This window comes from Pimephales promelas, chromosome 8, assembly GCF_988280905.1.
Source record: "Pimephales promelas chromosome 8, fPimPro1.hap1.1, whole genome shotgun sequence".
Taxonomy (NCBI): Eukaryota; Metazoa; Chordata; class Actinopteri; order Cypriniformes; family Leuciscidae; genus Pimephales; species Pimephales promelas.
Genome location: NC_142776.1, coordinates 26,312,118 through 26,384,206, shown reverse-complemented (window position 1 = coordinate 26,384,206; position 72,089 = coordinate 26,312,118). Strand labels below are relative to the sequence as shown.

Genomic DNA, 72,089 nt, shown 5'->3' with positions numbered 1-72,089 from the left:
ATCATTTGACACTAGCATGCAGCTTTACAAAACATAAAATCTAAGGACGGTGTAGGTGCTGAAGAGAATTTTAAATAGCAGTAGAAACATTAAAATTGATCTGCAAAACTTTACAATTGAACTGCAAAACTTTGTGGTTTGTGTGCAAAAAGTTATGGTTTTTATTGGCTTGCGGTACACTCAGTTGAGAACAAAATTTAAAAGGGGTGGTATTATGCCCCTTTTTACAAGATGTCTCTGATGTCCCCAGTGTGAGCATGTGAAGTTTTAGCTCAAAATACCCCACTGATCATTTTTATACGTTAAAATTGTCCTTTTTGAGGGGGATTTTGTGTGCCCCTTTAAATGCAAACGAGCTGCTTCTCCTGACACAGAGGGCGGAGCTACAACAGCTCCCATCATTAGCAGCTTGCAGACACGCATTAAAATGTCAGAGACTGTTCTGCCTTTTATGTTCAAACAATGAGACTCAAGAAACGTGAAAACGTAGAATGCAACTGGACGTTTCTGAATGGTTAGTTGATGAATTTATGTAGCTGATGTCGAGTTAACTTCAAGTCATTAATTCCATTTATATTACGTAGGCCTACTATATCGCAAAATATTTGAAAAGATGGATGTGACAGCTAAACGAGAGCATACGAGAGTGGACAAACACTATGGTGGACGGTGAGAAACTAATGTGATGAACTATGAAGAACAGCTGTGATGATTAGTGTCCATAGAAACTGATGGGTGGCGGAAAATTCAAACAAAGGAACACGCGATCTATGAAAAGAATAAATGAAAACAAACTAAGGCTATGTGTACACGGAAATGATTCTCAAGAGAACATGCAAAAGTGCATCACTTTTTATTCTGCGTTTTGACGGGCGTTTTGTGTGGGAAATCCGTGTGCAAATGGTGACCCAAAAGTGTGTAAAATTCAATGTAGTATGCACTTCAGGCGGCTAGGAGTGCATACTACAACAACACCAAGCCCACGCGCCTGCGTACAACCTTCACTGTCGAGCAGAGTAGACTTTTACGTTTACACGGGAACACGGCGGTGGAGCGTTTTTAAGATTTTCACTCTGGAGGGTGATTTCACTTTTTTGCATTTTGAAGCCTCAAAAACGCCGTCGCCGTGTAAACGAAAGGCACATCCGATAAAATATTTGTACCTTTTCACCCGCGAGCGTTCTCGTGTAAACAGGGCCTAAAAGTCCATGAAAACGAAACTAACAAACAACTAACAAACTAACAACACTAACATATGGTGAGGGGGTGTATTTGAAGGTTCAGATGTTTTCAGTTATGGAGGCTATTTTAAAGATGCTCTGTTTAAAGCCATGATTCATTTATTCTGTGAGCATAAATTTCCAGTAATGAACTACATGAACAGAGCTTTTTTTTCTTCTTCTTCTTCTTCTTCTTTCGTTTTACATTAATTAAGATCACCACCTGCTTGAAACAATTAAAACACTACACAAAATGCTTACCATGTAACCATGGTATTTTGGCAGCAGTTTGGTAAATTCATATGGAATGTTATTTATATACATATAGTCATGTAAAGTATATTGTGGGGCAGGCCTATTAAGTGTATTACATGAGTACACGATAAAGACCAATAGTGAATTAATTAGAGCAAATTGAAAGTAGAATGAAGGTCTGTATTCTTGCAAATGCTTCTGTAATGTAAGCACATATTTAGCATACATCCACATCTAAAATCAAAGTCAGTGCTTTACTGCCACAGTCCATTTCCATGAGAAAAACTATTATTAATAACTCCCCTTATTTGTGAAATACAGTAGTAATATTGTTTGTGTCTCCTCCCCCTCCAACAAGATCCCAATTAATCCATTAACCATGAGTAGGGTTGAGCAGCTGTTTATTGTTACTTAATGTTAGCTCAGGTACAGTAACAGATGCACACTTTTTATTTGAATAATGTATTAGTAAATCAATGTTGCAGTTAACATTGACTAAAATTAACAGGCATGAAACATGATCGAGTAAAAACAAAGTTAATATGAAAATTAGCACTTGACGGCTGGTGGGCATGAGCCCCTGCTGGTAGATATTACTACTGTACATGCACTGAGGGCAAAAAAAAAAAAAACTTTTAGAATGAATGGATATGTGCACCTCTGTGTATATTCGTCCATATGCTTGTCTCTATCACTAAATCCCTCCCCAAAAATATACTCCTATTCCTATACAGTAAACACTTTCTTCTCTCTATTAAGTAATCTTTTGACACTTTATTTCCACTAAAAAGGGAAAAAATGAGTTGGAAAAAATGGTGTATTTGAACTAAGCTAACCAACCACCTTACTCTCCAAGCCAATCCTCCAGTAACCAGTAGGACATAAACAAGATGAACAGAACAGAAACAAGGGATGTGGGGCTGTTTACATGACATTGTTTTCAACTAAAAACTGAATACTTTTTATGCGTTTTGGCTGTTTGTTTTCACGACAACTTTGTTTTCAGGTGGAGGAGAAGAGTCTGGGAGAGGAAAGTCCAGGGTGGTGCAGATGGTGTGATCCAGTCAATGGCCTTGAACAGGGACAGGCAGGTTGTGACCTATGCCACAGCCAGGACTGTGATCCATGGTGGTGTCGCTGAAGAGAGGGACCATGGAAGATGGAGTCAGACGGTACCATGGGGATGACCGGAAGCATGAGGTGGAGCCCACCTCGCAACAGAAGAGCCGAAGAACCCTTCTAGCATAGGGACACTGAAGACCTTGGCACCCTCTTCCTCCTCCCAAGATGGAAGCAGGGGTCCCGGGGGCAGAGATGGACCTGGGGCGGCCAAGAGCGGTGGCGGAGCCTGAGGGAAGGCAGAGCTAGTGGCGAAGGTGGAGCAATGTCTGAACAAGGAGAATCTGATGGTCGGGGGAGTCTGGCGAGGCCGAATGCCCAGTGGTCCTTACTGGTGTTGAGGGAGGAAGGAGCGCAGATAGATATAGATGGATAAATGGATGGATGGATGGATGGATGGATGGATGGATGGATGGATGGATAGATAGAATCTTGAATTTTGTATTTCTTTAGGTATAAAGCTTTTTTAATGCTGCACACATGCAGGGAATAAAATATGGACTGTGAGATGCAATGCTTGCAAAGCAGTGATGTTAAGAAAATGCATTTTACATGAACCTGTCTTAAAGAATTTGACATTTAATTTAACCCTGCATGAAAGATAACAGCTTACTTGCAAAAGCACGAGTTCAATCACATGTGTTGGTTTTAGGGTCTAGGAGGGACACAGAATCACAGACTTTGTCATTCCCTCAGTAGCTCTTTTCTGGCCAAGCACAGCAGTCAACAGTGATGGCTGGGAGGGCCTAAGCACGCTCACTGTTTCCAAATCCCTTAAATATTTCACTCGTCTGACAGAGCTGAACACTGACTCCTCTGTTTGCCTTCTTTGTGCTGTGCATTTGCACCTGTTCCAGCTCTAAGTCCTGATCTGTTCCTCTGTTTCTTCTCACTGCAGAGCTTTCTCCCTTTTTTTAGAGAAAAATCTTTGCCAGGCCAGCATTATGCTAATTTCCCCCACAATAGTTTAGGTGAAGAAAACATATTGTGTGTTATCCTAGCAATGACTTCTCTCTCTCTCCATCTCACTTCCATGCTAATGTACCCTGCAGCTAAAGGCAACTTCTCCTGCTGTGTGGAGTTCCTTGCAGGGACATTTGTCCCTAATCAGGGAATGGTATCATCAGCATTGTGTACCACAAATAATTAAATCGAGAATGCTTTTCAGTTCCTGAATTTGAATCGAGGTAGCAGACAGTGTGCATAATAATTCCCATTCATTCCTTTAAAAAAAGTAGAACTATGGAATGAGAATCAATAACTCTAAATGTAGTTTTTATGCACTTTTTTGTTTCCCATATCAGTTCAATTTAAAACTTAATCGAGTTGGATACAATTAAATTAGAAGCACACAAAGGCAGATGTTATTCATAAAATGTAGGCTGTATAACTGAAACTTATAACGTGAATTAATATATTCTATATATTTTATGGCAGTGGCTATTTGCACTAAATGGGAATGTGAGTATTTTATTGGCATGGCTAAGTGTAAAAGATAATTTGCCAGTGTTTTCACTAAGCATAAACTAAGTATAAATACCATCCAACAACTATTTAAATTTGATGAGACTGGCATCAGATTGCGCCTCTGTGTATTACAGTTCCTATACTTGTCTCTATCACTAAAGCCCTCCCTACTCAACTCATATCCATACACATTTAACACTTTAAATAAATATTTTCTTAAATTTTATTTTAAAAGGGCACCTATTATGCCCCTTTTGTAATATTGGTCTCGGGTGTCCCCAGAATGTATTTGTGAAGTTTCAGCACAAAATACCCAAAATTTATTATAACCATTTGAAAATCTCATTTTTGGGGCCTGTTTCAAAAAGCATCACCATCTTAAATGTAAATGAGCTGCATTCCCACCCTGCCTTTGGATGAGGGCGTCACTCACATACCTGTGGCAGTCGGTCTAAGCAGAATAACAGTGAGGGACCCGCTGTTTTGAATGTCATTCAGCCGTACATGTTTGAATCGGAATATATAAATAGTCTCTGATCAGACCCAGATGATGAAGAGACTCCAGCAGAATAAACACAAATGAGAATGGACCAGGACGCCTTAGTATGGTTATTTGATACATTTATGTTTATAGAGTTGTAATCGCGTCCCCTTTTGCAATTAACATTAGGGACACAGAGACATACAAACACTAACGTTGGCACATTTTCTTGAAACTACAAACACATACTGTGAAAGTTTGCTACACACAAGCAAAATTACATTATGCGAGGGACGTGTCATGTTTAACGTTACATAACTTCTGTGGAAAATATGAGAAGGCTGAACAAGAAATATATGCATTTTTAATACAATATCTTGTTATATATATATAACAATGTGTGATTACACCCTATACATTACAAAGAAGGTTTAAATCATATACACAGACATCCTACAATGACGACGACAACTTTAGACGCATTTGTTGTTGAATTGGCTGACATCGACTGAAATGACTATTTGCTCAAAAATCATAAAATACACTTACAGGAGGTGGCATTGGATCGCAAACAGTAGACAACAATCCACACTTGAGGATTAACTTTGAAGCAAGACCTGCTTTGAAATGACCCTCAAAATAGTCAGTCAGAAAATAATTCACTCAAACATAAACTTATTTACGATAGAAAGGCGCCACTCAAACTTCCAAAATACAATACATCCACTGTGTTTTCAGTGACTCTGATGTCGGAAGTAAGTGAAAACTACTATGTGTGTCATTATTACATCCCATCCACAACAGAACACTTATGATTCTAGGAGACATTACCTGTTGTTGAAACAATGGAGGATGGTGTGTATCCCCGAGATCACCAAGGGCGGGGTCTATGCCACAACCACACTGTCAATCAAACCCCTTGCTCAATTCTACGACACATTGCGCTGAATCTTAGAACAGCTTATTCTGAGACAGTGCATATGATTTATTGAGATTGTAAAAAAAAAAAAAAAAAAATCACTTGGGGGATTTTTATCATTCTAGGGTGGTTTTGCTCACACACTGCCAACACACATTTATGTTCAAACACCATGTAAAAGTAAATTTTGCATAATAGGTGCCCTATAAATAAGTGCCTCTCTAAGCTGATTTGCAAAGGGAAAAGGAAGAAGAAGACAATGCTCAGTAACCAGCAGGATTTCTTTTGTAATTTGGTCTGGCTCAACCAGATAATGGTGGGCAGACTTAGTGTAAATAGCCTCTGCCAAAAAAGAGGTGCATTTGCACTTGGTGTAAACAGACACTGATATTTTACCTGTCAGCAAAATTCTGTTTGGAAATGCACATGAAAATTGCACCCAATTTCAGGTTCCTGATGAGCAACTATGGGTAATGGTCAATATTAGAAAATGTTCCATTTCTGTATTCCAGAGACAAATAATGAATAATACACAATCAAGAGATGCAAATGAATGTATACTTTTACATCTTCTTTATTATTTGAAAGCTATGTGGTGAACATCTTGGTGCTGTATTGTAAACCTAAAACTTGAACCTTTAAGAGAGCAAATTTATTTCTCTTTTTAAAAACATGCCTAATTAGTATGCACGAGAGAAAAAAAATATTTTGCATATTAGTGAATAAATGTGTGTGACATTGTTGAATTGTAATTCACAAATTTTGTCTCCCTTCTCTTTCTTCTAATCATGTCTGTGCAGTTCTGTCTAAATCAATTGAATTTCAAACCCAAGGGAGCCAATTCCTAAATTCTGAATTTTGACCAACCCTGATGCCCGCTTACGCTTGCACACACATATGTATACAAGAATAAATAGTGCACAGGGTAGAACGATTTATCTTCTTTCTAGAGCCAACTTTGAAAAAAAAATGCAATAAAGATACTGTTGCACTTCAGTAAAGCTGGCAAGAGGTCATGAACCATAAACGAAATAAAGAGTTATAACAGTCAAGTCATGCATGAAAGGAGTCTAGTGTCTCTCCAGAGAAAGAAAGGGATTTGTATGTTTGTGTGTGCTTGAGAGGGAGAGAGAGAGGGGAGGGGAGGGGAGGGGGGGAGAAAAGAGATGCAAAAGGCACTGAAGGGTGTCAATATATTCTGAAATTGAATTAAAGAGTAATTAGGGAAATCATTACCTGACACTTCAGCATTGGGAGTTGGTTAATTTACTGCGCCATCGTTCAGTGAATGAAGTATGTCCTATAAGACTTCTTTTGCCAAAGGTGATAGGCACATTAGATAAAAGCTTAATTTAAATCTGAAAACTTATGTCCTTGATGTTGCCACAGACACTATTCCAAGTTAAACTATTGAACTGATAATGTTTACCAAGCCGATTGTTTTATTCAGGAACAGAAAATACAAAATTTCTCAAACAACTTAAGAAAATAAAGCAAGTAATCAGTAAATAAACACTCTCATGGGCAGCAGCAAGACCTTGGCCCTGTTTCAGTATAGGTCATTTGAACACTTCCTTGTTGACTCTGCCTTGGCTATTCCCCTTGAGTGAATCGAATCCCCACTGCTGTCCTAACTGCCATTCAATTACTCTGATATCTCGGGAAATAAGTGAGATCAACCATTCGATTAAGGGTGAGTTAACAGAACTTCAAGAGTACAAACTTTCCTGAGAACGTTGTAAACATTTGAAATTACTTCTTTAAAAACAAAACTGACAAAGAGGATGGATAAATGACAGATAATTAGCTTCTCATAGGTTAGTAGTCATTTCCTCCTTTAATAAATCAAAATATTGATGACAGCAAATTGTTAATTGGTACTGCATGCAAGATTAGCACTTGGTACAAAAGGTTCAATCTTTAAATTAAACAAAATATTCCTGGTTCAGTACAAAATAAGCTTTACTGACTGCATTTGTTTCATTTGTGTTCAGTCTTGAAAGCTCTAGTGTAAAGTTCTGCCAGAAAGGCTCAATGTTATGTCACTCAATACTTTCTGGTCTATCCAATCACTATCTAATACTAGGAGTATAAAAGATCGTTACTTATGTTTGCAGATGATAACACAACCATTCACTTCCATCCTCCCCACCACCACCAGAATGGTCCCTGTCCATACCTCCCAGGGTGTGTCGGCTGTGCCCCTGCTTTCATCTTCAGGCAAAATATGCAGAGTCCGTTACCCTCCTAATGTGAACCGGATGGAGCGTATTCATTTATTAATTATTATTAATTAGTAAATATAATTGTGATATCTTCTTGCCTTCGAGTCTTTCTGGTAAAACTGTTTATGCAACACTATTTTTAACTAAAATTGGAAAATGTTGTATGCATTTTGGTCATTGATTTACACGTCAAATGCATTTTTGGGGCCTGACTAACGCAAACTTTTGAAAATAGGATTAAAAGTGCAAGTTTTTAACAACGATACTGTTATCGTCTAAATTGTCAACAACTGGACTGGCATTATACAGCGATTTTAGTCAATTTCATTTATGCATCACTGATTTTACTGATTATTGTGTAAATCTACCTCCAGGTTTCAAATTTTGCCAGAGTTCTAGTCTGTAATAACTCTGGCAAGATTCGTAGAGTCGATCGTAGAGTCCAATGCAATACCAAGAATTTATATTGAGTTTTACTCCATGGTTATACTAAAGAAACGTTAGTCACAAAAACAGACATCCCTCGTTGTGTTTATGCTTCTTTTTAAAATGATATTAAATAAACATAACTATATATAAAATTACATCTAAACGTATGAAAGTTTCGTTTCAAAGATTATTTTTGACAGTAAATTTTGAAGTAAATAATTTTCCTCGATTTTCCTCCGCTTCAATCCCAACCGGAAACTTACGAGGATCCTTGCGTCAAATGCGGAACTTATGCGTGCATATAGCCCATTGTCATGGTTTCTGATTGGTTGCACACCTGTTTCCTGTTCCGCTGATAATCTTCCTCAGTAAGCCCTCAGTTCTCCTCTGTTTGTTGTCTCTCGTTAAGGTTATGTTGGTTCTCGTGTTATGCTATTGCTCTACGCATTCATTAAAGTTGATTATTCATTAATTCTGTGTAACACATCTCATCCTTGAATTACAACCCGTGACAGTTTGTGGTATAATGTTGATTAACACTAGAGATCATTTTGACTCATCCCTTGTTTCTTAAATAAAGTTAAGGTTATGGTGAGCGCTTACAATGGAATCCAATTGGCCCCGTTAACATTTGGTTAATCAGTATTAATCTATACTGTTGATTGAGCCTAACTTGTACTAATCCCAGAAAAACCCCTAATGTCCATACCTATGTTGCTTAATTTGATGATGAAGCATTTTGTGTTCTGAACTGTATTGTAACAAGGCTGAGTGCTAGAGTACCATCGGATCTCATACAATATTGTTTGTTTTTTTCTAGTCACAATATGCATAGTGCTAGTCTGTTAAGGACTCAGTTTTTTTTTTTCTGGCTGCATGGTAAATGATAGCAAGCCAAACCAAGAATGCTGCCAGCCTTTTCATTTACAGAGATTACTTAAAGACAGATGGCAAAGAAAGACGATGTTCAAACCAAGATCTTTATTAAACGGTCCTTTAATAACTGAGCCATTCTTTTGGCGAGATTTAACGATTGTTTAAGTGTTATGGTGTTATTATTTTGATCTTTATTCCAAGAGAAACATTTAATCTGCTATTTAAGCAGGAAAATGAATAATTATGACATATTTTTCATAGTATTAGATGTCAGTCAGTATTGTTTTATGAACGTCAATGAACTGCTTTATGAACACTGAAGTAAGAACCTTTCTTTAGCTATATATCTGCACTAAACAAATATGCAAATACATAAAGAAAGGTTCTTTCTTCAGTGTTCATAAAGCAATTCACTGACTTTTGCTCATGAAATTGCCACATACTTGTTCTAGTGCAATGGTTCTCAACTGGTTTCTCTAAAAGACTAAAATTGTGACCCACACAATACCAAATCTCATAGCAACTGAACCCAAATTAAAAGTAGCCAGGGTTATGTTTTATTTATGTTGTGCAGTTGTATTCATTGTTTTGAGGATAAGAGCACATTCAGAATGTGTGACATACTGGAATCTGAAGTGACAGATGATTATGGACCAAAAAACTGCAGGATTTGATTGAACAAACAACCTTTGATGTCAACAAATGATGGGCAGCACTTTCTCCTCCCTTGTAAAATGTATAAGACCTATATGATTATTTTCAGTTTCATTTTTTCCCCCTGTTGCACAAAACTCTGACCTGTAAAGCCCGGCTAAATCGGCCCAATAAAGACATCCGGTCAGCGGGGAAGGTCTCTGTGTGTTACTGTCTTTCCGCATAGCAAAGTAATTTGGTTAAATGCAATACATTTTCTCATATGTATTACTCGTTATTTCATCTGACTCCATAAATGAAAAGGTGTTAATGATATCCGTGCATCACTAAATATGAGCGAATGTTTGAATATTCTTTTTAACTCTTGAATGAAAATAATGTCATAATTAAATGTAACTATTTATAATGTCAGATAAATGTATCATTCAATTTCATAATCAGTTCAAATATAACCTATGCAATAACATCAAAGAGAAGAGATGCAAACCCAACAATAGGAAATACATACTGAGAGTCCCGGCGGCTCTCAAGATTCACGGGCTGATCTGAGATACAGAAAGCCTCGATCCTTTTGCTGCATTTCATTATTCTGACAGAACCTCTTTCACATTGAAACGTGTTAACAATGGAAATTTTGCATTCAGAGACTACACTTTTTGAGAAGACCATTTGCCTACCTTCCTTTGTGTGTCAGTTATCTCTAAACCATATTACCTTTTGTTTTACTCTTTGGGAATGAGACATAAGTAACAGTCACCCTGAGACATTTCAAATGATACTAAACATGTATATTACTCGATGATGATCATTCACATTAAACAATTTAGATTCTTGGGTGTATTTTTGGTGATCTTCACATGGCGGAGAAGGGGAAGAAATGTAGGTGAGACGGTGTCTCAAATGGTAATTTCCAGAGTGGTCGTTCCTCAACAGTTCTTCCAGTTTTTCCAGTCTTACGGACCCAACAGTTGAGAACCACTGTTCTGTATATCCAGCCATATATCCAGCCTTAATTTCTTTCTATTGGCATGCTAATAATGAATCTACTATGAACATACAGTATATATAAAACGGAAACTCTTGAGCTATTTGATATTTTCAGACTGATGTCCATGAGGCTCACCCTCTGGACTGTGCCATATATCAAGGAACTTCTACAATTCATTGTTCTGCGATATGCCATTTTCTATCAATGACCTGTACAATCAGTTCATTCCCCAGACAAATGCCACCAAATCCTTTTTAGTCCACCTTATTCAAGCAAAAAGTCATGCTGCAAGTAAGAAGGGAAAATTGCGTTGCCTCTGAACCATGACAGAATCTAATATCAAGATGGATCCATTTTGAGGGCAGAACATCACACAAATAATGCATCTATTTAGGGGTTTATTAAAAAAAAAAAAAAATCCATTAGCAAATGACCTGAGGTCTGGAATGACAGTACTCTCCTTTTTATTATTTCATCCATCTTTTTATTTTTATTTTATATATTTATTTATTTTTACAACAATAGGTTGACTTGTTACATTTGAATTCTTTCGATTTTTTTTTTCTTTTATAATGCTTTCGATTGAGCTATCTCTTTTAACATAACAGTTTGTCAGATATTGTATCATCTAGAGGGCAGATGGGACAAACATCATACAAAGCTATTTGTGCATTACATGAAATGTAATGAAATTGTTCATCCATCACAATCTAAGGGGCAATATGATTGGATTGTGGAAAGTTGATATTTTACAAAGGTGCCATTTAGCATTAAAATACAAAATAATCTATGCAGTGATCATTTTAAGCAAAATCAAAACTAATAAAGAGATTTTACAGAATGATTAAGAAAATAGTATTATAACTCACAATGGCTTTTAATGGCTTTTAGGGGGTGGTGACGTCGCAGTGGATAAGGCACATGCCTTTGGTGTGAGAGACTCAGGTTCAAATACACTGTGAGACACCAATGTGTCCCAGTACAAGACACTTTTGTGACCTCTGACATATTTAGCAATTGTAAGTCTCTTTAGATACTCACGTCAGATAAATGTAAATGTAAGAATTGTTTAACCCTTACTGTATTTGTACACTGAGCCTAAGACTTTATACTAGTTTTCACCCCTTTTTCGAGGCACACTGGTATCTATAAACCCATTTTGTCTTCATAGGATTCTGATGTTTGCAAGCTACGTAGCTGTTAAACAAAACCACTTACACACTTGCAACGTTGCGGATTGATTTATGGGCCTGCACATTGACCAAGTGGCACTGAGAAGGGAGGGTTAATGTTTTTTTTTTGTTTTTTTTTTTTTTTCAGACATCATCATTAGACATTTCTAGCTGTATAGCAATGGTGCTTGTTACTGTGAAACAAAGCTCATATGTCAGAGTCATTAGAGAAGGAGAGCATGACACTGGCTTGGCCTCATCACTATTCGGGTGATTCATACAGCCAGAAGAGACTCTGACACTCCAGCTACACATGTAGCGGCTGCGACTAAAGCTTCACACACTGCTTATGACAGTTAATAGCCTGTGATACCTTGTGGTGCAAACATAATGCATTGATAAACATCACTTTTACCTGGTTGCACGTAGTTGGTATGTAATGGGCATCTTCAAGCTAATTATGCAAGCAACTGCCGAACTGTTTACAGGAGGGAATTTCTCTTGTCTGCAATTACTTTTTTCTTAAGATTCTCATGTTTTCACAGTAATATTTACAGGAGACATTGTGGGGCAGAGTGAGTGAGAGAGAGAAATGAGGAAAGAAGCGAATAAGCATAATGCATTCAACGAGATATGCAAAAATACCCTGCCTCAGCTGTCAAGACGGTAGCTAATTAAAACATTATCTTTACTTTGCTTCCTTGATTAGTCTTCACCAACACATCACTGGCTCCATCAAGGCTGCATTTTAAGTGAATATTTACCTGTTGTAATGACTTCCTGTCTATGCATTGATAAATGTCCCTGCTTTGTCTTCTCAAACACTACCATGATCCAGATCTCAACACCGCCTTCAGCAGCCGACTGGTTTTAAAGAGTGCTGTCTCAGCTTTGTCAAACAGCTGTTTTCTGCACAATCCACTGATCTTCTGTTGGTCCTGTGGATGTCTTTTCACTATACGCATCATCTGAAAATATCTCGGCAAAAACGGTGCTGATATTTCTCTCACTCTCTCACTGTGAGGACTTGATTTGATTTTATCTTTGATTTCTTCCCCTTCCTTTCCTCCCAAGATTGCTCATTTCCTCACACGGTCGATCACTGTGAATCAATTGGAAGCCAATGTCAGACTGTTTCTACTCATTCTTGTGTTTAAAGTCCCCGTGAAATCAAAATTGAACCTATTTACTTTGTTAGCGCATATTACTAGTCTTGTGGTGAACAATTAATCCGTGCAAGTAAAAATATATTTAAAAAATATTTTACCTTGGTAATCTTTAATCAAAATCTGAAAAGTTACTTCCGGTCTGGAACGGTTTCTTTTTCTGATGACGTAGGTTTCACAACTTGGGTGGGTAGCTAATTAAAACATTATCTTTACTTTGCTTCCTTGATTAGTCTTCACCAACACATCACTGGCTCCATCAAGGCTGCATTTTAAGTGAATATTTACCTGTTGTAATGACTTCCTGTCTATGCATTGATAAATGTCCCTGCTTTGTCTTCTCAAACACTACCATGATCCAGATCTCAACACCGCCTTCAGCAGCCGACTGGTTTTAAAGAGTGCTGTCTCAGCTTTGTCAAACAGCTGTTTTCTGCACAATCCACTGATCTTCTGTTGGTCCTGTGGATGTCTTTTCACTATACGCATCATCTGAAAATATCTCGGCAAAAACGGTGCTGATATTTCTCTCACTCTCTCACTGTGAGGACTTGATTTGATTTTATCTTTGATTTCTTCCCCTTCCTTTCCTCCCAAGATTGCTCATTTCCTCACACGGTCGATCACTGTGAATCAATTGGAAGCCAATGTCAGACTGTTTCTACTCATTCTTGTGTTTAAAGTCCCCGTGAAATCAAAATTGAACCTATTTACTTTGTTAGCGCATATTACTAGTCTTGTGGTGAACAATTAATCCGTGCAAGTAAAAATATATTTAAAAAATATTTTACCTTGGTAATCTTTAATCAAAATCTGAAAAGTTACTTCCGGTCTGGAACGGTTTCTTTTTCTGATGACGTAGGTTTCACAACTTGGGTGGGGAAACGCTTAACCACTCCCCTCAAACCGTTAGTTTGCTATGAGCGAGAGATGGAGAGGAGGAGCGCTAGAGTAAAACCCTGCCCTCTGTTCAATATTCCGTTTCACTTGGAAATACGTCACAGCACTGGAGAAAAATCGTTTGCAACTTCCGGTTCACGGGGACTTTAAAACTAATGTCAGCATTGTCAGTTTAGTGTACTCTGATAGTCTGTTTTAATGGTAAACATAATCATAGACACAGGTTTGAGATAGTATACAACAGTCATCTGTCTGGATAGAGGTTTTTATGGTTAGGTATGAAAAGAGTGCAATTATTTAGCTTAAATGTTGTTTGTGTAATTGTGTAAATTGCCTAATCCAAAGAGACAAGCCATTGCATGATTTCTGTTTTGCTATACATCCCCCTGATATGTGTTATTACATTCTATAATACAGTATATTAAAGTATATTTTTAGGTAAATCATGTTGGTTCATTTTGTTGCAATATCACAATTGTACATTATTTGTTTGTAAATTAGCTCCCAGTTTACATTTTACCCATGTCCACCTATGAAAAAAAAAATAGCAATTTGTTAAGGAATATTCTAGGTTCTTCAGTTTTTGAAGAATGGAGTACCTATAGACCATTTCACAAGATGTAAACAACACTGGTCCAGAAGCACTTCCTGTTTCAGTTTGTAACTGTTTTCTTTATTTCACATGTAAAGAAAACATCTTAAAGATGTTTGTTTAATTTTTTGATTCAGTTTTAAATGTTCTGTTGGTTGTATTTTATCCCAGCTTTTAGGTAGTGTTAAAAAACTGAAACAGGAAGTGCTTCTGGACCAGTGTTGTTTACATCTTGTGAAATGGTCTATACATATATAGTGTAACGTTATAGCCCAATACATCTCAATTCAAGAAAATATGCTAGTTTACGACTAGTCTATTCAGCTAGGCTATGTGAGTAATGATGTGTCGAATTAATAATACAATGTAACTCTTGCAGCTCGAGTAGGCTGGTATTTGTATCATAAATAGCCCATCCCATTCATAAATAAGGACAATATTATTTTCATAACGAGCACATAATGTTCAAACTCACTGTCACCCTGACAAAGTAGAGAGATTCTCGCTCTCAGCAGTGAAACACCACCCCTCTTGCTCTGAAACAGCCAATGGGGAGTGGAGGACGCTTGTCTCTGAAATAAATAGGATTTTTTCATGGTGTGTATGGGATCCGTCGAGTTTGAGCATCCGACATACGCGCAGTTGCAGTGGACCACTAGAGTCTGCCTTTAGTGCTCATTTTGGGGACCGGGTTAAGTTACTATATCGGGGGGAAACAGTAGACTTTAATCGCTTCAGTCGTTAATGGTTATGGGATTGCTTCAGCGTAACTTCCAATTCATAAGAGACCTGTCTATTTGGAGAGAGAAGAGTGAAGACAGAGCCACCGCTTCTAATCACGATAGTTTTTCTTCTGTTCACCCGGATTATACGGCACAAGACGTTGGAAATATACACCATAGTGGAAGCAGAGAGTTGGATGCTGGGTTTCCAGGCTCTCCTCGCATCGCGAGGGTGTTTTAAACAACTTGAACTGAGCCAAATCTTTAAAGGTCACCCTCAACAATTTGGCTATTCTTTGCCTTTACAATCATTTGCCTTTAATCGTGAAACTGTAGAAGTTTTTGACTTCAGTGGAAACATCGGACAACTGGACAAGGTAGGCATAACTTACTATAACTAGCCTAATAATTAAACAAGTTTAACTATAATTTACTATTTTAAATCAGTTTTTAAATACCATAATTACAAGCATGATATCTACATAATCATTTTATCTGCAGTAGAGACATGCATGCAATTTAATGTTATTAGCGAAAAGGATGTTTCTAAAACCCAGGTTGGATGGAAAATGGCAGACGAAATGACAATAGAATCTATATTGTTACATCATGTGTATAGAAATATATTTGAATAGCTTAATTCTATTGTTATAACATACGTTAATTTAAGGGTTTTCAATCTGGGACCCCCAGCCAGATTCAGGGACCCAGACCTCCATCTTAAAGAAGCTAGATGCTTTTTTTGTTTGTTTTTTTCAGTATTACTTTATAAAGGCTTTTTAATAAGAACAGTGACTACCATTACTAAATTATTTAATGCTTAAAATAATGATAGAAATAAAGTTAAAAATGAGCTAATACTTAGACATATCATAAGAACAAACTTTATATGTCTTAGGCATACTGCCAGTATATATATCATATATAAGACTTTATATAAGAGTTATATATAAGACTTTAGGGACCCCAGACTGAAAACCCTGGACTTTAACTGTCTTTACTTCTGTGTTTGAAAAAAAAAAAAAAGAGGTATCAGGACACAGTTTATAGGCTACTTGAATTTACTCTATTGTCTTTGTTGTTTCAGAGGGCAAGGAAAGTTCGGAGAGAATGTCGAGTCGCAGGGTGAAGCATGAGCTGCCAGTGTACTGATTTTAGACTGGCGTATCTGATGAGTCTATGGGTGTGTGTTGTACTAAGCCTTCACTGCTGGGTTCTAGCCCCTGTGGCAGCCTCCCATGATGCCGCTGGTCCATTTGGGTGGCTCCTTTCAGATAAAGGGCCTTTTCATCACTCACAGGAATTTGCAGAATTTGTGGAGCGTTATCAACAGGGCTTCACAACCAAATACAAGATTTACAGGTGAGTTGGATAATTACTTCTGTCATTTATTGCCAGTGATGTTTAGAATGCGTTGGGGCTTTTTCGTTTTATTTGAACACATATTAATGTTTAATACAAAGTTAACAAGAAACTTTAATGGTGGTTGGCTCATTTTGGTTTCACATGGAATACAGAAGAAAAGAACCTTCCACATGCAGATTGCCACATGTTTGGACTAGTGGAAAACACTAACCTGACATTGTCATGCTCAGATTCTAGTCAGAATATGACTCTGATACTGCTCCATTGGGCTATGGGGCGTGTTTCAATCGACCCAGGAAAGAAAATGCCTCTGTACTTAATTGGATAGACCTACAACTCATCAGAGCAAAGGAGTAAGTGACATATGTTGAAACCCGTAGGAAGGACAGAACAAACATCAGTTCCTCTTTAAAAATGAATGTGCTGTCGATATCTTCTATAACCGATGTGACGGTGTCTAAATTCTACACATCTCAATTCTCCAGCGGCAGCCACCTTTGCTGTAAACGAATTCAACCCAAGTGCTCTTTGGTGACGTGGATGATTGTGTTACTGTTGATAATCTGTCCATCATTGTATAAAGCCCGCACTGACAAATTAATTGGTCTGAACAGCTCCATAGTTGCTCCATAACGGAACATGTCCAGACCCAATATCCCGACCTCAAATGTTGTCGGCGGGGCTAAATTCGGCTGGCATCCAGGGTAGGATGCAAGGAGATACAACTATGCAATATAAGTGATACTTTGTTAATAAAGCAATATATAAATATATATATATATATATATATATATATATATATATATATATATATATATATGTTGGGTAAACATTCTCTGCACATGAGGACTTTTGAGTTTTCGTTAAGCAATCCGACAGCTGTTTTAAAGTTTAAAGAGCTGTTCAAAACTTTTAATGCCAGATTATTAGTCACAACAACTGATGTGAGGTGAGGTGTTGAGGGAAGTTGTGCTGAGTTAGAGTTGAGGATTAGATGAAGTGATAAACAGCCCAAAAAAGGAGGAGAGAAAAGCTGGAAAAGAGTTGGCTGAACTGAACCTGACTGACACACTCATTTGGCAGGGCCGTTGGACCACGCTGCCAGGCACAGATGGAGATGGCAACATTGGGGTTAGTCAGACACTCTCTCCTCGACATACGTGTGCATCTGTGAATGCTCCACTGGCTTTATTTTTTTGCTAGAGACAGACTAGGAGTCAACAAAAGTACAGTTGTGCTTTCTCAATGTCAGATCTCCCCCTGCTGGTGGAAACCCGCAGCTTTGTCTGCGTATGTGTGTGCGAGCGCTGGGGTGTGCGTGTCTAGGCACATCGTTTTACTTTGCATGCTAGCCAGGGCTCCTATCCCAACATCCCTTTTGCCCCGAATGACTTTTAAGTACCTTGCTCTCACACTGGCAGTACAGAGAGTGACAAGTTTGCATCTGCGCTGATCTGAGTTAAGAAAGAATCAATTCTGCTTCCTGGCCTCTTAACACTCTTTGCCTTGAATGCGACATTTGAGAAAAGATAATGATGTGTGACAATGGAACAGTTTTATAAGCCTTAATGTGTGTGTGCATGTGTCAGACATTCTGTCATCTTTTCTTTGAAAACAGAAATGCAGTGTGTGAGGAAAAACAAGTAGAAAGAATTTTTACTCAAAATTGCTAGTGGATTTCACAAATAATTACAAAGAAATGCCAAGTAACACTTTGGATTATACATGGCATTTTAAGTAGAATTAATGAAATAGATTTCTTGTAAAACGTACTCCAGCAATGATTATTTTCGAGAGAGAAAAAAAAAAAATCATACTCCAGCGCTGCTTTATATTTGACTCAAACCATGTCCCCCCTCAAAATTGGAAAACATCAGCATTAACAGTTTGTTTGCGTGTGCGGAAACACACTTAGCTTTTTACAAATTCTTGTGGTAACATAGGTGTGTGGTGAAATAGATTAAAGCTAAATTTGTGGCATATGTTATATTCCCATTCTCCCCATTTACCTTCCGCCAAAGGTCGAACAGAGCCCAAGGGTACTGTAAAGACTTAGTAGTGTCTATCCTTCCTGTCAGATGCATGAAAGGGATCTCATAAAACACCAGACATATGCTGCTTGACAAGTGTAGGATGGGAGGGTTCTGCACGGAAGGATGGGTGGGTGAGGAGGACAAACCGATGGCAGCGGAAAAGGTTGCCGGAGCACATACATACTCGCTTGTTCCTCCCGGAGATGCTAACAGCGAAGCTCCCCGAGCACAAGGTGACAGCAATTGTCGGCTTAGCCAGAGCTGTGAGAGCAACAATGAGGATAAGCAGTAATTCTCCCACGCAAACACCGTCTTGCTGAAGTTTTCCTGCACTTTGGAACGGAGCTTAAAGTCAGCAGAGTCTGTGATGTTTTTCATTTTAGAATTTGTCAGGACATGTGTACTTTCAGTCCTTTACCGGAATTAAACGCATTAGGAATATTTAAAAATGTACATTAAAAAAAAAAAAAAGAGATATTCTGCTACTTTCCAATGTATGGTTGTGTTTAAACTATTTGCTTTTTGTTTCAGATGCTAAATGCGCCCCTGATATTTAAATCAAATATTTTAATTATACATCCTTAGCAGTAGAGAGTTAAGCTGTAAGGAAACCCTGACAACATCTGCTTTTATGTGATTGTGTTGATGCACCACTTAATTACCTTTTGCTTAATTAATTAGTCATTACTTCAGTATATAAGTCTATAAAGGCTATGTGTGGACTGTAAACAAAAGAAGCCATTTTTTCTTCAATATAATTAAGGGGGTATATAATTAATCCACAAGGTTAGGTCTAACATTTTTTTGTAAGATTAATGTAATTTATCCTAATTTAAAGGGAGATTTGTAAAATGTTGGAATTGGTAAAGCTTAGAATGAGGACGATTTTGAATAAATCAAGATTTCCAATTAAGAAAGCTTCTGAAAGGGTTTAAGATTAATAAATATAATTGAATTATTATACATTCTTAAGCATGTACAAGTCAGAAGTGTTATTAATGCCTGAAGCATTAGAGGTCAATTAGCCTCTGGAATCTTCAGCGTTCCAAATAGCTTTAGACGGAAAATGTTTAGCCTAACGACAATAATGTCTGAACATTCTCCATAAAAGCCTCAGATCATTGATTGCTCAATTAGTGGCTCTACATTGTGCTATTTTAGAGGGATATTTAACTTAATGCAGTCATGTGTGTGCTGTGCACAGGACATTAATGACAGCTGGGTTCTGTAGAAATACTTTGAACCACTCTTATCAAAGAATATCTCAGTGTTGTCCTGAAAATCAAACCGAGGCAAAGACTGTGATGTTCACCGGTGTGGAATTTCAAATTAAACACATGAAGGGGTACCGGTATGGCATATTTGACTTTTTTTTTTTTTTTTATTCGTGGAAAGATAGGGTTTCATTTCACACCTCTTCTTTACTGTTGGATTTATTTTGCCCTTATATATATATATATATATATATATATATATATTTTATTATATTTATATGCCACTTATATGTTATCAGGTAATGGCTTAAAGGGGTTATGAACTGGCTTTTTTAAATTGTATTATATGAGGTCAACTTATGTTCACTTGGTTTTTGCATTCAAAAACATCAAAATGAATAAGTAATAGTCTATTTTGTACCCAAGTTTTGAGCCTACCTAAAAAACACTCGGTTTTTATGGCCGTCTCGCACTGAAGACTTGGAAGTAAACGCCCATTGTTGTGAGTGGATAACAGTTTTGCATATTATAATGAGTTTCAACTCACCCGTCGATGCACTTGGGGGAAATTGTTTTGAAAACGTTCAATGTTGTAAAATGGCAACAGGAATGATTCGTTCCATACATGTTCGACCCAGAGTCCATGTGTTCCATCTCACAATTCCTGTCAGATCCAATATAGATGGCACAGCACCGTTCTTTACTCTTAATCGGTCTGCAAATCCAGTCTTGTTTACAAAACAATCCTCAGTGAAATAAAGCGAACAGACAGACGATGTTTTACCCTCATCAGCTGGAGTGGAATGTCATTAAAAATAAAGTTTACAGTCCTATTGTAATCCAGAGGAAGCATATGCAGCCACTGTCTTCTTCCACAACCAGGCACTGCATGATATTTGTATTGCTCGCTCGGTAGCTCAATCCGGTTTGTCATCACGAGGCAGGCATTTATGTTATTTAGCTATCGGTGGGCGGGGCTAAACCGACCGTGTTGAAGTAGGCGTTGATCTTCTTCAGCGTAGGTGGTGTTTTATCCTCTTTGACGTCATAGTTCCCCACTTTGAAAAACGAGTCGTTTGCTGAGCCTGGTGTCAATAAAAGCTTTTGTTTTCAGTTCTGAAACTTACAGGATATTCTTATAATATGATGAGCTCTTAGATGTCAAAAGCTCAAGGAAATTTTGATTTCTCAGTTCATCACCCCTTTAAAAATAACAGTTCTTTATTGGCACCTTTATTTTTAGGAGCGTAAAGGCGAATTTAATTTCAATACAAAAGGATGATTAGTTTGATATAGCTTTTATACAAAAGTTATTTGAACAAGAAGCTAATTTCAAATGACTTACATTTTAGAAACAATATCGGCAGTTCTTTTTTTTTTTTTTTTGCATCACCGAGGGAAGTAGTTCCAAAAGTAATCATAAAAGCTTGCAATCTAGATCAACATGGGGTGAATTATGGTAATCTAGAGCATTGTTTGCCGTTTGACCTTTACAATTTACTTCCATTGTCACGCCCAAAACATTCCAACAAATGGAGTGTTTTCACATGACAGCCCAGTTAGCCCAAAATTATGCTAAAGCTATCATAGACTTGCTTGTAAAAGCACAATAAAAAATGTACACAACAGAGATTGGGTTTCCCAGAATCCTAATTCACCCTATATAAGAGAACGAGAGAAGGTGGGTGGGAGTGAGAGAGAGAGAGATCGACAGAGGGAGAAGGGAGAGAGAGATATCAGGCTAGTAGCGTCAGGCCCTAGCTAATCGTCTCATTATTTATGTTTCAAGACATGTATATCCCCTGAGTATGCTTGCACTTGCATTGGAAACACAATCAAGGACAAAACACCTACTGGCTGCTCGGTCATTGCTATGGTAGATTGTTTTCCTTGTTCAGTTTATCAGGGCCAGAGCTCGACTTAGAGAGATGAGCTGTTGGACTAACCTTATGGGAATTGAATGATGGAAGTGCACAGAGGTGCGTAGTTTAAGTCATATCTCACAACTGGCAGGAGTGATGATGACTGGGGGCTTTGATGGCTTAATATGTTAGTATGAATAAATAGTATTTAAATAAAGAGCAAATGTCCTTTGTTGAGCAATTATCTCTAATTTTAGGTCCGTAAAGTTTCTCAAAGTCCTAAATGACTCATGCTGTAGAATGAGTGAGGCCCTAATGAGCGTGTTTACTTCAGATTAATGTTAGCATGAAGAAGTGTTTGATAAACACAACTAATGAGGTGTAGCCTCAGCTCTCAATTTGCTTCAGGTTAGTCTTGAATTAAAAATCAAGTTAAGACCACAATATAAACACAGTTAGTAGTTGGCAATAAAGGGCATTTTATTGATCGTGAGCTTAGAATTATAAGGTTCTATCTCCGTTTAGGGTAGTTCTGAGATATTGAGCCTCAAAGTTTTTACATCCCAGCTGGCAAAACTGTTACAGTGTAATCTTCTATTATAGCTTTATCTATTAATCTTTTTTTTTTTTTTTTTTACAAAAATAACACCACACAGGCATTAATAAACGGATCAGATTATGTCAAAAACTCAATTTCGACCAAAAGTGGAGATAGAACCTTATAATTCTAAGCTCACGATATATAGCATCACATGCATATTATTTTAAAGGCTCAGGAAACAAGGAGACACTTTTAGGTGAAAGCAGTTTATAATATATCGGTTTGCGGTCAGTAAAATTTAGTTCAATATATATATATATAGTTCAATATATATATAGTTCAATATATGAAGAGTTCAGATGCAAAAGCCTCTAAATGCCATTTGAAATTTTCTTCTTTAATGATGATTTTTTTTGTATTTGTATATTTGTATATTTACTTGTATATTTAAGTTCAGTAATTAAATAACAATTAATAGGTAATTATCATTGCCATTTAAGTGAAATTACTGAACTTAAATATACAAGTTTGATACAAATCATCATTAAAGAAGAAAATTTCAAATGGCACTTAGAGGCTTTTGCATCTGAACTCTTCATATATATATATATATATATATATATATATATATATATATATATACAGTATATATATATATATATATATATATATATATATTATTCTCGTCGCTTGATAAACTTAAAGGGTTAGTTGATGAAAATGAAAATTAAGTCATTAATTACTCACCCCAATGCTGTACCAACCCCGTAAGACCTTCGTTCATCTTCGGAGCACAAATTAAGATATTTTTGATTAAATTTGAGAAGTGGATCACTGCTACATAGGCTGCCTAAGGGATCGAAACTTGACGGCCCAGAAAGTCAACGAAGAAAATGTTTAAATATTCCATGTGACAACAGTGGCTTAACTATAAGTTTATCAAGCGACGGGAATACTTTTTGTGTGAAAAAACAAACAAAAATAACGACTTTATTCGATTATTCCTTTTCTTCCTTGTAGGCCTGAGACGAGAGTTCAAGAGATTTCCACGACGCATGCGCGAGAACTGAACTGAAGTAGTTGAAAGAGATCGCAATTCTCGCGCATGCGTCGTGGAAATCTGTCGAAAATTAAAATTAGTCGTTTGGGAAATAAATAAATGTGTGTGTGTGAAAGACGTAATATTTTTATTCAGCAAGGATGCATTAAAAAGCTGCCAAAAGTAAGAGAAAAAACAGTAATAGTGTTACAAAAGATGTTTATTTCAAATAAATCCTGTTCTTTTGATGGTTTTCACAAAATTATTGAGTAGCTGTTTTCAACATTGATACTAAGAAATGTGTCTTGAGCACAAAATTAGCATATTTGAATGATTTCTGAAGGATCATGTGACACTGAAGACTGGAGTAATGATGCTGAAAACTCAGCTTTACCAACACATGGAATAAGTTACATTTTAAAATTATAATATAATATTGTCAATATAATATTGAAATAGAAAACAGTTGATTTAAATTTTAATACTATTTCACATCATTATTGTTTTTTTTACAGTATATTTGATCAAATAAACGCAGCCTAAGTGGCCATATAAAACCTATTTCAGAAGCATTAAAAAATTATATATACGTATGTGTCAGCATTACCGCTCAATACTATTCATGAGAACACATGGCTATTACCCTTTAAAAGCAGTTTATCTGTCAATACCATCGTCATATGCAGTGCTCAAGGTGGGACATTTTTTAATCAGTATGTACGGACATACCCTCGGTTTTGCTTACATACTGGCTGTTCTCAAATGTTGCTGGTACTCTGACCACCCTGGAACACGATTTCAACCTTCAACACTTATTTTTTACCCTTCGGTTGTAACTTGTGTGTTGCAAGAAGTGTCCATCTACCTGGCTTCCGCCATGGATGCTGACAGACCACTGAGCTTTCACTCTGACATGTTTGTGCAGCAAGCATTTATTACGTGAGTTTCTAGATTTTTGAGTTATTAGCCGTACACTGATAGTCTTGCACACAAATGCCATCCATCCTGACTGTGAGTGTGCTAAATGATTAAACCACTTGTAGTATATTTGTGGGTCAACATAGCGGAATAACAGCCACAAAAGTTATTAAAAATGCAAAAGGACCTGCAAATTATATTTTCAACACAGGAAACAAATGCAAATGGCATTACTTTACAAATGATACATGGTCTCTGTAATTAATGAACTCCAAACTTATTGAATATTACAGAATATTACCAGTCAAAAGTTTGGGGTTGGTAAGATTTTAATAATGATCCTTCAGCATTCATTCTAATATGCTGATTTGCAGCTCAAGAAACTAATAATCAATAATTTTAACAATATTAAAATAATCAATGATGAAAACAGATGTGCTACTCAATATTTTTATGGAGACCATGATACATGATTTGATTTTTATTTTTTTTTTATGAATAGAAATTTCAAAAGAACAGCATTTTTTTTATCGAAATATGTTGTTGTATTATAAATGTATCTTTTGATAAATTTAAAGCATCATTGCTAAATGAAAATATTATTTTTTTTTTAAATCGTACTGCCAGTAGTGTATCTGCATTTTGTTGCATGCAGTTATTATTAGCTTATTAGCGATTAAGCATGCATTTGTGAGAACCTTTGATTCTGTCTATTTAGAGAGAACTGTGTCATCTTAGCTGTGAAAGGGAAGTGAATCAATTTAGCTGGAAAATAACATTATTCAAGAACCGTTATAAAACCAAACCAATCTCTGTTACTTTAAATTATTTAAAGTTTATCTCTCTAAAGCTGCTTTGAAACAATCTACTTTGTTAAAAGCTCTATATAAATGAGGATGACTTGATTTAACTTGACTGTTAACTCCATTAAAACTGACTGGATAGACACAGTTGTTGTTTCTACTCTTCATTTATTTATTGCTTACTTACATTTTCAAAACTTTAGTGAGAAATAACGTGTGCCATGTCAAAAATTATTCAACTTTTAAAAACTGTTCTCAAGACCCCTGTATTCTGTTCCAACGCATTTTACTCGTTGTGTTCAACCTGTTTCTATAAGTGTGGTTTAGCAAAGTGCAATGTATTACAGAATTTAAATAAAGGTATTTTTTTTCATTATTTTTGCAGGCTACTTATGAAACTAATTTATAATTGTTTAGTAATTGAATGTAATGTAGCCTATCCATAAATCTCCTAAATCTCTGTATTGCATACTGTTGCATAAATCTGAATCTTTCCTATTAACGAAGACTGAATGTAACAGTCACCCAAATGTTTCAAACAGTGTGCTGCTTCCGAATGCATAACAAGCTGGTCTCATTTGCTTGTACTGTGACACTCTCAGTCTCCCTTTGGCTTCAGACTGCTTCCTCTGGTGCGTGTTCTCACCGTTGACTCCATGTAGCCGTGGGTCTCTGTGGGGAAGCCTGGCAGGTAGTTCTTCAAAATGCCTTCTCCTGCTGTGAGGCTCTAGCGTGGGCCCAGTGGTGGATTAGCCTCCAGCTCCATCCATAACTGTCCATCAAAAACTTTTGTTCTGACACAATGTCGATCATTCTTTCTCTCTCCGTTTTTCCCTCTTTCTCTCACTCTCCCTCTCCCCCAGCATTTGTCTATCTTTGTCTCATTGTCCTTGTTGCTCTTCCTTTCTGGTGTCAATAAGTGTCATCTGTTATAATTTATATACATACACACTTAGCAAGCCATTTATTGCAATTTCATATTGGGTATAATGAGGCAAGATGCCCCGTAGGATATGCTGTCCTGTATTGTGACATTTGTGACAACATTTTTGTGATTTATTCAGTCAGTTTTGAGGTTTCTGATTTGTGTATTTGTATCAAAAACTTTCTGTTGATGGGGATTTGTAGATACAGTAATTGATTTGGATTGGAATGGAAAATGATTTTTTTTTGGTTTTGCTGTTTGTTTGTGCAAGAGAAATAGGACAAAAGGGACTTTTGCCTCAATAAACTCCTGATTACTGCTTATTAAGGTATTTGTAAAGGGGATAGTTCACCCAGACAGAAAATTGTGTCATCCTCAAGTTGCTCCAAACCTGTTTTTTTTTTCTGTTTTTTTCATACTATGGAAGTCAATGGGGTCCTGATTAGTTACCAACATTCTTCAAAATATATTTTGTGTTAAGCAGAAAAAAAAAAAAAATCATACAGTTTGAATCAACCTGAGGATGAGTATAAATGATGGCGTAATTTTCATTTTTGGGTGAACTATCCCTTTAAATTTAGGTATTGGGTAGGAATTGGGTTAGAATAAGGGTAGCAGACTGTAAATTCAGACTGAACAGAAGAAGAACACTATATAAAAATAAGATAACAGCTGGAACAAGATGTTGAAGGTCATCTTACATCATTAGTTGGGCAAGATTTTTTCTTTGCAGGATTTTAGGATTATTTTCTATTGTACATAGGGCATGAATGTCCCCATATAATATATTAAACGATAATATTTATGAATATGAATATGCTTAAATGCACATTGTTATTAAATGTATTTCCCCAGCTTCTGTCATTTCAGTTTGGTATGTAGAGTGAAACATATAGTGTATGAAATATAGTATTACAGTTTTATCTTAAAAGCTCTCGTTTTTTGTTTTGTGTGCATTTTACTTTTGACTTAATATGGTGATGATCATATACTCTTAAAGTCTATTCTATCTCAGTACAGCCATACAGTCTTGTTGCATACTTTTTTTTTATTTCACTTAAGTTTAGTTACAGCACTGAACATTATATAAGGAACATTTTATTGTATTCTGCTGCTGCAAATGAAAGACAAAGTGGCACTTTATTTTCTCAAATGAAATTCCAACTGTTTTCCTTTGGCCTTTTATTTGTGAAAGAAATAAGGTTGCCATTGTTGCTGATTACTCCCAGTCAGCCCTTCTTCAGTGCAAAAGTCAGAGAAAGAAAAAAAAAACCTGAAAGCAAATTGCACCATTATGTAGAGGACAACAGCTTTTAAAGCAGGCCAGAGCAATTCCTAAAAAAATAAATAAATAAATAAAGAGAATGCATAATATGATTTGAATTGCTGGCACGGGGGTCATGCAGTCATCGCATTTTCTCCTCAGCAGGTCTTAACTGAATATGAGTTGTACTCAAGCTGTGTGAAGGTTTCTCAGACCTCTCTTTAAACTGTTTTTTTTTTTTTCATTTGGGGAATATATACAGAACACCAATTTCAGAGAAACAATAACTATGGTGGCTTACACTGAACCAGATACTAAAACAAACTCTCCCAGATGTTGGAAAAAAAAATATTGTCAGGATTTTTCCCTCCTGTGTTCAATGTGGCTCAAATGAAGGACATTTCCAAATTGGGTGTATATGTGTGTTTGTGTGTGACCTTGCAGAGAGTTTGGGCGCTGGAGGGTGAACAGCCTGGCTCTGGAGAGAGAGGACAATGGCGTGGTTCTACCCCTTGATCCAGAGTTTATGCAGACCATCAGACAGTTGGGCCGCAGACCCACCCTCGCTGGCATTACCGAGAACATCATCAGAAAATATGGCACACACTTTCTGCTTTCAGCTACACTTGGAGGTACTTCAACAAAGATACCTGTTCATTTCTACAGAATGTCATCTTTTTAATTGAAAAAAAAAAAAAAAAAATTACCAGTTCTTATTTGGTGCATTTCCATTACACAATATTAGCTCGATTCAACTCGACTCAGCTCAGCTCGCCTTTGTTTGGTTTTCCACAGTGTAAAAGTTGTACCTGTACCTGCTTTCGGGTACTTTTTTTTTGGTACCACCTCCGGTGAGGTTCTGAGCAAGCTAAGGCGAGCTAAGGCGATACTAAAATGTCACATGAAAACAATGCTGACTGCTGATTGGTCAGAGAGAATTGTCACCATTCACTGTGTCATCATTACACATGCCAGATGGAGTGTCCAGAATAACCCTGCGATGTTTTAATAGTTTGGACAGAGACAGTTATTAAACGTACTACTTATGGCAACTCTGAAGAATATGACGTGGTCAAACGAGGAGGTGCAGACTTTACTTTGTTTGGTTGCTGAAGAGAGGATCCAGCGAGAGCTTGATGGGTCAACGGGATGTCTGCAATGGAAAACGGAGCGAAAAGCGAGCTGAGTCGAGTCGAGCCGAGCCAAGCTTGAGTCAAGCTGGAACTGGTTATGGAAAAGCGCCATTTGTGTCTTGGTACACAAACACAATGACATGAGATGCTAGAGTTCTAGAAAATTTACTAAATTTAAATTTAGCAACTTGCTGTACAGTAAGTACTGTACATCGAACCACAGACATTATGCATCGAACTCAAATCTATGATCGAATTGCCACTGTAAACAGGGAGCGGCGCTTATGTAAGGGCTGAAAAATGTGTCCCAATCGGGAATGAACAATTCACAAACTAGGTTATTTACATGATTTACTGAGTTGCGCCCTCCCCGCAGCGTCGGCGTGCCCTGATCTCACGAGTCATGAATAGGAAGTTCATTTTACTGATTCTGTGAGTCATTCGAGTCATTTCGTTTATTTAAGTGACTTTAAATGTTATAATTTTAACAGCCAAATTCCCCGATCACATTCACCTACGCAATGTTGATCATATTTTGAATTAAGAAATCATAATGCAGTAAAAAATGATTTTCAGGGAACATAAATAATCACTTTACCTTCCGGGTCTTACGTTCATTTGTCACGTGACATACGCAATGAACAGATCGTTCATGAATCACATATATCTCATATTTTCACCAGAGGAAAAGCATAGAGGCAAACTTTCGGTCATTGCGCTTTCAACGCGTTCTCCTCCTGAGAGAAACAAGACAGCGAGAAGAACATTTGACGATGCGTGTTCTCGCTCTTTGTGAAGAGGTTGAACTCCGCTTTGCCGAAACGTTTCCATATCAGCTGAACCGTTCCTGGGTGAAGCCTCCATTCCCCTTGAGGGTCCCCACTCCTCGAGAGCATGTCCGCCCCACGATTCAGAATGCCGGGGATGTGAGCCGCTCTCACCAAGAGGAAAAACCGGTCATAACCGGATTTATGTACAAGACCACGGATGTGTTGTCAGTCCAAATCAACACATGCTGCTGCTCCAGCTGAGACCAGAAGGAGCTAGAGAGACCGCCTTTAGTTCCAAATGATTTATGTGCCACTCTGCCTGCTTCTCTTCTCCCGAAACGGGCTTGCCCAAGCAGACTGATCCCCATCCGGTGGGCGATGCGTCCGTCAGGACCTCCACAGGTTGTGTCGTGATGCCCAGAGGGACACCCGACCTGAAAAGCTCTTTGTTTTTCCACAGAGCCAGAGCGCGAATGCAGCTGCGAGTGACTATAATGCGCTTGTGGCCGGAATACCACGGACTTGATGGGACACGTGCTTTCAGACAGTTTTGAAGCAGTCTCATATGAAGCAGCCATAGGTGACACACCGACTAAGCCACTGCCATCCATCCCAATAACCTCTTACATTCCTTAAGTGGGACGAGCTTGCCTGGTCTGAAGAGACCGAGAGAAGAGCTCAGAGCCTTCGCTCGCTTGGGCGAGAGGCGCGCTCTCATTCTCACCGAATCCAAGTGCTCTCTCAAGAATGTGGTGGTCTGGCTTGGTGAGAGCAAACTTTTCTGAACGTTCACCCTCAAACCAAGCATCTCCAAGTGATGAAGGAGGGCTTCCACATGGCCGATCAGCACCTCTTTCAAATGGGCAAGAAACAGCCAGTCTTCCAGATTCAAGTTCAAGACGAGCGCTCTGTTGACAGGTCTCAGATCCAGTATGGGACAGAGACTTCCTCCTTTCTTCCGCACTACAAATTAGTGGCTGCAAAACTGCTTGCAGTTCTCCTGCTCGGCCTCAGAATATGAGCGTTTTGGGGCAAAGTTAATGATTGGATTAAGCGGGGTGGTCTACGTTTGAACTGAAGTGTGTACCAGTGCTGAATTACATTTAACACCCACGGCGAAGTGCCCGGAATAGCTTCACACGCTGTCTGAAAGTGACTCAGTATGGGCTGATCTAAACCTGTGGTCATCACTGCTGAGTGTGGGCTGTGAATGAACACCTCAAATCTGTGCAGTGCCCATGTAGTTGACAACCTTGACTCTGCACTGCTCGAAGGCAGGGCGGGTAACACGATGTGTGGTGCAAGAGGAGAAAAAAGCTCTGTTTGTTAAAAGGTAGTTTGATTTATTGAACACACACATGAAACAACATTCACAATACAATCGCATGTGTCGCTTGTCAATCACAATGAGGGACTAAATGCTGTAGAGCGCGGTGCTTGGGAGTAGGGCCCCCCGGAAGCTCTCCCCCTCTTGCCCGGGCAGTCAGGACGATTTATTTGGTCTTGCTGGAGACGCTTCCTGAACGGGCTTCTCTGGGCTGTCCGCTTCTTCTCCGCACCCTGCCACTGGTTACTAAGCCCTCTGCGAGCTTCCGGCTCCTGGTGAGGTGCTGATTGCTGTCTGGCCGCAGCGTGAGCGAGGCTGCGGTGGAGGCAGCGGCGCCCTTCAAGGCATGATGTGACCCCATAGCCTTCTTCCTGGTCTCTGAGTATCGCTCAGTGACCTTTTCGACTGTGCCTCCGAACAGGCCTGCTGTAGAGATCGGTGCGTTCAGCAGTGTCTTCCTGTCAGCCTCCTGCACATTGGAAAGGGTGAGCCACAGGTGTCTGTGGAGGACCACCATGAATCCCTCGAAGGCCTACCAACCTGGGCCGAGCGTTTTGTGGCTAAGAGTGCAAGGTATGTGGCTGACGTCAGCGTCGACAGATGTGACGCCATCTAGAGACTTCAACAGTTTTGCCCACATCACCTGAAGCATGCCCATGGCGTGCAGCGCAGACACTGCCTCCCCTGCCGCTCCATAGGCCTTGTTCTCCTGGGGGCCGTGAAGGCGGGGGAGGCGATGGGCAGAATTGCGCAGCTACGGTCTCCCCGACAGGGGTAGCCTTGGTCCCCCGTCTCGTCCACGGGGACGAACATGGCCTGGGTAGAATTGAGGGTGTGCGCCGATTGCAGGACCGTTTCCGTTTTGTTGTTTAACATTTATATATGCGAATGTTGTACACCTCCCCATTACAAACTTCCAAGACTATCAATGTTATAAATGACCAACTTCTAAAAACAAATGTATGGTTGTCTTTGTAAGGAATTGCTCGCTTATGTAGCTTTGGAACCGCTGCTGTGACACTACAGTATACAAATGCTTCCAGTATGAATACTCTCGCGCATCTGCAGCTGCAGTGACGATGTAGTTACGCTTGCTTGCGGTGTGAAACGGCCATAAGGCTGCATCGAAAGGTAACTTCGCGTCTGCTGCCATGTTGGATCCATAGATATAAACAAACTTCTTCGGTGTGTCGCGTAGATGTTGTCATCGTCTTGCTACTTCTTCCCCGTTTTGTGATCGGTTCCATTGATGAGGCGAAAATTTGGTCCACGGTATCCAGACTACCTAGCAGCGTGAATAAAATTGTGCTGCGGCAAGGTAGTATAGGGAAACCCAGGCTACATCCACACAACCTGCCAAACTCAATAATTACACAATGTTATTTGCAATTAAATAATTAACTCAAATGAAAGCCGTATTTATACAATTTAATTAAAGACTTTACCGTGACACTTTATCTTTAACTGACATATTGTTATGAATTATGTTGCATAAATCAACTTTCTGATGTCTCTATATTTGTATAATTTCTTCAACATGCAACATCCACACAACCTGTTGTTAAACTTAATAATTACACAGCTAATTAATCAATTGACAGCTGTATTAATAAGATTTCATTAAAAACTTTAACGTGAATGTTATCTTTGATTATCTTTCATAAAAACCCATCTCCTCATAAACACGATCTGTTTAGCATTATGTAAAGTGTTAGGTTTTTTTTTTAATGACAGTTAACTTTCTCATAATGTATATGTGTCAGCATAATTAATTTATAAAATGCATTAAAAAAACAATCTAATAAATTTGTCATCTTCTATTCCATTGTAGTCTGTATACCAGAGTTTCTCTGAATAGATAATTCCCTTGCTTCGCTCTTCCTTACAACACAAAGAACATTCTTTATGAAGCCAGTTTCCCCAGCATTCCTCACTCTTTTATGTTGCTTTGCCCTCGTTGCAGGTGAGGAGGCGTTGACTATATTTGTGGACAAGAGGAGGCTAAGCCGGACGGCTGACCTGACTGACTCAAATGGCACGGCTGTGACTCTAGAGGCCCTGCACCAGCTGGCTGCCTCCTACTTCATAGACAGAGAGAGTACTCTGCGAAAACTGCACCACCTCCAGATTGCCTCCACTGCCATCAAGGTAACCTTGTGGCCTAGATGCGCACAGACCTGGGGACCTGACCCCACGTTTGAATGCTTATTTTTGGAAAGGAGTTTGACTTAGCTTGGCTGTTTCTATTGTTTTGCAGCTGCATCATTTGGAGCTCAAAAGAAGTGGGTTAAATGTTAGAAAAGCACAGTAGTTTTCCTTCACTTTTGTTCTTGTGTTTTTGGTTTTGTAGATTTAAAGTATTAATGACTCAGGTGGGAACAAAATTATGTATATACGCACAGAGAAACATTTGACTGAGTTAAATTTAGTTTGAAAGCCAGTGTTTTTAAACAAATACAGCTTTAAGCTCTTTGAGACATACATGATTTAATACATAACAAGTTATCTGTAGCAAGCAGTATGTGTCAGGTCAGTGATTGTGCTTGAAACAGTAACCCACATACTCTACACCACATGAGTTAAATGCCATCTTCAAGATGCACTGTGTCTACACACTTCTACTGTAAATGCATGTTACTGAATTTAGAGTTGATATGGTTATCTGGAAAACAGGGGATGGTACATTATCTGTCATACATTTTAATCTGTGTTGACTTGGGAGGATAGGAATTGTAAACAATTTTACTATTTTGGCTTTAATGCCTCTTAATAATTCCAGTTTGTTAATGGTTTGATTTAAGATGCATTATTATACTCATACTAAGGAAAAGAAACGTACCATTCAAAAGTCAGTTTGAGTTTTTTTGTTTGTTTTTGAAAGCAGTCTCTTATGCTCACCGGCTGCATTTATTTGATCAAAAATACATGTAAAATATTATTAAATTACATTTCATTTCTTCTCATTATCAATTTAGTGCAAATCTAAAATCTAAATCTATCAATTAGTGCTTAATATTTTTGTAGAAACTTTATTTTTTTTAAATAAACCACAAGCTGTTCACGTGAGCTGATGCATTGTTTTGGTATTTTGCGCACAAAAAGTATTCTCGTTGCTTTACAACATTATGGTTGAACCACTGTAGCCACATGGACAGTGGGGGAGGGGGGGTATATTTACAGGGTACAAGACACATTGCCTCCTGACAGCACGTGCCTAGCTTAAGAGCTTGTAAGCTATCTTGATGGAAATAAGTAGATGGAGGTCCTTTTAGATGCCTTTATTTACCTGGCATTTTATGTGATTGATGTGAAATATTCTCAGGATCAGCAGTCTTTAATTCAGCCCATGGATTTTTACCTCATGTGGATGAAGACGGATGTGAATAGAAAGGCTCTCTATACCAAATTGGTGATTCTCTCTGTGGCAAACATACGTATTAGAGAGAGAGAGAGAGTGGTTTGCTCAAATGGAAGAGATATCTTCTTGGCGGAGGGTATAGAAGGAATATAGCAAATAAATAAATATGAAGGTGCTGTTGGAATTATGCATCAGTGTGACAAATTATCTGTTCCATTTCAATAATTTCTTTGAGAGCCCAGATCATTCGTCAGCCATTTTGAATATAAGTGAGGTGTCAGGCTCTAATGAATAAGAGACTTATGAGGAGGATTTTCTGCACCGCCAATAATAAATGAATCTTTAACCTCCACAGTCAGACACGACGGTGGACTGGAAAATGCAGTGAGTGCCAGTTGACATCAGTCACAACATTTCATTTCGATTTACAGGAGGGAGGAGTGTTATGTGAGGTTTATAACAATAGGGCATGTCTAGATAGATAAGAATGGTTGGAGTAGTCAGGGCTGCACATTTTAATGTCCGACTGCATGATGTGCCTGACATGCCTTCTGCAATCAAGGTGATATACTTGCAAGTCATCATGCTAAGTGGCCAGTATTTATAACTCTGAAGAGGCTTAGATGGACATCGGGCTATGGTTCAAGGACTCATTAGAACTTTGATTTTCTAATGAATGGGACTCAGTAAAAAAAAAATATAACTTTTCTGATTAATCGTGATCTTCATTTGAACAATCTGATATCCTTTGATTGTTCGTACCCCCATCTGGCAGATGTCACAGACTTATATTCCTTATCCGCATCAGTTTTGCAGACGTGAACCTGCTCTAAATTATTTGACTGTTTGCCCCTCTCATCAGAAATAAATTATTTCATAATGAGTCCTTTTTATTTCATACTTTTTTCCTGTGCAATAATTTCCTGTTCAATAATTTCTTTTTTTCTGCAATCTGCCCAGAGATATAAATTGTACAGATAATTCAAGTTAAGTCAGTGAAATCACAATATAAAATGTAACCAAATTCTACTAGACTGTGTCATGTACTTGTACTAGACTGTGTATGTCACAGTCATCGTCTTCACCTGTTTGTCTCGTCATCTGCACCACGCTTCCCCGGATCCTTTTGTTTCCTCTCCTGATCTCACTCCCTCATCAGCCACCTGTTCCTCGTCTGTTCGTCATCATTTTCACCTGTTTGCACTCCATTTAGTTTGATTCCTCTGTCTATTTAGTTCCACCTTATTCAGTCTGTCTTTGTCAGTCGATGTTTATGTCACCCGATGTTTGCGCCTGTTTCCCTGCCTTCCTGCCTGTATGTTTATAATAAATTCGTGTTTGATGTTAATCTGGATTCCTCCCGCTCCTTCGTCCTGCACTCCTGCACCCCTGCACCACACTCCGTGACAGATCGACTGACCAAAAAGCAACATGGACGCCGGGATTTTCCAGGGGATTCTCCACCCGATTCGGCGCCCCCGTTTAAGGCTCGTCCCCCGAAAGCCTGCGCTCACCGTCAGCCCTGCCGAGCCTGCGCTCACCGTCAGCCCTGCCGAGCCTGCGCTCACCGTCAGCCCTGCCGAGCCTGCGCTCACCGTCAGCCCTGCCGAGCCCGAGCTTTCACTGCTGGTTCCGTCCAGCTCTTCAGAGATTGAATGCTCTTCACCGCTGGTTCCGTCCAGCTCTCCAGAGACTGAATGCGCTTCACCGCTGGTTCCGTCCAGCTCTCCAGAGATTGAATGCTCTTCACCGCTGGTTCCGTCCAGCTCTCCAGAGATGGAATGCTCTTCACCGCTGGTTCCGTCCAGCTCTTCAGAGATTGAATGCTCTTCACCGCTGGTTCCGTCCAGCTCTCCAGAGATTGAATGCTCTTCACCGCTGGTTCCGTCCAGCTCTTCAGAGATTGAATGCTCTTCACCGCTGGTTCCGTCCAGCTCTCCAGAGATTGAATGCTCTTCACCGCTGGTTCCGTCCAGCTCTCCAGAGATTGAATGCTCTTCACCGCTGGTTCCGTCCAGCTCTCCAGAGATTGAATGCTCGTCACTGCTGGTTCCGTCCAGCTCTCCAGAGATTGAATGCTCGTCACTGCTGGTTCCGTCCAGCTCTCCAGAGATTGAATGCTCTTCACCGCTGGTTCCGTCCAGCTCTCCAGAGATTGAATGCTCGTCACTGCTGGTTCCGTCCAGCTCTCCAGAGACTGTATGCTCTTCACTGCTGGTTCCGTCCAGCTCTCCAGAGATTGAATGCTCGTCACTGCTGGTTCCGTCCAGCTCTCCAGAGATTGAATGCTCTTCACCGCTGGTTCCGTCCAGCTCTCCAGAGACTGTATGCTCTTCACCGCTGGTTCCGTCCAGCTCTCCAGAGACTGTATGCTCTTCACTGCTGGTTCCGTCCAGCTCTCCAGAGACTGTATGCTCTTCACTGCTGGTTCCGTCCAGCTCTCCAGAGACTGTATGCGCTTCACTGCTGGTTCCGTCCAGCTCTCCAGAGACCGAATGCTCTTCACCGCTGGTTCCGTCCAGCTCTCCAGAGACTGTATGCTCTTCACTGCTGGTTCCGTCCAGCACTCCAGAGACTGTATGCTCTTCACTGCTGGTTCCGTCCAGCTCTCCAGAGACTGTATGCTCTTCACTGCTGGTTCCATCCAGCTCTCCAGAGACCGAATGCTCTTCACTGCTGGTTCCGTCCAGCTCTCCAGAGACTGTATGCTCTTCACTGCTGGTTCCGTCCAGCTCTCCAGAGACTGTATGCTCTTCACTGCTGGTTCCGTCCAGCTCTCCAGAGACTGTACGCTCTTCACTGCTGGTTCCGTCCAGCCCTCCAGAGTCTGTGTGCTCTTCACTGCTGGTTCCGTCCAGCCCTCCAGAGACCGTCCAGCCAGAGACCGTCCAGACCGTCCAGCCAGAGACCGTCCAGACCGTCCAGCCAGAGACCGTCCAGACCGTCCAGCCAGAGACCGTCCAGCCCGTCCAGCCAGAGACCGTCCAGCCCGTCCAGCCAGAGACCGGCCAGACTGTCCAGCCAGAGACCGTCCAGACCGTCCGGCCCGAGACCGTCCAGACCCTCCAGCCCGAGACCGTCCAGACCGTCCAGCCCGAGACCATCCACTCCCCATCTGCCCTTCACCCGGGGACTCAACCCAAATATTTTTTGGGGGGGGGCCCAGTGTCCCAGCCACGGCCGCCGGAAGGGCTCTCACCGCCGTGGCCCCCCGAAGGGCTCTCACCGCCACGGCCGCCTGAAAGGCTCTCACCGCCGTGGTCGCCCGAAGGGCTCTCACCGCCGTGGCCTCCCGAAGGGCTCTCACCGCCGTGGCCTCCCGAAGGGCTCTCACCGCCGTGGCCTCCCGTAGGGCTCTCACCGCCACGGCCTCCTGAAGGGCTCTCTCCGCCGTGGCCACCCGAAGGGTCCTCTCATCCTGCTCCATCCTGGCCACGCCCTCATCCTGCTCCGCCCTGGCCACGCCCTCATCCTGCTCCGCCCTGGCCACGCCCTCATCCTGCTCCATCCTGGCCACGCCCTCATCCTGCTCCGTCCTGGCCACGCCCTCATCCTGCTCCGCCCTGGCCACGCCCTCATCCTGCTCCATCCTGGCCACGCCCTCATCCTGCTCCGCCCTGGCCACGCCCGCTTCCTGCTCCGCCCTGGCCACACCCTCATCCTGCTCCGCCCTGGGGGGGCCTCCTGCGCCTGACCACGTCCTCCACGGCCTCCAGGGCGCCCACCCCCCCTCCCCGCTGATGTTACGGCGTGAGGTCACGCCTACCGGGAGGGGGGAGTGATGTCACAGTCATCGTCTTCACCTGTTTGTCTCGTCATCTGCACCACGCTTCCCCGGATCCTTTTGTTTCCTCTCCTGATCTCACTCCCTCATCAGCCACCTGTTCCTCGTCTGTTCGTCATCATTTTCACCTGTTTGCACTCCATTTAGTTTGATTCCTCTGTCTATTTAGTTCCACCTTATTCAGTCTGTCTTTGTCAGTCGATGTTTATGTCACCCGATGTTTGCGCCTGTTTCCCTGCCTTCCTGCCTGTATGTTTATAATAAATTCGTGTTTGATGTTAATCTGGATTCCTCCCGCTCCTTCGTCCTGCACTCCTGCACCCCTGCACCACACTCCGTGACAGTGTAATGCTAATAATATGTTATAATAATTTGATAAAAAGTGTTTAGTGATTTGATAAGTGTTTATTTTGTCTAATGATAATGCTACAAAAATAATGGTGGTTATTATTATTCATCATACCCTAATGTGTTAAATGGATAATCCACTCAGAAATAAATATTCTGTCATTACTTACTCACCCACATGTCTTTCCAAACCTATAGCCTATAACTTTTTTTTTTGTTTGTTTATTTTGTTTTTGTTTTTGCGGAACTCAAAATATAAAGAAAGTAGGTAACCAAATAGTTTTCATTGTATTTTTGTCCATTTAATGGAAGTTTTTTGTTCCTAGCAAGTCACCTTTGGCTTGCTAAGTTGGGGACACACAATATTCAGCAATATTATTTCTTGACTGCACTGACACTATTAGATGAGAACTGAACTGAGCTGAATAATGACATCACTGTTTTCTCCAGTGTTGTATGTCGAGACCACCTCACTCGAGTCCGAGTCGACACCGAGACCAGAGAGAGTCGAGTCCGAGTCAAGACCAAGTCCATAGAGAGTCGAGTCCGAGACCAGAGACGGTCGAGTCCGAGTCGAGACCGAGACCAGTGAGGGTTGATTACCTAATTTACTTGTATTTACTTAGAGAAATCCTCTACTTAAAGTTTTAAAAATATGATCAGTTTAGGGTAAAAAGGCCACATAGTAGGTGGTGTTAAAATTTATTTTATTACAATTTGTCAAGCGCAGTTGCGCACTAGAAAATCACCAATCACTGGACGTGTCAATCAATTTAAAGAAATATTTTATTTACATACATTAATAATCATGAAAAATATTTTTAATTGAACTCGAGTGGACTCGGAAATAATTCCGAGTCCTAAAAAAAAAAATGTTCGAGTACGAGTCAATTCCGAGTCCAAATGGACACGAGTCCATGACAAGACCAAGACCATTAAAATATGGTCTTGAAACCTAGTCCGAGACGAGTCCGAGTCTCAAGTACTACAACACTGGTTTTCTCCAGAGCTGCTTTATAGCTGAGTTGAAGTCATTCCATAATTGATGAACTTTACACGGTTATTGAACCATCAACGACTGATTTCTGGGTGTGTTTCCCGTACAACGACGTAGTTCGCTGCTTCACTACCATAGTATGATGTATCGTTGGAGAAATCAACAAGCTAGTCACGACTGTTTCCCAAAACCCATTGTCGCAAAGTATCGTTCAACCACGTTGGTTTTGCACATGGTGGACTAATAACTGCTTTTAATGAAACTGTTTGAGATCCAATTAATGCTAGATTTTTTTTAATATAAATTAAAAACATTTTTCTAATTGCTCTCAGTTATTTTGCTTCATTACCAGACTCAATATTTGGCTCGTTCTTACATAGAGCACGTTTGCACATGCGCACTCTTCAAACATGTTACTTTAAATCTTTTGACAAACTAAAAGACGTAAATTCCATTTGTATTTATTCTAAATAAAAGGCACCGGTCAGTTTGCTTATTTTGCTCAAGATAAGGATTTATTACCTCCAAATGTCATGCAATATAGAAACGATGCCTCTAACCACAGGTCGAGAACTGTCGTTTAAGCCACACAACTTTGCGATGCTGTTTGCGAATGTTCGTTGAAACGACGGTTTCGGGAAACACTGACTCGTTGAACTATGCTGATAACGACGGAACTTGCGACCGTAGTTGGTTAGCGATGCTTTCGGGAAACGCACCCCTTGTAAAAAGAGCTAAATAAATAAAGTTTCTTTTACTTGACTAGTTACCAACATTTCCCAAAATATTAAATTTTATGTACCACAAAAGATAATACAGGTTAAGTAATACAGGTTTGGAACAATATGAGGGTGAGTAAATGAGGACATCATTTTCATTTTGGGGTGGACTAATGTGTTGAAAAATAATACACATAATTTGTAATAATACTCAATAATACAATATTTTATTATATCAGTTTTTAATATTTTATTTTCCCCTTTCTCCCATTTACTTTGTCACGTTTTTCTCTTTCAAGCAACGGAAAACCTTTTGCATAATATGAATACTCTCACTAACTCTGTGGTAGACTATATGAACTGTGGAAAACGTTATGAAAGATTATGATTCAGAGAAAGAGTTGGGCATTTTTCCACTGGTAGTGCTTTGACGTTTGCCTGGGTCATCAGTCAAGCATCCCGAGCACAAGCTGGGAGGCATGAAAACTCTGCCAGCACCTCCACACCTCCCCCAGTCTCCCCTCTTAACTGTCATAAACCAGAACGAGAACTTCCGAATCCTACTGCGAGGGGTAAAAAAAAAAAAAAACGCTTGAAAAATCAAAAAGAATTTCCAGCTAATGCACGCAGATGAGGCTCTCTTGTAGAGAGCATGCCTTTGTGTTTCGTTCTAAGATTTCACTAGCTGAAGCTGAGAGCATTAACCGCTACTAGCCTTGCTGAGGATTCCCTGCTGCTTTCAATAAAGTCCCATTTTCTGTAGAGAAGGGTATAATTCCATTCTAATGCATACTTTCCTCCAATGATAAGCTTCCCACATAGCACACATTGAAACGAGGGGTACACTAACGTACCGGAAAGGGACTTTTTTATGAAAACAGCTGCTTGAATATCTCAAAAGATTGTTTCAATTCAGTCTAAAAATATGCCTGATGCAAATAGGAAAATGCTTACTGATTAAATACAGTCCCATTCTATCTAGAACTTTGTGTAAAGCAATATTATAATAAGTGCCAATGCTCATGAAAGATTAATGACATTTCTAGCATATCAAAAAAAAAAGCTGGGATCGGCATCTTAAAATCCATTATTATTCAAATATTTGGACAACGTAGGCCCATTCATCCTGATATTTTCCGGAGTCTTTGTTGAATTAATCACAGCTGGGAATTCATGTCTGTTTTTACTTATTTAATGCAATGGATTGCTAATATTTATTTAGCAAATCATTTTAGTCAGTTTGGATTTTTACAGTCTTACTATCATGTCGTTCCGTACTTTTCTTCTGTGGAACACAAATGAGGATATGTAAAAAAAATAAATAAAATTTAAAAAAAATTGTGAGGCTTATGTTCTATTATTATTACCCATTCTGAACTATGCAGTGTTTAAGTCTCTTAGCATGACAGCAAGAGACAAAGGAATGACACAATAACTATTTAAAGAATGGTAGCTACATACTGTAAAGGATCATGGGCACCAGGTCTTCTTTAATAAAGATAAAGGGGATAAAGGGGACAGTCTTATGAACTTCCGAGTGATTGAGAGGCAATGTTACAAGTCACAAGTGACCCATTTCCTTTAATAAAGCCCTTATACTGAGCCACACTGAAAACGACCCTTACACCAGTCACTGATCTTTTTAAAGCCTCATGCTGGAAGTTCTGATGTAGTCAGCACAAATAGAACACTGCAGATAATTTGAAAAACCACACAGTTTTCAGTCCACATGGTTTGTACTCAGCATCTATAATGGATGGCATATAGTGCGCACTCAGGTAAATTCCGAATTTCCAATTCAGATGCACTAGCTGCAGCAACAGTTCTCTATTTGTGTCCGTTTCATTATAGAAAGCCCAAGTCCTGCACATGCACCGCTCCGTTGAGCCCTTGTTGCGGTCCGGCTCATTGCTATGCATAGAAAAACCCATCTTTATACTTACAATTGGTCAATTTTCCCTTTAAGTCGGACATCTGTCTTTGTTAGAAATTAATCTGCTGATCCCTGTAGAGGCTCCTTGGATTTTAATTAATTGCGTGGACGCGTCAATAAGAGGAATGGAAATGCCAGCGGTAGGCTTGCTGAACTTGTACTTTTCCTCCTGATTCCACTTTCGCTATTCTCACTGGCTTGAAAGTTATTTCAACACTCTGAATGGAAATTAAATAAAGCAGCTCTCGATAATGGGGATTTGCTGCTTGTGTAACACATTAGAAATGCTTCCTTGGCTTTTCCAGGTCCTCAGTCATTTTCAGTGGTTCACTTGCATGACAACAACTGTGTTCTGCATGGAGGGTTCACTATACTGTTTACTTTGTCTCGATTTATCCGCTCGACCGTTTATCCGGTGACCCTCGAAAAGATGTCGAACAAAGGCAACTTTTCTTCCAACAAAGAAGAAGAAAAGTTAGTTTCGCCTGACGGAAATCTCAGGTCACCATTAATCTACAAACACGACATGAAGACTTTTATTCACTCAACGGGGGAAATATTAAAGAAGACAATGTTGAACAGAGAACAATTTGTAAGTGACAGGTAGGGAGATATATTTGCCCACAGGCGGTTGGTTTTCTTCCTATGTGTCAGCCGAGCCTTGATATACAGTGACTTTTGTCAGGGAAAAAAGTGAAGCTTTTGTCAGGAATGATTGAGCTGCGGTTGTGCACCATTCTAACACAAATATTGAATGGGAATAAAGAAATCATGTTGATAGTTTTGTCAGTGAGATGTCAGTGATATTGTGGATGATGTTCTACTCTTATGTCTACTGGAATATTAATCCATTTGCCTCACAGCAGTGTTCAATAGTTTCTTCTTTGCATTTCTTTTACTGTACCTTACACTAAAATACATAGTGCTTTTACCAGCACTGCAGCCATGTTGGATTTGAAACATATGCGTTGATTGTAAAATTCAAGTCGCATTCGGCCATTTACTTCCAGAACAGGTCCATTAACCTTCACTATTTACACACAGTTAAAGTACATTACGTTCACCGTGAAATATTGTCCTTCACTACATTACTGAATTTGGTCCAAATGATACAGTAGCTTTTTCAATAACAGCCATGTCCTTGGCGTAGCGGTAGAATCGTTATGATATTCTGGACAGACACTTTTATGCAACATTGTACAGTTCTTATATTCAGCAGCAAACCTGTGTAGACTTCTACAAGCTCAAAAAGGCATATTGTTAGACATGCATTTAAAAGAAGCACTGGATAAAACCATGTTACTCTTATTTCACAGGACAGTCATCTGCCTGTTCTGCATATTTAATGTCATCAGTGTCATTTCTGCCTCTGTTTTGTTCAGAGTATTATCATGTGTTTTCTCTTTTCTTCCCTTAAGGTGACCGAAACAAGGACAGGCCCTCTTGGATGCAGTAACTATGACAACCTCGATTCTGTCAGTTCCGTTTTGGTTTTGAGTCCTGAGAATAAGATTCATCTACAAGGTAGCGCATTCATTATTTAACTATACCCCACACTTTGCAATGATATTATCATTCTCTGAATGTTATTATTTTGTTGTAATAAAAAGCAGCATGTTAACAGAAATATTCCACAGCCATCTTATTCTGTAAAGGTTTCAAGGAATTTGCCAAGATATTAGCTTTTTTTCAAGATATTAGAACATTTATTTTATTTTAAAAGAATTACTTATAATTTTACTATACACTACCGTTACAATATTTGGGGTCAGTAAGATGTTTTTAAATGTTTGTAATTTTAAAATTAAATGACTGTTTTCTATTTAATAAAATTTTAAAATGTAATTTATTCCTGTGATGGCAAAGCTGAATTTTCAGCATCATTACTACAGTCTTTAGTGTCACATGATCCTTCTGAAATCATTCTAATAAGCTTATTTTGTGCTCAAGTAATATTTTGTATTAATCAATGTTGACATACAGTACATGTATAAAAAAATCAGGATCATTTTTTTTTTTTTTTTTTTTTTAGAAAATAATGCATGTCTTTACTGTCACATTTAAGTTAATATGCCCTTGCTATTAATTTGTTTAAAAAAAAAAATGTTGTATGCATGTTATATATTAATATATAAACAATTTTGCATTATTTTAGGGCTTCAGGCCATTCTGCCAGAATACCTAAGGAGCCGATTTGTGGAGGCAGCTCTCAGTTATATTGGCTGTCATTCCGAGGGTGATTTTGTGTGCCGGGATAATGACTGCTGGTGCAAATGCAGTGTTGATTACCCCCAGTGCAACTGTCCCAGTGAAGACCTGAAGGCTATGCAGGACAGTCTAAAACTCATCAGAGAATCATGGACGCAAGCCAACCAAGAGTTTAAAGAGTCTGGTAAGATTCTGGGCATTCACTGAAAGTATTGCTTTACATTGTCAAGTTAATGAGAGAAGTAGCAGTTTGTGAACAAATATCTATTTTTGATTCGGTTTATCCAGTTTAAAACAGTCTGAACTGTCTTTTATCAGTGAATAATCATTCAAATTTCAGTCTTGTGTATGCTTTTGTATAACGTAATGACATATAGAGACAAATTAACTACTTTTTTAAGATTATTTTATTTCTTTTTGAATTGAAACCATTAGTCCCAATGGGGACTAATTTCATGGAATAGAATCTCCAGCTCAATTCTTAAAAAATTACAGTCATATAGGGGTGATTAAATCAGAATCACTTTGAGGTGAATTATTTCATTAAATGTTTCAAAAGCAAGCAATGGTTTTGTATCGCAAGAAGTTTCATAGTTATGAATTGTTGTTTTGTTTTGTTTTTAGTTCAGAGAGGCCTGTAGCATGCCAGCACCAAATTAATTATGTTATGCCACTTAGATCTGTGAATATCCCTGACAAATACAGTGATTGTTGTCACCTTGTTACATTTGATGGCTGACAAGAAAATAGTGGGAAGTGCTTCCTGGGATCTAGTGTCATTGTCATTGTGGTAAAGCAGTGTTTTGGACTTGGCAGGCTTACTTGTCCCTAAGCTAGGCACTGTGCCAGCACGGAGCAGGTTTTTGTGTGCATCACACCCATGTTGGAGCTCTACCTCCTGCAGCAACAGCAGGGAGTGAAAAACCTCTGCCTAATGACTGTAAACCAAATAAATAAACAACAATCATCTGCTGGAGCGAGATCACCCACTAGTTCGCTTCTCTATTTGGCCGGGACACCACACCGTTGTTTTGTAATGAAATTTGAAATCAAAACAAAACTTGGACAGATCAATGGATATCTAAAAATGGAACTTGTAATATTTCCAATTACCTAATGTTTGATTGCATGGAAAATCCAATTCTGCACAGACTGGAATTGTCGGGTTATGATGAGGATCTGTGTTGTTAATTATAGCCACTGAGATCATTTCTTGTTAGATGTTAGGGAGAGCATTGATTTGGGCGTTGAGCACCGTAACACGGCTATCGATTTTTCTTGCCACAAACGAAAATGAACTTCCCTCTGCTTGAAGACATTTGTGTGGCCGAGGTTATTCTGCTTTGCTTTAACGTCTTGTCATCCTGTCAGACCTTAATGTTTATTTTTTGCTGTTGTTGTTCAAGTTGAACCACATGTGCTGCTTCAAAATCAGCCTGTCCTTCTTAGGAATGGCTTAGTGTTTCTTAGCAATTCATTGAAAATACCTTGCTGTCCTCGCCTATCAGTGTTCAATCACACAGGACAATTTTCAATTTTCATCAAAGGAATGAAAATAACGTTCCACCTGCTCCCCTTCCACCCCCAGTTTCACTGTTGACTCATTTTATCGAACATGACTGATTTCTTTTCCCTGAACATGAGGCAAAGTCATTCCAGTAATTTATTCTCAGCACTTGTCTACCTTTCTAGATGACTTCCAAAATTTTGTGAGGAGATTACCAACGTTCTATGCTCTGAACACATCTGCTGTGCAGTACTTTTGGAAGATGGACTCTGGCGTTCAGCAACGCTTTCAACTGTTGGAGACTAGCACTCAACAGCTGCTCAGCAAAGCACAGCGGATTGTCGGCAAACTCTTCAAACTCAGCAAAAGGTGTCGGACTCAACCCAAAATATCTGTGCCCAGGGAAAGGTAAGATATCTGCCATCTTCCTACTGGGTTATAAATGGAAATGTCCGTATTTATAATTGATTGTAATGTGATGAGAGGTAAAAATAGTTTGTCATTACTTCTTAAAGGATTCAGGGTTGAACAGGCTTTTACAGTAAGGTTCCTTTTGTTAACATTAGTTAATTTGGTATCAGGAACAAACAATCTAACATACTTTACAACACTTTCTAGGCAATTCTTATAATGAAGTATAGCTCCATTTATACTTATTCATTACTTAGACAACTCTTGCTGGTTATGTATTTTTTCAAAAATGTATTTTTGGATCATTTTTAGCCCAAAAAAAAAAAAGCAACGGACTGCAGCTTTAACCATGATTAATTGTTATTATAAAATGATGTATAATTGTATAAGTATTGTTTATCATTTGTCCTCAATACCTGATTCTGCCAATAACTGATGTTAACAGACCTTGTCAAACCCTGAATTATCCTATAATGTCTCACCCCAAGGAGTCATATACTGACGCTTTTGACATTTCGTCTACATCCAACGCACATGGCACCCTTTAGCATTAGTACGAGACGCAGCTATATATGGGCCAGAACGTGCTTCCTAGTGGTCTTATTGTAAACCTACGTGAAACGTGAAACAGGAAGTGTGTCATAACTTCAGCATACATTAACTGATCTTGATGAAACTTCAGCAGTGTATTCACTGTAAGAGGCTGATCACATGGATGTGACAACTTGAGTCAAAGTTATAGCGCCACCAACTGGCAGCAGGAAGTGTGTCACTTTCAAAATGCTTTGAAATCACCCTCTTATTTTTGCTTCAAACTTCATCTGTATAATGTAAATACACGGCAGATGAAGACCTCTGAATGGATTCTTGATATCGTTGATACTGTTGCCGTGGAAATGCATCAAACTTTGAAATTCTTTTAGGATACTTTTGAGACTCTTAGCATGCTTGAAACTGCATGAAACTCAACAGACGCATCACATTTATTAGCCAGTAGACATGTGCAAAGTTTCAGAAACAGGCGTGGTGCAGGGACTAAATAGCGCCACCTTTTGACAAAATCGGGGTTTGTTAGTTTTATCTACAGTTACAAAAATCAGTATGTACATTGTACTCCTCAAGCCGGACAACTTTCTAATTCATAGTCATTAGCTCGGACCAAGAGGAAGTCAGATATTTTGGTTTGAATGTGGAGAAAATCTCAGAATTTTGCCATTCTCTCAGTGTCTCTGTGTGTGAGTGAGAGGAGGGGGGCCTGTCAGGTTAATTTTAACCATTTATTTGCTGTATGCGACTTCTCTGGCATTTTGGGGGCCTTAACATCCTCTAAAACTCTTGAAACTTTGAACACGGGTCAGAACCCACGGCCATCAGGGCCGGGCTGAAGCTGGGTGTAACCAACCCCAGAAACCTGCCCCAGCTGGGCGGTACCGCCACCTCTGGGCCTTTAGGTAACTAATGGCACCGGGGTTGCGGTGCCACTGGCTTGGGCCCGCAATCGCTGCTCGCAGCTATATTTATATATATTTCTTTTCATTTTTTTTTTTGGAACTGATTCCAAATGGATGTACTAATAGGAGATTTAAAATACATGTCCTCCAAACTAATTAATTAAGAAATGCCTTTAACACACTACTCAGTCCATATCTGAGGGCAATTGTGGCAAGCATAATTGTGTTAAGTCTAGTGTCTTGGCTGAAGTCCCAGCCTTTCTGAAATGATAGAGACTGTCCCATCTAATCATTTCAAGAGTTAGTGGATGAATAGTTTTTATCTTCCCATCTATAGGCTAAAGTGCAGGATGTGCTTTAATGGAAGACACAAGAAACAGGTAATTTACGGGCTCCGCACTGGCATGATAGTGCAGTGCCTTTGGTAAGGGCTGTGGAAGGAGAAAGTTCACGACTGAGGTCTGAAACTGAGTGTTCAAAGATGGTTGAGGGTCAGGGCTGTGCAAAAATGAGAATTATGCAAACCACGCAGGCAGCCAATTCAAGTGGAAACTACTTGAGTCAGATGAGGTGAAAGCGAAGCCTAAAGCGATGATCAGCTTCACAGTTGAAATTCTTGGTTCATTAATATTCATATTGACTTCTCAAAGACATACTATTCAGATATCCCCATATTATCAGGCAATATGGTTGTATATAGATGCCTCTGAGAATCTTCTACTACATAATTTATTCCCTGGAAGGGACAATGAGATTTTCAGATTTCCAATTTTGCACTTCTTCCTTGCAAATATCTAGCATACTGGAAAATTAGCATCATATATTCTTGGCATATGACAACAGTTATACAATTAATAGATCATATTAATTGGTCTTTTTTGAGTATTATTATTTTTTAATCAGTATAAAAATGAAATAACTTTAAATTTGCCCAGTATACAAAGATGGCATTTTAGGGCCTATTTACAGCTGGTCAATGTGTTTTCTCTGAACGGATAGTTATGAACAGGCCAGGTGTAAATTCCCTCCCAAACACTTTTGAGAAAATGCAAAGTTTTTCAGGGGAACGCAAATGTTTTGATATAATGCAAAAGTTTTGAAAAATATTTGTCCCTCCCATCCCATATATATATATTTTTTTCTATACAAACCACAGTTTGGGAAACCCTGACATAATGTCATATTTCCTGCATTTCATGTTGTTTATAACAAAGAATGCAAACTATTTTCTCTTTGTAGTTTCCTGTTAATATGCTACAAAATAATCTTGTCAAAATCTAATCTATAACAATTAAGTTCATAAAGTCAAAAGTTGTCTAAAAGTCTAAAAGTAATAAACAAGTAGTCAGAATACATTACCTTAAATGTGTAATCTACTAGATTATGTTACTAACTATTTTTGTCATGTAATTTTTAATCAGTAATGGACTAATTTGTAAGTAATGCTAAATGCCCTAATTAATCATGTAAATAATTGAATGATTAATTAGGGTATTTTTAAGCATGTATAATTCATTATAATTTTAATATGATTCTAATTTATAAAGCTGTTAGTTAAATATGTGAAGTAAACACAAAAAGTGCTGTATTTGCCTTTATCTTGCAACACTGTTGAAAACAAACATGTCCATACGTGATCCTGGATCACAAAACCAGTCACAAGTTATCGATTTGTCTTTATGCCAAAAATCATTAGGATGCTAAGTAAGGATCATGTTCCATGAAGATATTTTGATATTTTCTTACCATAAATATATAAAAGAGTGAATCACAATTGCAAACATAAATTTTCTCAATTTTGCCCCCTCGCATTCCAGATTTTCAACATACACTTAAAACATCAATGGAAATCGTATGTATTCAGCTTTTAGAATATGTATAAATCTCAATTCCCATGACTTGTTTTGTGGTCCAGGCTCACATATATGGGAATACAATTAGATCTGAAGTCCAAATATACTGTATACTAATACTTTCCAAAGTTTCCTATCTTGGGAATAAGGAATAGGGCATGAGAACAATAACTGCATGTGTTTGAAATGTCTCTGCAATCTGCCTTGATCTATCTTCAAGTGCATGCTTCCTCTTTGATAACATATGATTCAAGTTGCAGCTAGAAAATAAAGCAGACAAATAGAAAAGACATTTTATTAGACTGCTTTTGAGTTCCTGATTTACTGTTTTGTTTTCTTTGTCACTTCATCATTCACTCTTGATTTATTTGATTTTCAAACTTCCTTGAAATGACTTTTTTTCATTCCCTTTGTCTGGCAGAATTTATCAACAGCTTGATTTTTTTTTCTTTTTTTTTTTCATTAAATGCATTCTCATATATTTGCTTTATGATTGTTTTCATATCACTTTGTCTTTCACTACAGCTTTAAATAGAATCAGTGCTTTAAAATAATAGTCAAATACATTAACTTTCTGAATCTGATTTTGAAAGATTATACTTCCTGACAAATACATATTTCTTAATGGGTGTAAAAAAAAATAAATAAAAAAAAACTTATTTAAGCTAGTGTTGTTCTTCCATCAGATGCGTTTTACACTTTAAAATATGGAAATTGTCATGAAATTGTTTTCTCGTGGAATAAATGTGCATGAGCATGTTTTGTCTCTGGTGTGAATTTCCGTTTCGCTGTCAGTAAAATATGCTGACAGGCTGCTGAGGTTTTTTTCCATTGCCAACCACCTGCATACTGACTGTCTCAGGCAGCCTGGTGCCATGAATATTTATACATTCTGTTGCCATCACTTATGTTTTAATCCAGGGTAAACTGTTTTTCTCTGCGCAAGTGGAAGTTCCATGGCAATTCCATGGCAATGAAAATCTTCAGCTATCTCTTAGGAGAGCTTAACAAGAGGGCAATTGCTGAAATAGATTTTTGCTCTACGAAAAGAGGAGTTACCATACATAACACAAGCCTCGGAAATAAAGTTATAAGCCATTTCTGAGCAGAACAAAGAATATTTAACATTACAGGTTTGTTATGATTTGTGTTTTTTAGTGAGGATTGACATGACATTAAAATGCATCACAAATTACATTCAATATGGCTCAGATAGTTAATAGACTACATGGTACAGGGATAGACACAGCATGTACTATTTTTAAATTAGGCTTTATAAATGCTGTATGATATCTGTTTTTACTCTGTTATTGTTTTTGGATAATGGGAAATAGGAAACAAGTTCATTTTAGCTGATGTTTACAATTTGACTCCATGTGACAGGTCGTGCTGATCCACTCCACTGAGTTCATTTGCCAGTGGCTGCAGAGAGAATCATTACTGTCTCTGAATATGCATGTTATGTTAATTTTTAGCAGGATGGCATTTTTTCATGCTCGTAAAATGGATGAAATTATTTGGAAATAATTTAGTGCCTGGTGTTGTTTTTTTTAAGTACTGATTTTTCAAAATTTTCCACTTGGGTTAAGTAATCTATTATGAGAAAAAAAAAATCTATTATGAGTCTATATTTCTAGTCATTTTAGTTACAATCTTTCTTCTTTGTCGACCAATTAAAACATATAAATTATTATAATGAAATAATTACTTTGAAAACATATGCAAGCTGCATTTAAATCGCAACCACGTCTTTATACACACATTGTATGTTTTATTTTGTTCAATACATTGCATAAGTATGTGCTGTTACGCTGCAAGCTATTGGAGAATTCCCATGGGCATCAAGTACCTTGATTAATTCTGGTGACATCTTTAATATTGCCACTTACTCTATATTTCGACTCTATCTAAGATGAAATACAATATCATTTATGACTTTCAAGACAATCTGACTCATCACATTCATCCCTTCCTTCCTTCACCATAGGCCTCTCAGCTATTGGCTGAGGTATATCCTCTCCATCATGTACTGCAGTGAGAACAATCAGATAGGCTCCTACATGGAGGAAACTCGAACATGCTCCTGTCATTATGAGCACCCGTCCTGCCAGGGTGTCATCCCGTGCTCCGTGGGCGACGGTCCTCACTGCGCCTCCTGCTCCTATGAGAACCGTTCTCGCTGTGCCAGTTGCAATCCTGGCTACATGCTAAGCCAAGGGACCTGTAGGAATACCATACCGGATTCTACCGACAACTACATCGGTTTTGAGACCGACCTCCAGGACCTGGAGCTCCGCTACCTGCTGCAAAAGAAGGACGGGCGGATCAGTATTCACGCCATGTTCATAAGCAATGACGTCAGACTCAACAACTGGTTTGATCCCAGCTGGAGGAAGAGGATGTTGTTGACGCTGAAGAGCAGCAAATTCAAGTCTAGCCACGTTCACATGCTCCTAGGGATCACCCTGCAGATATGCCTTACTAAAAACAGCACCCTGGAACCCGTGCTGTCCGTCTACATCAACCCATTCGGAGGGAGTCATTCTGAGAGCTGGATCATGCCCATTGACCAGAACAGTTACCCAGACTGGGAAAGGACCAAGTTAGACATCCCACTTGACTGTTATAACTGGACCCTGACTCTAGGTAACAAGTGGAAGACCTTTTTTGAGACAGTACACATTTACCTGAGGAGCCGTGTCAAAACAGCGTCAGCTCAGGGTAACAGCAGCGCCCATTTCGAACCATTGGAATACATGGATTCGTCCCGTAACCTGGGCTACATGAAAATCAACAGTATGCAGGTGTTCGGGTACAGTATGCACTTTGATCCAGATGCCATTCAAGACTTGATCCTGCAGCTGGACTACCCCTACACGCAGGGCTCACAGGACTCGGCCTTGCTCCAGCTGCTGGAGATCCGGGACCGGGTCAACCGACTCTCTCCACCGGGCCAGCAACCTCTGGACCTGTTTGCCTGCTTGTTACGCCACCGTCTCAAACTTTCTACCACTGATGTGGTCCGAATACAGACTGCTCTTCAGGCCTTCAGCTCCAAGCAGCCCAACTCAATGGAGTATGAAACTACCAAACTATGTAGCTAATAAGGCACTGCAAGTTAGCAGTATGTTTGTAGTTATTTCTGTAACTGTAGGTAAATAGCCTGGCATACTTTTTTGGGGGAAAGGAAACCTTGGATACAGTGTTGATGGTAATGCCAAGGTTCTGTTGTTTGTTTGAACCACTGATGTAATGGGCAACTTCAGAAGAATGGCCAAACTTTTGCCTTTTCGTTTCGTTAACTGCATTGATGATTTACAATAACTCATGGCGTGATGACCTCATTTCAGTTTCATGGCACACTGCAGAATTTAGCATCAGCTCCAGTCTTAATAAAAAATGTGAGCAGTAGGACTTTTTTTAAGTGATTTTTATTGTATTTAAGCAAAACAGAGGCCATAAACACATGGTGAGCCGAACCGTGTTAGTGTAATCAGGTGTTCCCGCTGTGTCTGGGCAGAATTCTGACTTATTTGAATTTGTTTTCCCTTTTTTATGCTGTCTGTCAACACTGTAACTCTCAAAAAATATCAATATCCTAATCAACAATAGGTGGTATTGTTGATGCTTCAAACTTTTTTTATGGTATTCGTTTGAATATGAATGTAGGAGGAGGAAATCTGGTTAATAATAAAAATCACACACCATAAGCAAGGTACTTATGCTGTTTCATGTACATTTATTTTTATAAAATTAATTATTTGTGACAAGTTACAAAGGTAATGTCAATAAAATGTATAGAACATGAATTTGTTAATACTCTAAATAAAAGTCATTTTTATGTGCCGTCTGTAAATATGTCCTATTGCTTGAATTGCACATAATTTATGTAATTTTATTTGGAGACTTTTATATATGTCTGATAAATGATTCCTTGAGAGAGCCAATTCATCTGCGAGAAAAGCTTTGACAACTTGCATGTCAGGAAAAAAAGAAGAAAAAAAGTCAAAGCCCACGTTGGAGCCGACTGCTTTTTGACATAAACACCTGGGGCCTCATTTTTTTTACGACAGATACATAAACTGTTTTTATAAATCTGGGGTGCGTTTCCCATACAATGACGTAGTTCACTGCTTCACTACCATAGTACAATGCATAGTTGGAGAAATCAACTAGCTAGTCACGACTGTTTCCCGAAAACCACTGTCGCAAAGTATCGTTCAACCATGTTGGTTTCGCACGTGGTGGAGTATAACTACTTTTAATGAAACTGTTTGAGATCCAATTAACGCTAGATTTTTTTTATATATAAATTACAGACATGTCATCTGAGGACTATTTCTAATTGTTCTCAGTTGTTTTGCTTTATTACCAGACTCAATATTTGGCTCGTTCTTACATAGTATGTATGTTCGCTAGGGGTGTAACGGTACACAAAAATCACGGTTCGGTACGTACCTCGGTTTTAAAGTCACGGTTCGGTACGTTTTCGATACAGCAAAAAGAAAGAAATGCCAGAGAAATTTCCTATTTGTTTATAGAAAAAATATTTTTAAATAAGTGTGAGTTTTCCTAGATCTTGAAACTTTCAGGTTTATAAATGGGGGTCATCTTTGAAGAATGAACAAATAATGTTTTGGTCATCACATTAAAAATAACATTTAAATATATATTAATATAATATTTGAATTTTGAAGTGCTGGAAAAAGATGTGTGAAGTACTTGAAAGCATTTCACCATTCCAGCCAAACTGGTTCCAGTTAGTGTTACTATATTAAATCCATGGTGAATGTTGCTGGTCTGTGGACGAAAGTATTAGGCCTACTAGTTCATTCACGGCTCAATGTTTCTCCTGGTTTCCATGACAGCGCTGTTTGATCTAATAGAGATCTACGGTTAATAACGGAGAAATGTGAATGCATCTCACTAGATCTCGCAGCGATGTTATTACCTCAGTGGCGAATTCAAATGTTTTCTTTACCGGATCTCTTAGCGCGGTGTGTTAACAGTGTTGCTTGATCGAGATCGGCTCGCGCTGCACAGGTGTTGCTGGTCCGAACTGATAAACGATCCGTGAAGCACTAACGAGTAGCGCAGTTTCGTTCTGCTTTCATTACGCTTGCCATTTGATGTTGCGCAACGTTGTGTTGGCCGCGTCAGCACGAATTTTGCCGGCAGGAAAAATGGTCCAAGCAATCGTTCGGTTTGTATGCGTACCGAACCGGAAGCCTCGAACCGAAACGGTTCAATACGAATACATGTACCGTTACACCCCTAATGTTCGCACATGCGCACTCTTCAAACACGGTACTTCAAATCTTTTGAAAAACTAAAAGACGTAAATTCCATTTGTATGTATTCTAAATTTGTCAGCTTGCTTATTTTGCTCAAGATAAGGATTTATTACATCCAAATGTGATACAATATAGAAACGATGCCTCTAACCACAGGTCGAGAGCTGTCGTTCAAGCCACACAACTTTGCGATGCTGTTTGCGAATGTTCGTTGGAACGATGGTTTCGGGAAACACCGACTCATTGAACTATGCTGATAATGACGGAACTTGCGACCTTGGCTAACGATGCTGTCGGGAAACGCACTCCTGAACGTTGGCATTGATTTTAGCATACACGCACTCTAAGATTAAATTTGTGCGTGTGCACGTTTTACAAATGAGGCCACTGATGACTTATTCCTCAAGTTTTTTTTTTTTTTTTTTTTTTCCATAGAACAACCTTGAGACGAAGTAAGGCACATCATTAGGGAACAAATAATGAAACTGCCACAAAAGAGAAAAGTTAGACAACTTTTTCATTCTAATAGATAAACCGAAAGTTAAATTAGTTATTGATTGGTTAGCCGTGATATATCTGAAGAAACGACCCTGCAAAAAATTTAAATCTAAAGTGGCAACAGAAGGGGCCAGGCTAATGACCATTATAGGAAGCAATTATGGGGGACAGTTCTGAGATATGATGAATATTAGTGATAAACAACTGGGACATAAAGTGTTGCTCATCAGACACATCTGGGTAGACTTTGTTTTCTGCGTAGACAGTTATAAAAGAGAATGACTTTCGCCCAGCCGAATACTGAAATTGCCTGAAACATTTACACTAAACAAATGCATGTCAGCTGAGAGATCAAAACCCATCTGAGATATTTATCTTGCCATTTGAAACTCTGCAATATTTTAGATTCTTATACATGGTCTGACTTGGTGGAAATGAATGGATTTTTCATAAACGCTACCAGCATCCATATGGATGATTTACTATACCCAAGGCTGGGATCATCAGTTGTCTATGGCTTGCTATAATTCATTTCAATGGGAATCCAATCAATGGCATTCTTGATTGCTCAGCATGACGTTCATAAAAAGCAAAGGATTAGTTCACTCAGATGACAATTATCTCACCAATTTAATAACCCTCACGTCTTTGCAAAGCTTTGTTGCTTTCTTTCATCCATGTACCACAAAAGAAGAAAGTTTGAATAATGTTCTGGTGCAATTACAATGAATGGGAACTAAAGCTCAATGATCCGATCACAACGGTTAACAGCCCACCGGGTTGGAACATTATCCTTGAATTACGACTTAAATTTTAGTCTGTTCCTCACACAAAATTATAGTTGGAAGACTTGGAATAAAGTGCACGAGTCACGGAACGCTTTTATGATTCATGAAATGGTTCTTTTTTTGTCATTTTGGAGCTTGAACACTCAAGTACTCATTCACTTTCATTAAATTTCAGATTGGCCAGTGCATTCTTTGAATTCACCTTTTGTAGACCTTTTTTTTTTTTACACAAAGGAAAGTCATACTGGCTTGGAACGACATGGATTTATTTTTTATTTTTTTTATTTTTTTTTGCAGTGAACTGTCCCATTAAATTATTCCCCCCATGTGCACTTTATAAAGCAAACTGTAATTGTTATATTCAATTATTTGCAACTTTCATTAGAGCTATTTATATGAGCACATTTAAAATGGGGTCAGAACAAAAGGTTAGTCTTGATACGTCACTTCTAAAGAAAATTGGTGTAAAATTCACAATATGCAAAGAAAAAACAAAGAAAACTGCCTGGCACAATAATCACAAAATTAGGTCAGATAAAAGGTTTTATATATAATAGATTGTATAATATACTGTTAGTATTATGTATTACACTCTGGCTATAAACATATACAATTTAAAACATTTTATCTTACTGAATTAAGGTTTCATTAATGTATGGTCTTGTCCATTTAGGTTTATATACAATTTATATGCATTCAATATTATAGCATTTTATTTTACCAATATTATATATCAAAAGAATGCCCTTTTGGAAGCATAATTGTTTTAAAAGAGAACACAGCTCTACATTATGCCATTCTTATTGCAGGCTACAAACATCTACCGTCCGTGAACTGTCTATACTGTTTGTTTTTAATCCTTCTATTGAAAACTCAATGTTCCCCAGAAGAGCAATTTTTGCAACCTCATTCAGTGTTCTTCATAGTTCATCACACAAGCACAATCAAGAAAAACTCCCATAGTGACACCATCGCCTTACTGAACCCCAACCTATCCAAAAGGAATGTGTGCTCCCATATAAATGTAATGGTTGCACTAAAAGATAATATGAAAATGTAATAGCGTTGAAAAGTTTTTTTAGGTGAAGGTGACACGGTAACACAAAAAATAAAATCTCCAAGAAAATCGTTTCCTCTGTAACTTGATCTTATCTAGCACAAGGTGCCCTAGCAGTATGTGGCCGTGTCTAACAAGAATAAACCCCCCAACCCTTTTTAACTCGAAATGGTCTAAAGTGCATCTATTTTATATGAGCTAGTGCGTTGGCTGCACATGGCAGGTAATTGACATTTGTGTGAGCCGCATATTTGTACTGCAAATGTTTAGGGGCATAAATTATATTTATGCACATTACATTATGCTGCCTGAGGGGGTAAGTGAAACTAATTTAGTGGCAATAAAACTAAATTAATGGACTACAAGCATCTGAGCACATAAAGAAGTAATTCTGCCTGAAAGTTATATTAACACTGAGAGTATGTAATCGTGGAAAGGGCCTCATAAAAAGTAATGATTTTACATGCCAAAAATAAATGCGTGTCTCACTGGAATTATCCAAGTTTCAATCAAAGCTCATCAGCTCTATTTGGATCAAGAAAGACATGGATCTGGCCCAGTGTTGAAACCGTTTCAGCATATTTAACGAACTGTAAGCAGGGCATTCAGATGTGGCTAATGGTGGCGATATAGGCTCTGGAGAAAATTGCTCTGGCACGTTGAAAGTCAAGAGTTTCCACATTGATCTGCAACCCATATTGGAGGGTTAATATGTATACTGACATTTAGGTTATGTATAATTCATCTAAATAAGTTAAAACAAAAGATTGCCAAGGCTGTTTAACATGCATACGCTCAGAGCTTTGAATAAGTGCTGATCTTTCTGACGAAGTCATAATAACATGACTACATGGGGGGATTTTATATACACTTGGTCAGCATTTTTACTGCGTTTCCCGTATAACGACGTCACTTTTCTGCTTAACTACCATAGTACAATGCATCGTTAACTCACTAGTCATGACTGTTTTTCCTACCCTATCTCACGACCAATTCGTACGAATTCGTACGAATGATTCAAAAGTGGCTAATTCGTACTAATTCATACGACCTCACTCGTACAAATTTGTACGATTTGTCTAAACCCACGTGACGGTTATGTTTAGGGGCGGGGTCATTCGTACGAATTCATACGAATTTGCTAATTCGTAAAATATGTACGAATTAGCTAAATCGTACTAATTCGTACGAGTGAGGTCGTACAAATTGTTACGAATTAGCCACCTCGTAAAATTCGTACGAATTCCCGTGAGATCGGGTTGGTTTTTCCGAAACCGTATTGTTGCAAACTCGTTCAACCACGTTGGTTAAAGAGGTCTTAGAGTCATTACTTCTTTTAATTAATCTGTTTGAGATCGAATTAATGCTAGATGTTTGTTTATTTGGCTCAAATATGGATTTCCACATCATGAAAACAAGAAACGGGTGCTTCTCAATATCCCTCCTCGTCTCCTCCGTCCTCAATCCAATCACCCGGAAACCGATCGAGCTCACCCATCTTGAAGGACATCTCAATTCTCTAACTGCACCATGAGGATCGAGGAGTGGGGAGGGTTCCTGAGAAGTTATGAGCGAGTAGAATATCAAAATAGTTTTATCGACTAAACGTGACGCACGTATAAATTCTCATCCCCCTTCACATCGGTCACAATAATTTTATTGTATACTTTACCTTTGCAGTGTATATAAACCACACATCTCACATATTTCCGCAGGGTACCATGCTTTATTATTATTATTTATTAGGAATTTCTTAAATAACCAAACTAATACTACACCAGGGCAGATCCTTTTAGCACAGTTGATGATGCTATGAAATGAAGTGATGCTCAAGTGATCAAGTATTCCAATGTATAAAAAAAGCTTTAATTCGATTCCTCCGTCCTCATTTTTTTTCCTTGGAGCCTTCCCTCGCATCCTACAGGGGGTGGAGCTGAGGAAACAAGGATGCACAAATAAGAATTGAGAAGCACCCATATGCTTCTAACCACTGTCGAGAGCTGTCATTTCAAACATACAACTTTGCGATGCTGTTTGCGAATGTTCGCTATATGTCTATGTTTTCGGGAAACACTGACTCGTTGCAATATACTGATAACAACGGAATAGTTATTATCAGTGCGACCATAGTTTGCTAACGATTCTTTTGGGAAACACACCCCTAGTAGCAGTGTTGTAGTACTCGAGACTCGGACTCGGTCTCGAGACCATATTTTAATGGTCTTGGTCTTGTCATGGACTCGTGTGCATTTGGACTCGGAATTGACTCGTACTCGAAACATTTTTTTTTTTAGGACTCGGACTTATTCCCGAGTCCACTCGAGTTCAATTCAAAATATTTTTCATGATTATTAATGTATGTTAATAAAATATTTCTTTAAATTGATTGACACGCCCAGTGATTGGTGATTTTCTAGTGCACAACTGCGCATGACAAATTGTAAAAAAATTACTTTTAACAGCACCTACTATGTGGCCTTTTTACCCTAAACTGATCATATTTTTTAAACTCTAGGTAAATTCAGTAAAATAAAAAAAGGATTTCTCTAAGTAAATAAAAGTAAATTAGGTAATCAACCCTCACTGGTCTCAGTCTCGGTCTCGACTCGGACTCGACCATCTCTGGTCTTGGACTCGACTTGGACTCGACTCTCTATGGACTCGGTCTTGACTCGGACTCGACTCTCTCTGGTCTCGGTCTCGACTCGGACTCGAGTGAGGTGGTCTCAACTACAACACTGCCTAGTAGGTATCCCTTAATGAAAAGACCAAGTGTAAAAGGCATTTTGGTGAAGAATAAGAGGTGGTTTGAAATGTATGGTGACTGTCTATACATAGACTTTACTATTCCCAATGTCAGAAGACCAAGTTTTGGAACTCTACAATTCAAATGTGAATCAGGAATAACGACATGAATGGAGCAACTGACTCAAAACTCTCAGAATATTAATCTCAGGGGGAAAAAAAAAATCTCATAAAGAGCATCATCATGTCAGCACATATTTGAATATAGTACAGGAATATTAGATTGGATTCATGTTTTGCTGAGACACATTTACTCTATGTGTCCTTATGTAAACTGAATGTTCATATTCAATGGGCGTTATGCACAGCTGCACTACTTCCTGAACTTAAAGATGAACTGAACTGAAATTTGAAAAAAAGTTGACATAACAGATGTATTTTATTAATTATCATTGGTACAATTTTTAAAATGGCATGATTTGTTAAAAGGGATAAAATGGTACATTGAAAGTGTTGTTTTTGTTACACGGGCGCCGCCATGTTGGATTTCAACATTCGACTACGTCACTGGCATGGTAAGCCACTCCGCTGTCTACCCGCACCAGCAGAACAGCTGTAGCTTGTAAACAGTCTGAGGCACGCTGACATGGCTGAAGAAACAGAATTTTTAGTGACACACTATCTAGAGATATGTACTTTCGTCAATGAGTACATGAAACGTCTGACAATGTCTGCATTAAATGTTTTATTTACACAAGTTACAAGTTCAACACATCACGTTAACGTTACACGAATCCTTGATATTCGGCTGAGGGGAAAAGATTCCTGATGGGATGGGATTCTCCTTCCTAAATGCACCCTCGCCCATAGAGTGAACTGCCAGTACGCTGTTAATCTAAACAGTCTGAGAAAAGTATAACAAGTTAGCCCAGCCTAGTCGCCTATTCGTAAAATACCCTGTTACTGATGGGGCGCTCGCGTCTCAGCTCGGACATCTATTATAGACAGCATAGCCTCCCCCAACACGTTTCTCTCACCGAACAGCATCCGAAATGAACGGTGCATGGTGATGCATTTTTCGCCGATCAATAAATGTTCCAGGTTGACCTCTCTGCAAAAGATCGACTCCTGTGCAGTATGCATACTCCACAGCGCTCGCGCCCACAATCACTTCTCCCCAAACGATCCTGTACCGTAAGTGAAGCCTAAAACTGATCGTCCTCCATGTGGTGGTAGTCAGACACTAGCGGCCTGTCCCTCGCGGGCTCAAATGCGTAATCCATCCATGCCGTTAAAAGTGCTCATTTTCGTCTGTGTATATTGGACCTGCAGCTGTTGTTTATGGTGCTCCGCGGGTCCTACCATGCCAGTAACGTCATCGAAATTGCCAGCGCTAACAAGCGCAATTTTGCGTTGCTTATAAAAAGCTATATTAATATTTTTTATTAAAATGTTTAGTGTAATTTACTTTTAATTGTCATAAACAACACGTTTTCATCGTCGATTTTTTTCAGTTCAGGCTCCTTGTTCCTGTCTGCCACTATTGGCCAAATTGATTAATCCAGGTGTGCCTGACCTCAGTAGTCACGACAACAATAATCAGACACACCTGAATTAATCAATTTGGCCTATAATGGCAGACAGGAAACAAGGAGCTGGCTTAAGTTCAGGAAGTAGTGCAGCTGTGCATAAAGCCAATTGTACAGCAAAATGGTCTCATGTAAGAAATCTCCCTGTGTAATCTTTGTTTAAATTAAAAAGTATTGTATTTTAAGGCCACGGGTCTAAAAGTGCTACAGAAGTAATTAGTGCAACTCTCACTTCCATGTCAGCTTTCTGCACAATGTGCTCCGGTGTGCACAGAAGGCAATTAAACAGGACGATCACCATTAACTTTTTAAGAGCACAAGGATTTGTGCTCAGACCTCATTTGTAATCAGTCGCTTGCCTGAGACGTATTTAACTGTTTGGCTTTAAGGTTTATGTGTACTGCAATAATAAAGCTTATATATTCTGTATCACATTTTTAATAAATCGAAAATGTGCTAGTATCTAATTCATGTCAGGGCTACAGTCTGCATTTTGCAGTCTTTTTTAGATGTCAGTTTTATCGATGTCCTGCAGAGCCAATAAACATTTAATTTGAGTGGGTTCTTTGTAATTTGCTTTAAAGCTTCACATCATTGCACTAAGTTTGCCAAAACCTCAAATTCATAATGCATTTAAAGTATAGTTGTGCATCGGTTAAGCTGTACCGCCTGCGATAATTGCAGTGATTTTACGCACAATCGTCCCACAGAGACACCCCGATGCTATACAGACACATCCTTGAAAATACAGAAAATTGCCTTTTTCCCTCCCTAGAGAATGTGTCAGACGAAATCAACAGGGTGGAAAAATAATTGTTTGTGTTGCATGTCATCGTTTCTCCTTACAGTAAACAAAATGAAAGAGAATTCTGAGGATGAACGGAGAACGTTATTGACACAAACCGTTCTCCAGTCTTTTGTCCCCATCTAATTCCGATCATCGGCGAGAGTGACATTATGTGCTGATTGGCACATTGTGCTGAAAGGAAAGTCTGTGCCGTTGCCAGTGAAAATGAAGGCTGGTGGCTTGTCACTGTGCTTCCCCTGCAGTTAGTGCATGTAGGAGTGCTCTCATGGGCATTTTCTCATTTATGATTGCTTTTCACTCTTGGCACTTCCTGGACTCCCAATCCCCTTCTTTCGCTCTCATACAGTATATATGTAGTTTGACTGGCGGGCAGTTCCTCATTATTTGCATTCTGATACCTGCCAGCACTAATGAGAGAAGGGACCGGTGCTGCCATGACAGAGCTGGTGGATTAATGCCCGCGCAGCAGTGAGGGAAGTCAGGGAATAGTTCATTATGGCAGATTTTAACTCTGTGATGCTCTTTCTAATAATATGGCATAATAACAAACACCCGAGACCACGGAGACCCCTCCTGGGGGACCGTTCTGCCTGTGGGGACCACATTGTGCATTTAAATATGTGTTCACTTTCTGGTGCTTTATTAAAAGGAAGTGTGTTTGTTGCATCTTCTACTGGAGAATAATAGATTTTTGGCACCAGAGCTAAAATAAAAAAAAGTTTTAAGTGGAATATGCCTCACTTATTTCTTGCCATCCAGCTTAGAATATGAGAGTATTGATTTTGCAATGCAAACAGGTGAGTTAGTTATGAGGACCTATTTGAACTGCATTGATCATTGTCGGGTAGGACTATAATTTGGACCAATATTGTACTGCAGGGAGAAATAATATTTTATCACTATCTCTACCTTAAAAAAGAAGAGGAAAAAAGAAAAGGGAAAAAGTAGTCAGCAAAAAAAAAAAAAAAAACTTTGGTTACAAAAGTAACCCTCGTTCCCTGAAAGAGGGAACAGGAGACGTTATGTCGACGTGACAATGTAATTGCGATCACTTTCAGGGAGCCCTATCATCTTCGAGTGTGTACAGAACGAGCCAATGAACATTGGCATGCGTGAAACGTATCACGTGCCCCGCTACGCAGTACGGATATAAACAAGAAGCAGGCACACGCACTCATTGTTTTTCACCGAGGAGCTGAGATGGTGATGGCCGTTACAGCCAGTGTTGTGCAAGTTACTTCCAAACTGTAATACATTAGGTATTACTTGTTACTGTTATTTAAAAGTAATTCATTACCTTACAATATTACTGTCTCAGAATTGTAATGCGTTACATTACTCATGTATTACTTTTGAGTTACTTCCACCAAAATAACTAAGTAGAACTTAACTTTTGGGCTGTAACGATATGCAATATGAAACCGAAATCGCGATTCGCCACACGACTCAGATCAACGAACCTACAGAATCACGACAAACCTCTTCCAACTCCAGCGTTATTCTCCTTACCGTCCAGATCCAATGCTGCCTTATCTTTAAATTAGGCTATTATTATTATTTGAAGTTAACATCATAAAATACGTAGACCTACACCACAAAACTAGTTGAGGATAAATTATTTAAAATTGGGGAAGTCCAGCATAATGGACATGACATTTGCAGTCAAAACTTGAAATAAAAATTCTCCGAAAATACATGGATTGAAACGTATATAGGCTACTTCCTTAAAGGACTCCAGACATTAGACAAATATCAGTCTATGTTTTATTTTTAATATTAGGGAAAAGACACATTCATGCGTGACAAAAAAATAGGAGGCAAAATATATTTTTTGTAATTCTGTTAATTACACTGCGCAAATCGGATGAGGAAGGGTTGGCTCTCCAGTCTCCATAGAACTTAAAATATTCATTTTATTTTAGTTTTCCTGTTTGCATTTTTGAGGAAAAAAACAATGTTACAGACGCGACCGCTTGGAAATGGCACTAAAAGACTGCTTTAAAACTTTCACATAGTCTGTTGCCTTTAAGAAGTAAAAGCAGACAATACACTGTAATACAACTGTAATACAAGCCTCACTGAACATGTAACGAGTAAAATATTACTGAAAATTGATTAGTAATGCCTTACACTACTGCGTTACAGCAAAAAGTAATATGTTACTGTAATGTATTACTTTTCCCAACACTGGTTACAGCGATGGTCAGTTCAAACTACTGTTCCGTTATAACCCACACAGTGGAATCCTTGGATAACACTGGGAAAGCATGCCTTTACAGGGGAGAGTGTTTCATGCACGCCAATGTTCATTGGCTCGTTTTGTAGACTATTGAAGATGATAGGGCTCCCTGAAGTGATCCCAAGTATATCGTCACGTTGACGTAACGTCGAACGTGAGTGACTGATAGGGAATCCAGAATAAAGAGAAACTAGAGCTAATTTAGTTATAATGTAAATGATTCAAAGAGGATGGCCCCAAACTGGGGCAAAAAAAAAAAAAAACTTTTTAAAGAATGTATAAATTATTTTTGTTATCATCATTCTTTTTAATATTTATCTATTATTTAGTGTCATTAATGTAAAATTTTAGATAAGACCATGATGACCTTATTTTATAAGTCTGAAACCATTATGCCATTTGACTTGGAGGCATGGTTTGGTTGTGTCTCAGTCAAGCATAAAAATCACCTCAACCAAATTATAAAGTGGTCAAGTAAGCTGACTGGGGAATCCCTATGACTCTGTTTGAAAAACAATTACAAAGGTTAGCTATGGCTATCACTAATGATAGTCTACATCCTCTGAATAGGGAATTCCAGAGTCTCCCTTCGGGACGGAGGTTGAAAGTCCCTATTTGTAGAACCACTCGTTTTAAAAACAGTTTTGTACCAGCAGCAATCACTCTGTTAAATAAGCTGTAAGCACTTTGGTCATTTAGCCTACTGTTCTCTGTTCCTTCTTTTTATTTATTTTTATTGCCTGTTTTTACATGTTTTAATGTCTCGTGTGTTGTATGTCATGTCGTGGACGACAATGTTCTAAGGATGTCCTGCCTCTTAGACTGCAAAACCAGTTTACCTACGGGTATTAATAAAGCAACCAAACCAAACCAAAAACTCTTCTATTTAAAACTGTGTTTAAAACACTTATTTACAGGCATATGAATACATTTTTAATTGTGCATATGAGGATCTGTTGGAATTGCACTGAACATTGTTTGCTTTCACTATTATTTGGACCCACACTGGCTTGCAGAGAGAAGTAATATTTTATGACTATTGAGTCTACCTTAAAAAATAAAAAGGTAAGGAAATAAAAATAAAGCAAGCAGTCAGCAAAAAACAAACAAACAAAAAAAAAAAACCTCAACACCACAAAATGACTTGTGTATTTGGGGATAAAATATACAGCTGTTCTTCGGAAATATTTATTAAAAGTCAAATTGATGCTGTCAACGTCACCAGCCTACAGCCTCCCAATGCCACTGGTGCTGACGACGCACAGCCATCCCTCAAAAAGGACCCTGTGGTTCTGCACAAAGACAAATTATCCTTTCATTTGAAACGGAGTGTTTCCTTAAATACCTGCTGTGCTAACGAGGCCCTCATGTTGTGTTTGAGTCTCACTCGCCGCTCTATTAGCGTCCGGGGCCCGAGCGCAGGGCTGATCTCACTGAGTGATTAACTAAACCTCGGGGCTGACAGGCCTGCGAGCCTCTACGGAGGGAGAAGCCGGACTAATGTGGGGCTCTGTTTAACAAGCCTGGTGCAGATAGGAAGGATAGGAATGAGGGGATGGAGGTGGGAGGGTGTGATGGTGTGATGGCTTCTCCACTACACGGGAGAGACTCCCCGGCTGACAGTAGTCAGACGAGCCCCCTAATGAGCGGATCCTGTCGGATGCCTGAAAGCTGGAGGAATGTAGCAACGCACTAAAGCTCTAAAAGCGAATGGCAGAACATGTCAATAGTCTTCATAATCATATTGCTAAAATGGCACTGTCACAAATCATAATCAATTACATGAACAGATAACAGTGGAGTGTGCTGGACTTTAATCATTGTTTGTTTACATGCTTATAGACAGTAACATCATTTATCAGTAGGCTACCAGAATATGTTTTTTGTTTAATATTTACATACAATTTATATATATATATATATATATATATATATATATATATATATATATATATATATATATTGTATGCTGCAAGAAAACATTAAATTGATCAAAAGTAAGAAGGTACTTATCCATTGTTAAATATGATATACGGCCCTATATCATAAACCCGCCCAAATGTGGCGCCAGGCATGACACAACTGTTTTCTATAGTTTCAGCTCGACGAAGTTATAATTTTCACATCCTGTGCCACGTTGTTAACGTGACATAAACTAATTTGCGCCCTTTTGTGTGCCCATGGGCATGCTGGTCTGAAAACGGGGTTTGTTCAGGCACATTGCTGGTGTATTGCTATTTTGAGGTAACTGAAATAGACTGTTATTTAAAGAGCGCCTATAAGTAATATGCATTTATAGGCGGGTGAACAACGCACGTACACATTGCTTATTACACACCCAGGGATCCACAGCAGCACACAAACATGCCAAATATTAAAAATAAAAGGATTACAATGTAAAATATTAATTGTGTGTACATAAAAATATGGTGAAATCCGGCTTGCTCTTGTTGCTCTTTTTCCTCTTTTTCCTCTTTGGGGAAGCTTTCAGCTTTTCCGCTTGCAAATTCCGCAGTGTAAAAAGCAATTCCACCATGGTGCGAGCGCAACTGACTTTTAAAAGGAATTGATTGGTTTACTGCATGTTACGCCCATTACTCATAAAGAGAACAGGGATGCGTCTTTAAGGTCATGCTCCTGGCGCGCCGACCCACCATTAAACTTGCAAAAGTGGATTCGGATACGCCCTATGTACACTTGGACCGTACACATTAGACCTTGCGCTTAGATCATTAAATCAGGACAAATAGTGTTGCTAGAGAGTCACTTTTGTCTGGAGAACTGATTTAAGGCACCAAAATAAGGGAAATATTCCTTCCTTTTTTTGTAAAAGAGTAAGTTGTTATCTTTCTTTCTGAAGATAGTGTAAGGAGACAGAAAGCAAGACTGGATCTCAACAAAAGTATCACATGCTGTGATTATAGTTATTATAATTGAAGTAAACTGACAGCTATGATGTCCTAGACGTATTGCAAAAGACTGAATGTGATATGTATAGCTGACAGTCTCTCCTGAGGATATCAAATAGTTTGAAAACATATTAATTAGCAGCTAGATCCATTTATCGTTACAGAAGAAAGGTATTCCTCACATTTCCTCTCACAGGTTTCAAAGCATCATGGTCAAGAGAGAAAATGAGTGACACTTTATATAAATTTCAATTAGAACACTAAACATAGCACCTAAACAAATACAATTACAACCGGCAAAGTGTGAAAGTCAAAAGTATTTACTTCAATGACATGAAGTACATTTCTATCAGTTTCAGGAAAGCAGGAAAAAAGCCCAATTTATGCTTCTGTGTCAAACTCGGCGTAGCTACGCCGGATGTGTGTAGCGCGCGTACCCTGACATGCACCTCTCCTTTTATTAGCCCATTAAAACAATAGCCATGTTTCTATTACCCTTCAAATTGAAATGAAAAAAAAAAAGATGAAATTACAAATTAAAAATACGCACAATAGAAACACGTCCATTTCGCAAAAACTCCTGTTTATCGAAAAAAAAAAAATTACGCTCGCATGAGGAGGTTTTTAGGAAATTCGAAAAAGGAATATTTCGCAAAACTGCAATGGAAACAGGTTTTGTGCATTTAGAGTGACCTGACTTAGAAGAGTCTGTTTGTGTTTGGGGTCCCCGCAAATAATAATAATTATCATCATTATTATAACATTTAGGCTACATATGTAGAAGATGCTTTTATTTAAACAAGAAACAATGCAAATCGTCACATCTCATTCATAAAACAGGTTGGAGAAAAAATAACACAGGACTAAGATTATCACAAATAAACGAAGACACAAGGAGAGAGGGCTAGCCCGAACGGGAGAACCGAGTACTAATATGGCTGCCCCTTGAAAGCAAACCGTAGGAAAGGAGAATGGAGACATGGAAGTAGGCGTCCTTCAGGTCGATCGCTGCAAACACATTCGAAAATGCGTTTAGCTGAGAGCATCTTGAACGTTGCTTTTACACATTGGGTTTCCATGTTCTGTGTGGACATTCCATAGAAATAATGATTTTTGTTCTGTAGATCCTTGTTATATCCCCCAAACCCTAAACATCAACCCAAACTATATAAACATCATATATATATATATATATATATATATATATAAAATGTCATAATATTGAGCTCTTTGTGGGGAGATTTTGTCCTCACAATGGGTACCTGAACCTCACACACACTTTGTATGTTGGCCATCATTGTACCAATTTTCTGTTTGTATTAAATACACATTATTACAAGATTTACAAGTAGAGCTACAATTCACATTCAATTGCTTTTCTTTTTTTATTTGTTTACCATCTCTTCCGTTTTTTTTTTTTTGTTTTTTTTTTTTCAAGGATGCATAAGCGGATCAAGGATACCGCTTACAATCATGTTTTGTTTTCACACTGACATCCCTCCAATTAAATAGAAAGAATAGACTTCTGCAGGGGGGGGGGGGGAAAGTACAACATACAAACGTTTTGGACTCTTAAAAGTGGCCAGTAGGGATTAAAATATTGCAACCTGCCACTTTCTTTTGTCAGAACTTTATGTACCTTGAGCTTTGAAGTCTCCTTAGAAGTGTTAAACCACAGTTAATTAGCATAATAGAAACGTTAACAGAGGAAAGCACACAAATCACTTCACGCAAACAGGGACAGCCACCAGGGGAAAAAGTTGCAGGTGTAGGCGTCTGAAAACTAGATTATTCACCCACATTTTCAGCAATATCTCATATCAAGACATTAAATATGGATGCATACTTTATCAACACATTGAAGGTTCAAAAGAGAGTCTTCTTCCATGTCTCTTTCATGTCTTCATGTACATCACCGATGCATCGCTTATCAGACCTGACACATATACCTCGTACAATGCAGCCAATTATTTTTTTCCCTCAAAGAAACATGCTGGAATGTTGACGCTAAAGCAGACAAAGACTCCCAGGCTTGCTTTGAAGAGTGCTTACTTTTTCCTGTCAGGAGAACCTAAATTAGCAGTTGTATCCCCAACTTCATATGAGTGTTCTAGCAGCAAGAAATATTCCTCTTCCGCTTCTTTTTGATTTGGTTTTCTTTGATAGTGTTTCACGAGAGACTGATGTGTTAAATTCACTTAGGGGAAAAAAAAAATTAAGCTACAAAATAGAAGAGGCCATTCCATTGCCTCCTACTTTCCCCAAACCAATCAGCACTTGAAGGGCAAAAAGGGTAGAATATGCATGAAACAAGATCACCTGAAATCCGTGGAATGGCAAAAGGCACTGGCAGTAAGTTTGGATGATGAACAGTTTGCATAATTCCTGTGGGGAATTTTTTAATATATTATTATTATTATTATTTATTTTTATTACTTAAAAGACAGCGTACCTTTCAGAAGCTGCGTTCATTATGTGATTTGCACAAGTTGAGAGTTATCGGTGACACCTCAGATGGGCACATCTGAAGACACTCTTTGTCCACTCATCTCCTTTTGTTGCCCTGCTGACTTTTGATGAAAAAAAAAGATCACAGTTGTTTTCACTCAAGGAGCTCATATAGTGACAGATACCTTAAAATGTGTATTTTATTACAGCCTACCACTTGCTATATAAAGAAATAGAGAATTGGCATTTGAAGACACTTCATTGGGTGAAGGTTCGGTTCAAGAGAGTTTATGTTCTGCGTTAATAGGTTACATTCAACACACAATGTACGTGTCTCCAACATGGTACAGGCAGAATAATTAGAGGGTAAAAATACTTGATAATATTGCTTTGTGTTTTGCCTCACACAGCGTGAATCCTGTGGTAACCGGTTTAGACAGAGAAATGTAAAATTTATAGGCTCTTAAATGAGCACTTTGGGGAGTGTGGATTTATGCCCTGCTGAGGTGTTTAAGAACACGCGAGTCTTAATCATGACAATGTCCGTGATTTTTTTTTTTTTCTCATAGGAAGTCCTTGAATATTTATGATTTCATAGGAAAACATAGAAACTCAAATGTAGGCCTATATATACGGGTATGTATACAGATCATTTTCACGACAATTAAGCACATCCAGGCCATTACTATTTTTAAAGTGGGCCAATCTTGTTAACACTAGAAACCAATACAGTCATTTTGACTGTTTTTAAATTTTGCAATGTAATAACTTTGTTGAAATAAAACCCAAATAGCTATAGTATCCTGACTTCTCTAAAATGTGTGCATTAATTTATTTGAACATTGTTATTTTATACAAAACACAAAAGTGTTCTGAGCACTATTTCTACTTTGAGTGGCCAGTCAAATTTACCATAGATGCATTCCAGACGTGTATCATTTCAGCTTTTACTACTTTTTCATGCCTTTGAAGATGTGCGTCACTGTTGCCTAAACTTTTTTTTCCTAGTTGTTTTTATATGCTATTGCAAAGCTAAAACTTAGCTTCACTTTTCAGGTTTTAGCCTTGCTTCCGAGCCTTATGATGCTGAGTCTGATGGAGGAGCAGGTTCAGATAGTGATGTCTCTTCGTCTCTTGACAGTTCATCTAACACTGACACTGTGCGTGATACCGAGAACCAAATCTCCTGGTACTGTCTATCTATAGCACGAGTTCATGCTTTCATTTGCGTGCTCTTTATATGCAGAAATGACCTTTTACGTGCATCTGTGCATGAGACGCACTTTTTACGTGCATATGATAAATTTAGTGCATTTTGCAGGCCAGATGCACGTAATAGCTTACTTTTGCATATAATAGAGAAAACATTAGCTTGTGCTATATACACAGTGCCAGGAGATCGTGTTGCATCTACTAGAGTTCTAGTTCAGTTATGCTGATCCTAGGAAGACTATAGCCTGGCTGTCATCAATAGTTTACTTCAATATTAAGACAAAATGAAGCCTATATTATTATTATTATTATTATTATTATTATTAATCAGCATTATTATTGTGCCAGCTTATGCATATAGGCTAAATTAGCCCTGATAAGATTGATATTTCATGAAATTAAACAAACTAATTAGGCTATAATTTCTTGGCTACAGTGCAAAATTCTAACACATTTTTTTAGATTCATTAGAATTAAAATTTTGTCTCTTGATGTTTTGCCTTTCCTAACATAACAGATCCATTAATTCATGGGTTTGATTCCAGTGGTGGCTGCTTAGGATTGGTTCCGATTCGTATGATAATTTCCAATAACTCGTTGAAAAATCCAAAAGTTTTGTATTGAAAAGAGATAATGTATTACATTCCAAAATTCACAACATGTTTTTATCTACCGAAATATTCTGCTTCAATCCATATTTGTTGGCATTTAGACTTTACTCTCTGGCAAGCCGGACACAGAGGTACGTGCCTTTGGGGCGGTCTAGTAGCTTTTACACAAACATGTTACAAAAAGATCTAATTATGTAGGCCTAAAATATGACAAAAGACATTCAAACCTTCATTCTAAAACCTAAAGCTTCGAAAGTAAATATGACATGACAAAAAATATATTCTGTACAGTCTATATGAACAGTCATGGCTACATTGTTTCTTATTTTGGTGTTTTTTTATCCATTTTAGACAATCTACTAACTATAAGTAACTTTGTAATACTGTAGATGTCAGAGTAGTAAATTGTGGTAGACTGTTAGGTTAGGTTTAGGGTTCAGGTTAGTAGAATAAGATAAACAGCCAAGGCAGAAACTCCAAATTCGGATTTCTGGAGATTCTTGAGAATTCTTAAGTCAGAGCAGTGAGCCTAAAAAATTAATTGTGTGAATGTACAAAGTGCAATAACAAAGACTTGGCCTCATACTTACATTATCTGTATGCACTTTCATGTTTCTTTGTGCTTGTCAAAGGGTTCTTCTCTCTGATGTGAAGAAAAACAGTGATATACTGGCCAGAATGGAAATTCCTGTTTCAAATTTACCATTAATCCAGATGTAATATCAACCCAACCTAAAATGATGTCAAACATCAATCAAATTAGCCAGAATTGAAATGCATCTTTTTCTGATAGAGATTTGAATGAATACCCAAGTCACCCCGATAGCACACTAGCAATCATATGGCACAGACCATGCCAGCACTATCAAAGGAAGATTTCTGGAGTCTCAGGAGAGTTAGCTACAGACTGTATCACACACCTACTCTCCTGTGACCCGTCACC

At 38.7% G+C, this 72,089-nt stretch overlaps 1 protein-coding gene across 1 annotated transcript; it reads left to right on the top strand.

Moving 5' to 3' along the window:
• Positions 1-15,033: 15,033 nt before the first annotated feature.
• On the top strand, positions 15,034-52,804 carry brinp3a.1 (BMP/retinoic acid inducible neural specific 3a, tandem duplicate 1). Its single transcript, XM_039647774.2, has 8 exons — positions 15,034-15,562; positions 16,273-16,547; positions 27,594-27,781; positions 32,343-32,527; positions 42,937-43,042; positions 43,674-43,910; positions 45,419-45,641; positions 50,936-52,804. The coding sequence occupies exons 2-8, from the start codon at positions 16,318-16,320 to the stop codon at positions 52,050-52,052; spliced, it is 2,286 nt and encodes a 761-aa protein (XP_039503708.2). The 5' UTR covers positions 15,034-15,562; positions 16,273-16,317; the 3' UTR covers positions 52,053-52,804.
• Positions 52,805-72,089: the final 19,285 nt, after the last annotated feature.

Excerpts from the sequence above, each read along its gene's own strand:
- brinp3a.1 (XM_039647774.2), top strand. The coding sequence starts at position 16,318 with ATGAGCTGCCAGTGTACTGATTTTAGACTGGCGTATCTGATGAGTCTA. Across the intron at positions 43,043-43,673 it reads GAATAAGATTCATCTACAAG|GGCTTCAGGCCATTCTGCCA; the intron begins GTAGCGCATTCA and ends GCATTATTTTAG. Across the intron at positions 43,911-45,418 it reads CCAAGAGTTTAAAGAGTCTG|ATGACTTCCAAAATTTTGTG; the intron begins GTAAGATTCTGG and ends CTACCTTTCTAG.